The sequence below is a fragment of the Argiope bruennichi genome, chromosome 6 (assembly GCF_947563725.1).
Source record: "Argiope bruennichi chromosome 6, qqArgBrue1.1, whole genome shotgun sequence".
In the NCBI taxonomy this organism is placed as follows: Eukaryota; Metazoa; Arthropoda; class Arachnida; order Araneae; family Araneidae; genus Argiope; species Argiope bruennichi.
Window position 1 is genome coordinate 5092184 of NC_079156.1, and position 60948 is coordinate 5153131.

At 30.9% G+C, this 60948-nt stretch overlaps 2 protein-coding genes and 2 long non-coding RNA genes across 4 annotated transcripts; 2 read left to right on the forward strand and 2 right to left on the reverse strand.

Moving 5' to 3' along the window:
- The first annotated feature begins 7173 nt into the window (after positions 1–7173).
- On the forward strand, positions 7174–14100 carry LOC129972943 (uncharacterized). The gene is made up of 3 exons (XR_008784915.1): positions 7174–7367; positions 11024–11303; positions 13985–14100. It is a non-coding gene; the product is annotated as an uncharacterized LOC129972943 (long non-coding RNA).
- A 5903-nt stretch (positions 14101–20003) lies between these two features.
- LOC129972829 (uncharacterized) lies at positions 20004–24872 on the reverse strand. The gene is made up of 3 exons (XR_008784898.1): positions 24758–24872; positions 23500–23781; positions 20004–20161 (listed from the first exon to the last, which is right to left on the reverse strand). It is a non-coding gene; the product is annotated as an uncharacterized LOC129972829 (long non-coding RNA).
- Positions 24873–37132: 12260 nt separating this feature from the next.
- On the reverse strand, positions 37133–42743 carry LOC129972785 (uncharacterized). Its single transcript, XM_056087046.1, has 3 exons — positions 42652–42743; positions 39742–40183; positions 37133–38004 (listed from the first exon to the last, which is right to left on the reverse strand). Exons 1-2 carry the CDS (start codon positions 42661–42663, stop codon positions 39749–39751), a joined length of 447 nt encoding a protein of 148 aa, XP_055943021.1. The 5' UTR covers positions 42664–42743; the 3' UTR covers positions 37133–38004; positions 39742–39748.
- A 13522-nt stretch (positions 42744–56265) lies between these two features.
- LOC129972676 (chromatin target of PRMT1 protein-like) lies at positions 56266–60604 on the forward strand. Its single transcript, XM_056086896.1, has 2 exons — positions 56266–56360; positions 56554–60604. The coding sequence occupies exon 2, from the start codon at positions 56581–56583 to the stop codon at positions 57298–57300; it is 720 nt and encodes a 239-aa protein (XP_055942871.1). The 5' UTR covers positions 56266–56360; positions 56554–56580; the 3' UTR covers positions 57301–60604.
- Positions 60605–60948: the final 344 nt, after the last annotated feature.

Sequence of the window (60948 nt, forward strand, 5' to 3'; positions counted from 1 at the left end):
ACAATACTTCTGAATATGTACAATTAAATAAATATAAGAAGAAATGAGAACGAAAGTAATTAATACTTAAGAATATAAGTTAATATATATTGATATTAATACGCTGAGATCGAATGTTCACGATACCAAGATTTTGGGAAGGCCAACTTGGTGTGCTTTAAAAACCGATTGAAACCATCAAAGAGGAGAGATACCGAACGCAATTGATGCATTGGAACCGAGCATCGAACAAAACATTGTGACATTCTCAAGAGAGATTCGACAAAATTATCCTACAGCCTGACCCAGCTCTGCCAGATGTCACAAGATACTATCTCCCATTCCAAGTATGTTTCGACATACTTGGAATGACAGATGTTACCCTTACCAATATATTTTCCAGGCGTTGCTCCTTCCGACTACCCTTTGTTTTTGATCGATCATGCATGATCAATATTTCTGCTCTTATCGATTCGTGGTTCGCCTCAAAAGAGCATTGTTTTTCCGAAATGATACTCGAAAATTGCCAAAAAAGATGCGAAAGAGTGGTTGCTTGAGACTGACAGCACTTTGAAACATGAATAGATAATCCTTTTTTAAAAATAAAGCTTCAAATTTGAGGGGGAAAAGCGGAAGAAAATAATATGCTCACTTAATATGATAATCTTCGTTTTATTTAATGTTCTACTGGCAGCCAATGACATGACTTTCGGTGGAATTACACTAAAAATGCATAGAATGGTAGTACCTGTTTTGTGATATGGATTCAAAACAGACTTTAATATTTGTTTTGGAATTGTGAGTAGTGAAATGGCTTGCAAAAAGGTTTTTACACGTAGTATAATTTATCCACTGCATTACAAATAAATTCATGACACTTCCAATGAAGCCCGCTTAGTACACTGATTCTAGTGCCACTCGTAGAGAGCGCCATGCTGTGATATGCGAAAAAGTAATAAAATGTTCCTAACGTTATTATTTTCTCGTATAAGAAGTATCGAGAAAGTACTGTCATGGTCAAACAATTTGAACTCGCGATTTTCATTAAACTCCACATTTTAGATCTTCCTCCGTTACTAAAAAACATTTTTCGAATATCTATCCGTCCATTAGTCCATATGTTCTGTCTGTTTGTCTCAAAACTCAAAGATAAACTCAAAACTCAACTCAAAGATAACTCAAAAGTGCTTTGAACTAGACAGATCAAATTTGATCTATAGTCTTTGCATCAAATGTGTAGATTTCTGTCAAATTTTAAGCAAACTCTCTTCTTAGGAGGTCTGTCTGGCTGTTTGAATATAAATTAACAAAATAACTGCAAAATGAAGAAAGCTGGATGGATAAAATTGGGTACACAAGAAGAAATTTTATATTGTAGACACTTCTCAAATTTTGAGTCACATCCAAGAAGGTCCGCTCTTTCAGAAACATGTAAACACGATAAATCAAAAACACAATGGCTATATATATATATATATCAAATTTGGTATGTGATTTTGTAACTGCAACTGTAGTTCTGTGTCCAATTTTCGTTTCAATCGGTTCGGAAAAAAACACAAAATCACCTTTGTTAGAGAATATGCGAGAAATTACGGGGGACTGTTGATTTATAGTTGTAAAGTAGCTAATAACGACTAGTGCAATAATACTTCAGACGTCTGGTGACACTTTTACCCATAAACTTGAACAAATGCGGTGTTATGGAAAATGCAGTTCAGCTGATTTTTGCTTAAAACATCATGTAAGACATGAAAAAATGCAGCGGTTTCAGTCTTGTCTCATTTTTATTTTGGTTCCTCTCACATGCATCTCTCTCACGGGCAAGAAATTTCTGCTTTTGTCTGAAAGACTTGTTAAATTTTCTTCAAAGCTTCTGATTCTTATTTGCATTAATGCATTTTACGAGGGAGAATTTTACTACGCGAAATAATTAAACTTTGAAACAGCCGATGAGTCCAGTTTATTCAGATTAAAATCCCATTTTGAAAGTTTATCAGGATTATTTGGGAGGGGGGGGCGTAATCTGCAATTTCGGTACGACTCACTTCATCATTCTTTAAATTTTCATGCCATACTAACAGAAGGGCATCCGATCTCGATATGCACACTCCCTAACGAGCATCTCTCTAGCTCAAAACCCAGATACTGTCATCAGACTAAAGCAGTCCTCATCATATTCTGGGAAAAGATTGCGTCCCACTTCCAATACCCCTTCAATCATAGTTAACAGCAGTTTCAATAAAAATTTTGTACTTCGAGTTTAATCAATAGTTATTGAGCACTGCTTAATGAATAGATATTTTCTAAATACGCATGTGCTTACTAGTAAAATACAAGTGAGTTTTAATTAGCATATAATTTAAAACGAATTTCTCAGAATCTCACTAGATGTCGCAACAAATGAGAGATACGACAGATGAAAAAAAAAAAAAAGCTAACTTTACTTAAATACATTTTTATTTTCTAGTAGAAGCATAAAGAAAGCAATGTAATGGTCAAAGAGTTCGGATGCGAGATTTTGCTGACTCTCCCTGTTTCAAATCAGCCCGATTTCGAATAACACATTTTTGGCATTATGCCTGCGCGTGAACGTCATAACTCAAAAGTGCTTTCAGCCGGACTGATAAAATTTAGTATATGGTCTTTAGATCACATTTATAGAACTTTATTGAATTTTGGAAGAAATCCATTCCCAGGCTGTCCGTCTGCTCGACTGTTTGATTATAAATGAACTCAGTAATTCTAGAAGCCAAAGTATAATTTGGCATAAGTTTTAGTATCTAAACTATCGAATTTTGAATCGGATCTAACAAAGGGCCGCCTTTCTGTCTGTCTGTATTTTCGGACGCATATAAACGTAATAACTCATGAACGTCGTTGAAATGCTTTGTGTCACTGCAACTGCAGTTCCGTGTCAAATTTCGGTTTCATTCAGTCGGTAAAAAGTCGTTCAGAATACACATTCGTGCAGCAGAAATGTTAGTTTCATGCCAAAGATTTATCTCTCGTGACTGTTGTTCAAAACCTTATTCGCGACCTCAACCAAAGTCCCTACGGCGATAAGACTGTAATTGGAGACTACGCAAAAAAGCTGTGAGGAGATCACTCTTGCCTGTTAACCGTATGTCTTTCCAACCGTAATGAAAGATGGAGTTTTTGTTGTTAAAAGTCGGTATTTATTATTTATTTAGCAAAAATACGGTACTGTCTCCACGGCAATAGAAGTACAAATTATTATTCGGAAATGGTTTCTAATATTAAAAAATGGATCTAATCCATTAACAGTGGGAAGACGAATTATTGCCTATTTCAATCACTATCCCTCGTACACAGTATGTATTAATGCAAAACCTGTCTGTCTTCGGGATCTGATTTGTTTTGCAAAAATAAGCTGGTTTATCTTATTCATTTTAAAATTTCGGCTGTTGACTTATTTTCAAACATAGCAACAATAAACACTAGAATGTGTATCTGACAACTTTGTGACTAAGTAGTGATGTCGGTATATGTCTGAAGTGTCTCAGTTTGAAAGCACTATTGATTCAAATCCTTTCCTCCGCCCTTTTCGGCAAACAGCAATAGATTTGCAATGACACAAAAGTCATTTTAGTTCAAAATCGTAAGGTCATTAAAACCCACTGCAATGGTTTCCAAAATATATTTCCTGTGAAATTCGAGGATATGCTTCTGAAATCAATCATAATGAAACAAAATTCTTACCAGGCGATTCATGATAGAAAATCTTTTCAGTACTCGAAATGAACATTCGGACTACTTCAGAATTTATGTTGTCGCTCTATTTATATTGCAGATTTATTAGGAAGAAATATTATTGTTGCAAAAAGTTAATAATTCTGGTATGTTCCATTGTTCCGTCACCTTAACAGACACCAGTCGAGTCAGCAAATGTGTGTATTTAGTATTTCATCATTATGAAATATGCAGTTGGTCCATTAATGATGCGAAACTCACATTTATAGAAACGACGTTCTTGTAGTTTGTGTTCAAAACTACCTTTGCGATAGATTTTTTTTTATTTTCTCGAAAAAATATTTTTCGAAATATAGAAAAAACATTTTGATTGTCAAAAAAATTTGAATTCTAGATTTTGCCGAATCTCTGCGTTTTAGTCCTTCCTGATTTAAAAAGAAAACACACACACATTAAAAATGCATGCCTGTGACAATGATAATTCAAAGACGCTTTGAATTATACGGATGAAATTTGCATAGGGTCTCGGCACTAAATTTATAGATTTATGTCACATTTTGACATTTTGTCAAAGAAAAATCTGTCTGCCTGGCTGAATAGGATATGATAACTACAAAACGAGATCTCGAGGGATTCACGTCGGCGTACACATTTAACAACTATATTTGTAAACGCTTATCAAATTTTAAGTGATATCCCACAAGGAGTGGACCGTCTGTCGGCCTGTGCTTTAGAACTATATCAACGCAGCAACTCAAAAGCGCAGTGACTTAAATACGAGATTTCGTGACTGCTGTTGTAGACCTGTGTCCAATTTCGGATTGGAAAAACGTGTCTAAAATCCAAATTCATCTTTATTAGACGAGAAAGTGAACCAGAAAATTGGGGGGAGACCACTCCCGCTGGTATTGCTTTATTTTTTCTAAAGGCTATTTCAAGGTGCAGAGCATTAGAACAGCATATCCAAAGCAAAGAGTTCTTTTTTTTTAACCAATTTTTTCCCAAAAGAATTCTGAAGCTCAGTTAGTAAAAGAGTCATTAATAAAAGAGTTGTTTAAATATGAAAATTTCGAATGTCCGTGGATGACTCTAAAATACTTTTAAAAAAGAGAGAAGTTTTTAACACCAGAAAAAAAATTTTTTTTTTGGTCGGCCAAATCAACTTATTGTTACGAATTTTTTCTTATTGTTACGAAAGTAAACCAAGAAACTTGTCAGCACAGGACACTGCTTTTTTTTAAGTTTTCCATGTAGCGATCTGCAGTATATTAAAAATTTCAAAAGCCTTTTAGTATTAACGTGTGTCCTTTTTCCTTCATTTTACATACTATCCGCGATGGCTGCGCCTCTGAATTCCGCAATGAAGAATGAAGAATTTACTCTACTTACTTTACTCTACTTTACTTTACTAATTTTTACCATAATGAAGAATTTATTCTACTTAAACTTTCAAATTTATAAGCCGAATTACAAGACAATCATTCCTATAAAAAATTAATTTAAAAAAAAATTATTTTGGAATTTAGAAAAAGCTGGTTGGTTCATTAAGTATTTTCATTCTACTTTGTCTAATTGCATCTTCGTTTGTTGCTTCTTCCTTCAGAAGAGCGGCACATTTAATATTCAAGGGGCACAACAGTAATATTTGTACTTAGAGGTTGAATCCGATCAAGAGGGGGGGGGGGTATTATTTTTCATTTGTCTCGTGCTTTCCTTTATCAAGTTCACATCATTCCCTTGTCAAGAACTAAAAAATAAACTAATGGAATTAGCTTGATTTTCACTACAACAATTAAAAATAATGTTGCAAATCGTTAAATAATAATTGAGATAATATTAATACTTTATCAAGAATAATCTTCCTGGTAACTTCCTTACTTTCATTTCGTGATTACGGTATTTGTAAACAGGCAGCTTTTGTTTAGATTTATGCAAACGTGGTCTGCACAGTCTTGAGTCATATTAAGCAAGTAAAAACATTTTCACAAGTTTGCTAATGCTAATTTTAAATTTATTAAAATATGGAATGAAACCCTCTTCAAGAAGGACATCCCAGCCGCGCTGCCTGGGGCCTCAAAATGTCTTGATTAGCCACAGCGTGGACCATTCGGTTTTCAGGGCTGTGCGAACTTTCAGAATGTACTACAGCCCCATTTTGATTTTTGGTTCTGTTTTGTAACATCTGTTTTAAACTTTCCTGTGGTGAGATTCCTGCACATATGAATGAATCGTAATCATTGAATAGTAATTTTTATAAATACCCAATCCATTTGTATTCCAAATTTCATTGAAATCTTTCCAATATTTCTGGGGCCCATCTTAGTTTTTCTTAAATATCTTTAAAACACTTCCGTTTTCACACTACATATTTAGATGAAATTAAAGAGCGTAAAATTTCTTGCATTTTCTTGCTTTTATTTTGCTTCGAATTTTAATATTTTTGAAGATAATGGTTCCAAACGAAACATCATTTGCTATCTTTTTATTAATTTTTTTAAACTTTACTTTGTTTAAAAACAATTCTCAGACACCTTAAATTTTTGCGATTTTCATCTACTAAACGTCGTTTGGGGCCCTATGTTGTGTGGTGATTTTCTAACCTCTTGATTCCTACTGTCACCTCCTGAATTTCTCGGTCGAATTCGGGACCCCCCTCCCTTCTGTCTCTCTGTACGTGTGTGTGTATATATATATATATATATATATATATATATATATATATATATATATATATATATATATATATATATATATATATATATATATATATATATATATATATATATATATATATATATATATATATATATATATCCTACGGATGTTAGCTCTCAGCTAGCCACTTTCACAAACGAGCGGCAAATCGCTTGATGCCATTCCGACTTTCCAGCCGACTAACGTTAGTAAATCTGAAGTTAAGTTCAAAAAGATCGTTAAGATCGATCTTTATTATCTACTTTCCATTTTTGTTTAGCCTTGTTACAATATGCACTTAGGTTTTGTATTTATATTATTTTATTATTGCGTATTTTTGTAACTCCATTTTTTGTTGCTTTTCCGTCTCCAAAATTTTGATATATATATATCGTCTTATTTCTTAAGACTGAAGATGGATAAAACAGATAAAATGATAAATAATTTTAAATTATTCATTTACTGCTAGATGTGATCTCTGGTGTTGAATGAGTGGTTTAATAATTCGTTGATTGAACCCGTCATTGAATTTTGTGGCTTTTTAACCTAAACTTGCGACACTCTATGGGAAAGCTCATTTCTGCTGCATCCTCGTCGATCTGACCTTTATGACTTTCAGAGGCAGCGGGAGAGCTTTAAACCTTCAAATCCATCTTCGTCTTTTGGCTTGCTATCAGGAATTTTTCAAAATGATCGAACGCAACTTTAAACAACCGTCCCCCCGTAGAAGTGTACACCACGGCACGTGCGCTGCTGATGCATCAATCTTGTCAACGGTAACGTGAGCCGCGGTCATTGTTATTGGGTTGGTCGGGATAAACATCAGCTCTGCTGCAAACTGTTTGATAAGCAAATTGTTTCGGCTTTTATCAATCGAATTCTTGAGTCCTCCACTCGCGCTCTAAATATAAAAGAACTCCTGGGCGCAAGGAGTCTTGATGATGCCCATTTATTGACCCAGAGATAAAGTTATGAAATCTGTGGTAAGTGTGACCAGTATAAATTATTTTTAAATTTTTTTATTCAGCTTGACTTGCTTTATGTTTGTAAAGATGAAATTTTTCAATCTATTTTGTCTCTTTTTACCGATTCGCTAGAAATGACATTGGATATTGGATTTGCTAGAATAGTATTCTTGAAACGGTATTGGATGATCTCAATGACAATATTTTAGTTCAATTTTCGGAATATAATTAAAATTCAATTGATTAATTAAATTTTAATAATGCACCAGATGCGCCATCTGGTGGTAAATTTGAGATAAATATGATTTCAAAATAATCCATAATATTTTTGATCATGAATTATAATTTAAAAATCACGAGGTAGAAAATAATTAAGAAATAAAAAAAAATATTTTATAGTACACTAGTAAAGACGCGCTTTTACAAATTGCTTTCATTGAAGCAAACTCTCTGAGCTATTATTTTTCTGTGAATGAGTCATTGTACTTTTGAAGTCAAAAGTGTGACCAGCAGCGAATATTTGGGGGACCTAATCAACGAAAATTGAAATGGAAGTATAAATATAGGTTTTAAAATTTGTTTTTTAATCACATGGTTTTCATTTAACTGCATTTCCCCGCAAGGTAACACATTAAAATAAGAACCTATTATTCTTTAAAAAAAGTTTGGATTTTTTTTCTTTTTGACGATAATATAATACAACTAATATTCGATATATATATATATAGTGCGTGGCGTTTGAGAAAAAAATACTCAATGACTAGACACTGATTTCAAAATCTACAATAAGAGTTCATTATTTTATTCGAGATTAAAAGCCTTAAGAATATTTTATCTGTCTGTGTAGATATTAAACTTCTAATCACAATGAATACATTATTATATTCATAGATTCCATATAATACAATATTATGCAAATTCCCTAACAAATAATGTAAATACATTTCGTCAAAACTATAATTTAAATCAATTTTAATAATAGATATGATTGTAGCTATAAAACAGCAAGCTTTTCGCTAAACATTCAAATCAGGTAAGAAATGTTGGAAAAATGTAAATAAATTTAGATTTAAATCGTTAAGCTATTACATTTAATTTTATGATAAAACTTAAATCGTGGTCTTTGGTCAATCTAAAAATGGATTTGTATCTAATAAATGAGGAAGACAAGCAATGGCAATTTCTATTTATTTCTCAATTCATTTCTGAAAGAATTTTTAATGAAAAAATAATAATCAATGTAAACACAAACACATGAAGTGAATATCTTTATCTATAAATCTTTTTAATGTCTAATTTTGTATTTATTAAAATGAAGGTAAACTTTTATGAATAAGAATGAATCTACAAATAGGAGGCGAGAAAGCTAACAATGGTAAATTCAAGGGGAGTGTCTTCATAATTCATTCCATTAGAAAACTGGAAAATTTTAGTCTGAAAAAGTTTATAATTTAAATACTTAAATTATATTTTATTTGTTTGTTTCTTCTGATCACGTGCAGAAATGGATGTTTCTAAAAAACGAGCTGCGGATTCGGCATTCTTGTCAGACTGCTCATTCCGCGCTTGGGATGGTATCCTGCAGAATAAAACTATAAAACCTCAGGAAAGAATCTTTTAATATGTGTCTAAAATCTTAAAAATCATTGGTTGACTATGACTATTAAATGATTTTAAAGACTAAAAGAATCAATGTAAACAAGGAAGTTTTCACTACCTCTATTTAAAATCTCCCATAAAGCATGCAAAATGCAATGTTCTTAGCAGTAAACGAAAGAAAAAATATGAAGTTGAAAACATGAAAATTTGTATGAAAAAATAAAACCACAATAAATGAAGCATAGCTTAGATTCATCTGAATAAATAGGTATGAAAGATAGATACTGAGACCTGTGCTCAAGGAATAATTTTTTATAAATAATATCTGCGTAGTCCGATTTGCTGAAGTTTTCAAAAGAATTAAGAAAATGAAAAGTTTGAGTTTCCATAAAGGAATACTGTTAAATGGATGTGGGGAAATTTCTAGATGGTTCATGTTTTAGTCTAATAAGATAGTGTACATCCTGTTAATGACTTTGTTCAAATGACTTTCTAACCTCTTGCAAATAAATCAGAAAAGGACAATGTTTAAAATAGTAATATACTATTAATTAATTTCTAGAAAAATAGTAATTTCTAGAATATTTAAGGTCTTCTCACATGTTTTTTGAGAAAAAGATGTGAGAAGGCCTTAAATATTTGGTGGAATTGAAATGTTAGCTTTTTGTCAAAAATGATTCCTAAGAAACGAATTTCGCTTTGTTTGCCTCTGAAAAGTACGGAAGACGTGGGTTAGAGTCGCGTTAAGAACCCACTATCCCGATAGCCTGAGAAAGCCTAAAAATTCGCATGCAGCCTATTCGCATCTAAGAATGGAAGCAAGATACTGAACATTTTACATTTGAAAACTTAATTTTGGAACATTTTTGAAAAGAAATTACGAATATGAAATTATTTAATTAAATTTATTTCTGTTAATCATTAATTAATGTTCTTCTTTTTTAATTCCATGCTTATATACATCCCAGAAGAATAAAATTTTTGTTCATAAATGGGGATAGGATTAAGGAGCCTTGCTTTGAGATACCCCCATGACATTTTTGAAAGTCATCTCTGAGAATACAGAATAATAAACACTGTTGCAGACAAAGGATATCGAATGCCATGGAGATAACATAAATTTATCATCAGAGTGTTCTTCTCTCGAAAACAATAGTTTTCTAGATCACAAAATGAGAAACGGTTTATTAGTGGACTATTCAAGCAGTGGATTGACTGATGATCAGTCCACTGATCGCCTGTTTAGGGTTATAAAACCATCTTTGGAAGTGCTTTGCCTGACTTCCATGAATAACGAACCGAAGCTAAAATAAGGGGGAAATTCATTTTAGCAACACGAATAGATGTTGAAAAAAAATATGAATTGACAAAAAAAAGAGACCTTTTATCTTTTACAATGAACAAAAGCATTAGAAAATCAAACGACATGTAAAAGAAAGTCTTTTGATTGGATATTTGGAAACCTGTGGTAAAGCGCCTAATGAGTCCCACAAAATTTCTTTAGCTGAAAGCTGCTGTGGAAGAAGAGTGGCAAAAGATCCCTTAAGATATGTTGGATAGTTCAATCCCATCCGTGCCCATTGCACCCAGATCGTTGAGGTACTCTCTTCTACGTTTTTTTCCCATTCCTACAAATAAATATGCGTCTTGCCATTCAGTCATCGGGTTTGCATGGACAAATAACCGACTGCCGTTTCCTTTCTTAATGCTGTTTTTAATTTTTAAAAAGCTTCTTCTTCTTCTTTTTTTTTTCTTCTTTTTTTTTTTCATCTTTTTTTTTTTTTCTTCTTTTTATATTTACTTTAAAATATCCCTATTGTAATGATCAAGGTAGATAAAGGAATGTAAGCAAAAAAGAAAGAATGAAAGAAATATTCTGATATTTACAGTTTTCATATCTAAACTTCGGAGGAGGGAAGGGTGCTTTGGCTAGTGGGAATTATGGAGGTATACTTAAGACTTATATGGAAAGATGGGTGCAAATGCTAAATTGTTGTAGAACAATATTTTGGAACCTGATGATTTCGTTTATTGAAAACGTTGATTTGATACGCATTTTTTTTCTATGCTTACAGGTGGTTATATGTTTTCTTCTACTAGTAGTCGGCGTCCAGTGCAGGCCCTGGCTCTTTCCCTGGTGGATGCTGCCGTATTACTCGGGTATCGAGGACGAGTATGCTGCGTCATTAGGGGGAGCTCCGGTTGGCCTCTACAGCAGACGGAAAGGAGGAGGGTTCTTTGGCGAGAGATCTGAAATATCCGGTGTTTCTCTGGGTGGTGCAAAAGTTGGACTCTATGGAAGAGAGCGACCCTCTTTTCTTAGGAGATGGCCTCTCCTGGGATGATAAAAAAATGGTAATTGTTTTCCCTCGGGAGGACTTAAGATCTAGCAAACTCATAAGACCCACATATTCATATCAATAGCACTATTCCTATCCATTCCCTCCTTCGCATGATACAATCTACAAGATTGGTCTTTGTTTCCTCTAGATTAGTTCAAAATGAAGATGTCAATAAAGATTAAATATTTTAAACTTAGTTTAATAAAAATAGTTCCTATATTTTTCGTCAGTTGCTTGACTACTGTTTTAAATAACTTCATAATTTCAATCTGCAGTAAGCGCAATCGGAGAATAGGCCGTGAGTGACAACCCTTACCTTTCAGCAAGGTCAACGGAAGCAGGATAAATAATTTCCTCCTTCCTACTGCCCCCCTCCCTTTTGAATTCCAGAAGAAGTATTCGTGAATTTCTTCTACTTTCGACTCTAAATGGATCTGGATGGGAAAATACAGATACTTTTCACAAAGAGATTTCTTCAGAAATTGGACAGAAATCTTCAAACTGAATGAAAAGGTCTTATACAATTTTCTTGCTAGTTATTCAGAGATTGACAGACTTTCTACAGATTGATTTTGTCTAAAACTTGATTGTAAAAAAAATCGCCACATTTTGAGAAAAGGTCGTATTCGAAATGTCATACTTGTAACTCTTTGTTATTTTTTAACTATTCTCACAAACAGACGTGGCATAACAATTTTTTAAAATGTATTTTTGAATTCCTTTGAAGCTCATCAAAACCTCATCAAAATCGAAATTGAGGTTTTGAAAGCTCATCAAAACCTCAATTTCGATTTTTATTAAAAAATAACTATAATATTTTCTCTTTGTATATTTCGCGTATGGGAAAGAAAAAAATTACATTCGACTTTTTAATGTTAAAAAACGAGTGAGTTCTTTAATTTTTTTTCCTAAAACAGAAATCTCTATCTCTACTTATAATAAAGATGAATGTGAGTGTGCGTATGTCTGTTGTTGTTGTTCTTCTACAGAGCAGATTGTTTGGCCCACAGCTACCAGATTTGGCACATATATAGCTTGGAGGTCGGGAAACCGCAGTGTCGAGTAATTTTTTGAATTCTTAGTTAGAATCTTAATTAATTAAAAATTAATTTAATTAAATTTCGGCATTTTTTCCGAAAATATTACAGAACAAAGTGGATCTTTATATTATTTTAAAGCACAAAAAATATCTTTTTAATGACATTATTGTTTTAACCTATAAATTAAATTTCTGTTTTCAATGAATTTTTCAGCATGAATTTTTCAGCAATTTATTTCGCGCAAAATTAAAATAAAATTTAGCTTGCACAAGCCAGTTATGAGTGCATGGGAAAGATTAGCTTTTATCAGTTCGTTGTCATCACGTTGACAAAAGTTCCAATTGAATAAGATTAAATCTAGATTAAGACTTAATGCTAACTAAACCTCGGCACGTGTTTGGAAAATAAATTTCAAAGGGGATATTTTCTAAAAAATGAATACGAGAAAAAGTTTTCTTTGGTGATTTAAAATAGCGATATTATTTATTAAGTTATTTTCGATGCATATATTCTTTAATATATACAAGATATTTTTAGATAGATAAAATAGATACTTACTTATCAGAGCCAACAGTTAATTTGCAAAATTTTAATAATTGACACATAAATCTAATAAAAATGGTCTAAATGAAATAGATAATTATATTTTATGTAGTTTGAATCAATGAATGTTCTGATGAGTTGCGAATGTTTAATTTTTATACAGATCCTCTGTTCTGAAAGTCATTTTTAATAAAATATTCTTGAAACTCTTAAAGAAAGTTCCACTCTTTTACAATTAAAACTTATTGTGTTATGAAATTTAAATGCCTCTATTCTATAGAAACACCCCATTTTTGACCTCTCCATGGAGCATCTTCAAGAGAATACGCCATTCTGAACTTGGACGTTCCCAAAGACTGATTGTCTAAAATAAAGAAATTATTAATTGTCCTAACGTAATGATATTTAAAGCTTTAGAACTCAGTTAGGATTGATTTTAGAAGACTGAGTGTTAGATAATTTGACTGAGTCAAGATAATTTTATTGATTATGATTTATAGGATCGATGAATTGTATACAATTTAGACTTCATGATTTTTTTCAGAAGTACATTCAATGATTGAAATTGAATAAAATAAAACTGAATTTTAGGAAAGTCAGAAAAATTTTATATTGAATAATTCTTGGAAAATATTGCATGAATTACAAAAAAGAATTCTGTGATCCACTTAAGACTACAGTACTGAAGGATTCTATTTTCTGTAGTTAATTTTAAAAAATATGCTTAGTTTCAGCAAAACTAGTTATTAAAGTTTTATCTCTTCGATTTCAAATTCGAATTTATATATTAGGGGGGCTGACATCAACTTAGAGAGGTATATAGTACACTGTACTGAATATTGTAAGGCTTCAGAATTTGAAGCTTAAAAATATTTTGCTGAAGAAGAGATTAAGAGGCCAAGGTTTATAAATATTTAATTGAAAATTTTAGAAAGCATTACTCCTAGCGAACCAGCTGGTCGTCATAGTCGACTAGTTAAGAATAAATGTTTATTTATGCGATGGTATTTATAAATAAAAATCGGTTAAACTTCCTTTAAAATCTGTAGCAAATTTTCTGATTCTATAGTAAAATACTTTGAAAGAAGCATAAACGAAGTTTTTTTTCCAGGAAAACTGAAGTTCATCGTGTAAGAAGCTCATCGGAGAAGATGACAGAGCTGAAGAAAACAGCGAATTTGTAAATTGAAACATTTCATCGAGTTTGTAATAAATTTTGAAATGAAAATATTTTTTTTTCTTTGTCTACAAAAATTCTTACTTATTTTAATTTTGGAATAAAATTTAAATAATTTTATTCGAAATTTCAACGCGAATATTATTATTTTAATACATTTTTATTTTACTTGAATTGTTTCCAGTTTGTAGGAATGGAATTTTGTTTCCACTTATTTCCTAATGTTTTACAGTTTCGAAAATTTGTGTTCTTGTATGTCTTTTATGACATTGCACAATTTTTATTTTTTCAAAATTTAACTATCAATGAATAATTTTTGACTATTTGAGTTCATTCCACAATGTCTTCTGATAGTGAAATGAAGAAGCAATATGTCTGAAAATTAAAAAAAAAAAATAGCTACTGTGAGTGCAGTTTACTAAAGAATAATTGTGAAATGATTGATTATCCTGCAACATAAGCCAGTTAAGTCTTTATCTCATTTTACATTAATTTAGTTTGTTTCGTTTCTACTTGCAAGGATGCAATTTTGTAATATTCACCTCTTGATGCGTTAAAGCATGAAATCCTTTCACTTTTGTGTTCGTCGTAATAATATTTCATCATTGTTTTAATATGTTCAAAATTTAATTATTAATGAATCAATTATTTTCAATTCATTTTGATTCCATACTCCTTGCGTCTGCTGAGAATTTTTGAAAGAAAAGTGTTTCAGTATCCCTTATTGCTTATAAAACTGATTTATCAATTGAGATCTCAAAACTTTTCATTTATATAATGAAGAACCTTTAAGGAATGAAAATTTGATAAAAAGGACGGTGCCATAATGTCATTTTGGTAGATAGTTAAAGATACATCTTATGTTTCTATAATGAAGTGCCTGAAAGAAATTAAAAGAAAGTTAATTAAGAGTTTAGATTTGTAACAAAAATGGAGGAATACACACCTTCTCTTAATGAATGAGAAGACTTTTAAAATATTCCCAAAAATGGCGCCCAACTGTTTTCTTTAGCTTGAAAATGTGTCATTGCACGAAGCAAAATCTTTAAGACATTCATTGTGAATTCTTTAAGTAGTATCTTCGAGAAGGGCGCTCGAAAAGGTATCTCTCTTTCCAAACTTCCACAGTTAGGGTTTCATTGCAGAAATAACTCCCTTAAGTTTTGCACTTAATTGTGACTTCATATCACTTTTCATTACAGTTGTTCATTCTTCACACTCAGAATGTGACCAATATTTCATATTTCTTGAACCTGCATTATCTTATCTTTTTAAGTGATTATTAAAAATTATCACATTTTAAAAGATAATGAATGCAGTGGAAAGAAAGCTGCTTTTTCGTTTGGAATCAATATTATCCCTGTGTTCTCGAAATGCAATGCCCAAACTAATTTCACAGTGACCACAATTCGATCCATGATATGTTGTGAATTTAATTGCTTGGCAGCTGAGAATCATCATCGCCAAACGACTCTTCAAAGTGATAATGCTTCGATGTGATATTGAGAGCGTTCGTGCTCTTTTGGGAGTCGAACTATATTTTTTCAATCATTGTAACCTGTTACGGTCTTCATTTTACCATTCCACATTAAAAACAGTTTGCACATTAACATTTAGTTGTTTTTCAAAATTTTAGCCCCTTGCTTTTGTCACATGAACCAACAGAAGTTATTTTCCGGAAACGTTTTCGCGAGCTCTCCAATAAAGTTCTCTCATTACATAAAATTTTGGACTTGGAATAATACCGTGAATACCTCGCATGACGTTGTTGAACAAAACATACGAAATATTGATTTTCTTTTTTTGTGTGAATTTAGCATTTTTACTGAATATGCATAGTTCGAATGTGCATATCGGACGACTTTTCCAATCGATTGAAACCAAAATTTGAATGACGAGTACAAGGCGTAGTCAAAAGATTACATTCTGAATTTCTGATTCTAACAGAAATCCCGATGTAACAAGAATAATCGAACAGAATAATGAAAGTGTAGGAACTTCAAATAAATATCTGATTGATATCTTAATAGAATTGCACAAAACCGTGCAAAATGGCTCAACCATTTCTATGAAGTAGTTTTATGCGTGTACCTTGTACGTGACCCATTTTATTAATATTTAGTTTAAATACCAATGAATTAAGTCATTCGAATCTATTGGAACACGAAATAAGAGAATTTTATTTACAATATTTCAATAAAAAGATCAAACATGGTTTACAAGGTTATTACAATATTAAAAATGAAATTTGCATATATTTAAAAAGACGATTCAATAAAAATTATAAAATATAGGTAAAATACACATTTGTCTTTTTGCTTAAAAACAAATTCATAAAAATTATTTTTGAAACATTTATCTTTGAACTAAAAAGAAGAAATGTTTTAAAATTCAGTAATGTTCTACTTTCTACTTTTTAAAATTGATTTTCAAAAAATGAAAATCAATTTTGCTTCCCTGGAATCCATTTTTCTCGTATTCGCTACCAGATGGAGTCACTGTACTGAAATCAAAAATGAATTGCTTTGTTGAACTGATCATTAAGTTTCAAAAACATCGCAATAGTGTAAAATCAGTGAAAAGCACAACTGTGCGAAATTCTGAACTCCAGAACTTTCTAGGACGCAATTGAAAAATGAATAAATTTGATCTTTTAAAGCATGAAACGAGGTAATATAACTTACACGATTCAATAAAATTAAAATAGTTATTAAACTGAATTGTTCTCTTGAGATACGGCGAACATTCAAATCAAACTGAAAGCATATTTAGAGAGTTATTGACAAAGTCATTCTAAAGATGTCTCGTTTCTTTTAAAGGATCATTTCTTTGAGAATGAGCGAAAATGTTATTGGAAAAAATATGTCTAAAAATTCGATACGCGTAAGAACCGGACCATTCGGAAATTGCAGCTTTAAGACTGTTGTTGTTGATGAAGAGAAACTTATTAATCGCTTTCATTTAAAACTTTACTGGAAATAGACAGGATGTTTTATTTATTAAAAAAATCATGTGCGATTAATTTAATTTTTGTGGAAGTTTATTCTGCGATCTAATGACACTTTATTTTAAAGTAAATTCATCGCCATGGTGATCCAATAAATGCCTTCTTAATAACCTGTGTACCAATTCCTTTACTCAGCTCTCTGTCATTATCATATTCACCTGTACCAGAGCAGTCAGCCAGACAGATTTCTTCTGAATGGATTTCATTCAGAATTCGAAGGGAATCTACAGTTTTGGTTTCATGTACTAAATTTCATCCATCTAACTCGAAGCATTTGTGAGTTATTGTACTGTGAGACAAACACGACGCCTCTCTGTTCAAGGGCATGGGAAGAGGTTTGAAAAGAAGAACATTTTATGCAGAAGGAGACATATTCGGAAAATGTATCTTACGGTCTCGGGAAGATCTCAAGCTTGGAGATTCATCAAAATCTGAAAGTCGGATTTTTTTTTAATGATAATTTGATTATATACAAAGCACATGAGGGGAAAAAAAGCAATGATACTCGCAATGTACGTATAGAAAGAAAAAATGTCTTCCGGCGAAATCGAGTGAATGTCATGTTTTTTCTGTATAATACGATTTCCAATTGCGCGAAACAAGTCCACAGTATATTACTAATTCCTTATATATATGCATGTGTGTGTGAGTGAACATATGTTAGCAATTGCGTGGCCGAATAGAACAAACTCCTGAAATTTGAAACTCGATTTATTTCATCACGGGAGGCATATTATGTACAAGGAAAAAATGATCAGATACGCCAGTCTCCATCGCGATGCAAGAGCAGAAGAGACTGACATTTTTCCCTTCAGTGGTTTTACAATGAGATTTTGATGAGGGTTTCTTTGGCACATGTAGTCTTAGGAAAGGGAAATGAAGGCATCTTTAAAAGAATGCTGCATGAGTGAAGGACTTTTATCCCTCCACTTGGAGCGAGGGAAAATGCTTAAGTGAGCAGTTTTATAAAGCGTGTGTGTAATGAATTAAATCGAAATTGGGAATTGGAACGGGAAATAGATATAAATTACAATTTTATATTGAAGTTAATATCAGCTAAATTATGATGAAAATCGGAAATATATATACATACACTAAGAGTCTCTTCATTTAGGTTTTTGTAGGAAATAAAAAAAAAGCTATTAAAGATTCATTTCTGTAGAATTTGTACTTTGCTCTTGGAAAGAAGGCCAATATTTGAGAAATTTTTTAAAAAATACTTTCCATTTTTTTAACCTTCGTATACAAGAAGGTTAAAAAAATGTATCATCCCAGAAAGTAAGAAATGAGTTCAGGTAAAATGCAATCAGACAGAACCTAAGATGAATTAAAATGTAATCGGTTTATGTATTTTAAAGCATTCTTATTTTTATGTTCGTAAGACTACAATTCTATATTTGCTTTATTTTAAAATTAGTTTTCTGTTCGACAAGAATTTTTGAATTTCATTTATGTATTCCGTATGGCAATATACTACTTTCAAATTTTCAGGTTTTAATTAGCGGTGTCAACTGATGAATCTCTCTCTAACGCTAACGTACGTGACATAAAAATCACTCTTATTACTTATTGTCGAATGGCAACACAAATCCCTATACGAACGTATCAGACTCCTTAACTAAAAGTTTTTCAGCTACACTTAATTACAGACTCCGGTAATTTATGTAGCTATAAAATCTTATTAGAAATGTTCTGGACAATTTTGCAGTGTCACTAAAAACTGCTTTCAGTCAGAAAAATAAACGATATAAAAGAAATAAAGAAATTGTCGTCAAACAGAAAGTTTAAATGAGAGCAAAAATAGACTTATCCGTCCTCAGATTTGTTCATCTGGTGACGGTTTCACCTATGAAAAGGGATGATCATATCTTTCAAAACTATTATCTCACAAAAAAGGTTTCTGCACTTTCTTAAAACTCACATTTTCTTTTCAAAGAAATGAAATGTCTTCGTATGTCATTCTTTTAACAGATATTTTAAATTTATATACTTTCAATATACATTCTGTAATATTGTATATTATGTTATGAAGAAGTTCAAACTCTTCTATCAAAACATTCAGTTGCTTGCTTTTGCCAGTCTTGACGTTAAGATTTGGAAGAAAAAAAAATTGCTTTCTTCGAATATTTATTTCGAAGTAGAATTTCATTTTCGGTTTTATTTCGTAGCCTGCACACTTTTCAGTTTGCATCCACTTTAATTGAAGCAGATTTATGCAATTGAGCTAATATCGCATAACAAGATGGCATTTTAAAAACTGTATTATATATTAAATGTATGGGGATTGTTAAATAATTCATTATAAAAAACAAACAACCCAATGGCAGTAGCTTAGCAAAGATTTTAAAGGAAACAAAGCTATTGTGACACGTAATGGTCCAAAACAAAGTATAGAAGATTAAATCATCTCAAATATTAAACATTTGAAAATATGTTCTCTGTCAAAACTAGAAGCGGAATCAAAATTTTAATTTGGTTACGTCATTTCATTTCACTTTTTGCAATACTCATAATGTTGCTTATTTTTGTTGGCAATATGACATCCTATGATCCGATGAAAGAATGTCAACATATAAGAAGAAGTTTAAAAGCCTAAGAATTAATAATATGTGCGAATAAGTGGGTCGCCAAAGACAACTGGTTTCCTTAAATTTTGCTATCAGACCAGAAGTACTATCCAGAAGTGAATTTCAGAAAGATAGTGTTTTTTTTTTTTTTTTCATATCAAAAATGATTTTAAAAAAATAATTTAATATTACATATTTGTATAATAATAAAGTTTAGATGGAAATCTTAAAAGTAGAAAGTAATTATAATAGAAAGAAATACGTTTTAGTATAAGCGTGTTTAAAAAATTGTTTTCTATCATTTTAATTTTTAAATATTAAAGTCATTTCCAAAAACTCATTTTTTTGCTGTTGTGAATAAAAGAGATAGGGTACAAAGAAATAAAAAAAATGACAGAATAGGCTTCTATTCATTTTTTATTTCATTCAGTCTTTGTTCCGGTGGCAGTTACATTCACTTTCAGGTCGTTTCCGGGTGCTTCGGTCCAAGTTCAGTGGTTGAAATTCGTCTCCATTTCGGCATCAGTAAAGGCTGATCTATAAATGGAAATAAACAATCTGAATGGAAATCTTCACGAATAATACTATGCCACATACCGATTTTAATAAATGAATGTCAAATAAGTCGCAGAACGAATTTGACAATCTTTTAACTATTCTATTAACTTTATAAAATTGATTAATATTGTGAAGCACTGCACGAATTTTTTACAGCTTTTTTACAGCACGAATTTTTTACAGCAAAGCAGAAAATAAGCTAATACTTATTTTCTGCTTTGAAGCAACGCGGACTTTTTCAGGATGAAGAAACACCTAACCATATCGAACGTATGTAATGAACTGCAAGGTTGGTGAATGCGCGGATTTCGTCTGCTGCCGTGGATTACCGTCATCGCCAGCTTCCAATCGGAAGGAAGATGAATATACATTTAGTTTTCTAAAAGAGTTTTAAATAATTTTTATACTAATTTTTTTTTACTAATTTTTTTTACCATTTTTTTCTATACATTAAAATTATTGAAATCAGAATGATGGAAAGTGAGATCTGATGGTAAATGACGCCATGTGCGTTTCTATGCTCTATTCTTATAGGCTGTGCTAGAAGTCTAACTACTGATGCGATGCGAAAGTTTGTAAAGAGAGTGCCAGGTAGGATGCTATCCTTGTCATGGTCCTACAAAGATTCAAACTGACAAGGTCCGTCTAAAAACACTCCTCAGGAAATCTCAAAACTGGAGGTGAATCTAAATTTGACTTCAGATTTTGTAACAGCTCCTTGAAAGTATATATTTTTCTTTTAAATACAAAACTTGTAACATGTTGAAAAAATATGTAAACTATTTTCCGAAATCTTTCCATTTGCGGTTCGTTTGTAAATCTGTGTAATCGTTCATGAACGAACAATAATCAAGCTGTTTTTAATTAACTTTAAAGAAATTTCGCAAGGATTATTGGCGTCTACATTAATTTATATTAAATGAAGGTAGGCATAAACAGTTCTTATGTAATTAACATGTAAGATGCTTAAGTGTAATACGGCCACTTGCAGTTCAAACTAAAATTTAGATAATGTTGAAAAAGGGGTAAACATATGATCACTAATGCTATTTGTCCTCTTTAAAGTTTAAAAAAAAGTTTTTATTTTAAATACCCATTTTAAAATTTTCAGAGTAAGTATTTTGAAGGTAACATGACCCATGAAAGAAATTCGGCCATTTTCAAATTTTTCTTAGTTTATCCATTTACGCTAAACATTATTTCAATCAAGTAATTAATCAGCGACGCAACTTATTCTTCAAACCAAACTTATTTATCTCAGTTTCAACTAATCCTAATATAAATAAAAAGAATCGGGAAAAAAAAAACCCAAAAGTTTTTCAAAACATTGAAATTATCTCCAAACATTATATAAATTAGCACAAGTGTGTTTTAATAATTTTTTTACTATTGTTTTTGAAAGTATAGCAGTATAGGGAACTGCTGTGGTTTTATTTCTCCACTTATAGGTTTGCGAAATTTCTTGTGATTCGTTTAAGAGTCGTTAATGTTTTGAGAAGGTTCACCACATTTTGCTGAAGAGCATATCAGATTCTTAAAACATTCCTTCGATAAAGTAACTAACCACATCAAAACATTAACGACCGTTTGGGGCGGCAAGAAAATGAAGATATATCACTGCAGGAAAGGTTACTGCTCCCTGTTTCTACTGTCTTCAAAATAAAAAGTTTTTTACCTCCAGGATAGTAGAGTATTTTTTTGGTGAAGTTTAAATGAAGACTGAACCATCGAGTGGCCATATTACCCTCAGATACCTTACATAGTCTTTCAGTTTCCTCCAATTTAGTTAGACAGTATAAAAATTATCTCAATGTGTACAGCATTCTTAGACTTCTTTTTCCATAAGTGAATGAAAGAGCGCAACAAATGATTCTAAAATTATTATTAAAAGAGGGTTATAATTAGACACGATAAAAGTTATCTCAATGTGTATCATATTTTTCCTCTTGTGCATCTCTTTCCTGTAATAGGTTTTAAATAAGGGGATACATTGCACAACTAACATCTGTAAAAGCCGGAATCAAAAGAACAGAAAACATGGTATAAAGTGTAATGTGATGTAAAAAAAAAAAAGGCTTATGGCTAGCTGGGGGCTTGTATAAATTCCAGTAAAGTTTACAAAAGTCTGACCTTTTGGACCTTCGTCCTGTCTTTCTGCCCATTTGAGGCAGATAGTTGGAAATCTGGTGTACCAAGAATCACAATTTTTAAAAAAAAATCATATTACAGGGGTATCGATTATCTTGCTTTATACTTCATTAGTATCGACTTATACAATACTCAGGGAAAAGAAGCAATATTTTCTAACTAAAATCTTTCTTGCGCACTTTTATGTTGGAGATATGTTTACACAGTGCAGCATGTAGGCTCTTGCTTCGAGTTTTACATTACAGAGGAGGGATGTTTCATTTGGCCTGTTACCTAGATAACACCTTTTTGTCATAAACACAATTGTATAAAATAATAACAGGCAACTAATGGTGCAACGATATAAATGTGTTTTGTGGAATCATATATGCGAGAAAACGCTGCATGTTTGCTGTTAGTGAGTAATCATTTACAGTTAGATATCATTGATTGCATATTTCAATGAAAAAATTTATACTTTATGAAAAATTTTAAATAGACAGAAGATATAATAATATGGAATATTTCTGAAGTTTTAATGATACGACATTATATCTTCAGAAGAAAACATTGTGCACAGTTAGCTAAAATTATACTCAATATACTAAATAATGATGTTACGGGATTTTTCCCCTTTTGTATGATTTTAAAAGTTCAAACAAAAGTAACCCATAAAACAATGGTTCTCTGGACCTGGAATTGGACTTGTCAAAGCATAAAAATACACATTAAATACTTGAAACGGACTAACATGCATAAAACATGGAATAAAAAAATAATGTAATTTGCAAATAAAACTAATAAAAACTAATGTTATGCCAAGGAGGATTGATAAAGGGCAAAAAGAAATGATATTCTTGGATTTATACACATTATGAATTTGAAAATAAAAAAAATTATATTTTCATTTCAGTTGTGCTTAATGATGTGGAGTATCTAGCATGGAGATAAATTTCTTGAATTGGACTAATGACACAATTTTAATAAACCAAATATTGCTACTTAAAAGTGCGCTGTTTAGCAAATTAATTACGTCATTTTGCAGATAAATAAACAAAAAAGTCTCTGTCATTCATTTTTATTAAAATTTCTTTCTATGATCGTGCATTAAAAAAAAAATGCCTCCAATAAGGTACCATATCCCTACGTCCAAAATTTAAGTTAGTGGCGCAGAAGAAAAAATTACTCACTTATGTTTCTTATCCCAAAAGTGGAAACCTGTTTGGGCGCTCCCTTCCGTACAGACCAACTTTGGCACCTCCCAGAGAGATTCCAGACACTTCAGAGCCACCTTGGGACCTACCGAACCCGTCCCTGCCATCGTTCCTCCTGTACAAACCGATAGGGGCTCCCCCTAGAGAAGCAGCATACTCCTCATCTCCAAATGAGGGGAGAACTGGAAGTCTGGGGAGCAGTAATCTAGTCCTGCGCTGCGCAGCGGCTACGGCAAGCATGGCGAAGAACAGAACCACCTGCAAATATAATCAAATCAAAATCTTCACCTGAAAAGCATCGATATAAACATATCGAATCATGTTCTTTCCGAAACAAACATTTGCATTAATGTCAAGAATTTGTTTTCCTGTGTCATATATAAATTCAGATTTGAAAATAGAAAACCGATTTTTCTTGTTATTTTTATTTGTTGATGTACTTATTTCTATAAATACTACTGGGGAAAAAATAATTAATTTAGTTGAGCAAAAAGAAAATGTTTTTCGTCGTTATTAAATAATTTTTTGATAATTAACAATTTCTCTTTGTTATACTTTCTTACTTTATCTTATTGTTAAGAGATAAATCTTTCATCATTTCCCGTCTTAGACGAGACTCTTTCAAAAGATTAATAAGTTGGAAATAATTTGAAAAGTGGGTTTCCATTTGATCTTCAATATGATTTATAAATAGTTGACAATTTCAGTTATTTCTGGAAGGTGAACAAACTTTTGTTGGCAAGGGAAATTTTCAGCTAAAATTGTGCTTCATTATTTTTTTTTTATTTTTTTTTGGTATTGCTTAGGTTGGAAAAATGTTATACTCATTTGTTATAAATGTCCGAATTGACTGAGCGCAAAATTATTCGTAATTGGAGCTGCTATCTGCTGACGTACATGCTTGACCCAAGTGCCACTCGAAATTTCATGGATTAACTGGTAATTTAATTAAATTCTGAAATTGCTAAAATGGCATATTTCTGTCAAGAATGTGTAAGTTTATGAAATTTAAAATTTCTGCCGCATCAGAAACTGAATGGAAACTCGAATGAATCCATCTTTGCAAACGAAAAACAAGGCAAAGTAAATAAAAGTGTTCAAAAGTTAAAATGGGTCTGATGAGAGAGAACTCATTTTCCTCGCGAGTCAAAACCGACTCGGTTTAAATGAGACGAGACTACTTATAAGGGCGAGCACCGAAGCCGCCTGAAAAGGAAAGTTGCAACATACTTACAATAAACTTCATGCTGATAAACGAGCGCGGTGCAATTCTGTGACAGGGGTCGTGATGTTTTGGAGCGCTGGGTGATGATGATCATTGCCATTCAGTGAGCCTTTATATACAGAAGATGGTGGAACTCGAGCTGTGTAAAAGCGTACACCGTTTTCAGCTGACCAGAAGGTCCATTGTTTAAATTTTCGCTGTGGCAGCATTCATTGAACAATGGATTCGAATGCAGAATTGATCTCAGCCTGGCAGACACAACACATTCTTGTGAAATTTCAATTTTCCATATCAACAATTATAGCGCCGGTCATCAATATCATTCCTATAGTTTATGGTATGAAGAAGGAACTTGTGTGGATTCTTTTCCACGAATTCTATGTAAAAGGTAAATAGCATGAACCTTATAACTTACACAAGTCCTATATGGAAGAACAAGCATTTGAGACATTTTTCTTACTTTGATCGAAGTTTTTATTTTAATTATAAATATTTGTTTCCTAAATTAATTTTAATTGTCTTAAGCTTCTTGGTTAAGCTCCTTTTTTAAATGAAATGTAACAAAACTTTTACATTTTAAATTCAACACAATTTAGAAGTCTAATAAATCAAAAAAATTAAAACATTCAATACATTCCAAAGCAAAAGTAAAATTTTATTTAGACAACTAATTTTTTTTTAAATTCATCATTAAATTTGATTTTTTTAAACATACTCCACGAAAAACAATAGGCCAGATTATCATTTATAAATCAAAAAAAAAACTATTCGGACATTTCATATTTTTCGGTATCTATAAACGTTAGATTCAGTAAAAAGGTTGGAAGAAAAGGAAAAGGTTTGGTAGTTCCAATTAGCATTGAAAACAGAATTATAAATAAAAATTTGTTGTACAATCTTTAAATAACGCCCCCTCCCAAACCACCTAAAAGAAAAATGCCTTTTATACGATATTGCTTGAAAGTTTATTTCATCCAATTTCGCACCACTCAATTTAAAATCTCGTCATCAGTGTGGGTTTTTACTTGACACGCTGAATATTGTTTGTCAACTTTATTTCTGTAATATACGTAAAAAAATATTTGTTAAACTGCTATTTTAAAGTACTTAGATGTTAAAGCGAAAATATACAGTGTGATTCAGAAGTTCTTAGACACAGGTAGACTGACTTACAGAAGCAAATCATTTTCATAATAGAACCTGGCATAGCAAGAGCAAAAGATGATGATTCTTTCATTTTGTACACTTTGGATGAAAAGGACCCATATTAATATTTTTGAACTTCTGAAACTCTCAATTTAACTTTCGGAGCTATGTCGACTCATTGATTGATTTAACTAAATTTCATTTTTATGCCGCGGTTTGTGAACGAAGAAAGCAAATTAATTCTATGATATTAGTAATGGCAGGCTGAAAAACAAAGATTAAAAAAATTGAAAATAATTAACATAAAAAAGATTTCTACAATTTAGAACTTTAATAAAATTATGTCTTTGAAATTTTTGTTATAAAATTTATTATATATATTGCTTTCTATAGCAGACTGCACTAACTATTACTATTTTTAGTGGATTGCAAATATTGATACTAAACCGGACTAATCATAAATGAAAGCACTTTCCACTTTCTTCCTAGAATCTGCCAAGCAGGTATACCTATGCGTCTTGAAGTTGAAGATATCCTGATTTTTTTTATATGTTGTTTCCATATTTTAATGGTGCCACAAACCATCTATCTCAAATCAACTTGTTCAGCGTTTCTGTGAAGTGGCGTCCCCTTCAGATGGCTCCATCCATTTCTCGTTTGGTTTCTTACTTTTAATGGATTCATCTCAAACCTGAAAGAATCGCGAGAATATTGTTTGGTGTCTTTGAATTTTTTTTATGTTTCATTTATCGCACTCTTGTATTATGCCACTTTCGTTTTTCCAGTAACGATCTTTTGAGAAATTTATAACCATTCTCTTACGAATTGTAAATGTTTCCCAAATAATCTGTAAATACGTTGTAAATATCAGCATATCATTTTAAAATGAACCTGCATTATTTCATTGGACTTTACAACTGCATACTTTCATTGGAAATACAATAGCTTCCAAAATATCCGAGTCATTGCGAACTTGGGATCGAATGTCTTGGTGCTACTTATTTGTTACTTTCAACAACCGTGCCATAAACAATCGAAGCGCACAATATTAGTTCACGATAATAAATTGAATAGTTCTGCATTTTATGAAGCACAATACTATTCACTTTGCTCCACTTTCACTGCATACTGATTGAGATTTGAAAAAATAAATGAATATTAATAGAATAACAAATGAAAAAAGTGTTTGATTTAAAATGGGTCAGATAAGTGGGAAGGATCCTTTACTGTCACATTCATGGCAGGATATCTGAAATTTGAAAGACTTTTGTGCAATGTGCTCGCCACGAATAAGATGGGAACTTTTTCCCTTGAAATGTGCAACGTTTCGTATCACGCGTCAGATAAGTTTATCATTCTTTTTATAGATTTGGTTTAAAAAAGCAAATGTGTACATGTAGCTACTGTTTATATATGAACAGGAAAGGTGATAGTTTAAAGTAATGGGTGGGAACTCCCGAATTTTTTGCGCATACTTTGTAATAACGATGTTATAAACACTCTTTCCTGCATAAAAAATAGAAATTTTAGGCAAGGTCATAAAACCTCAAATGCTCAAGGTTTTCTCCCCCCCCCCTTTTTTTTTAACCGTTGAAGCGAAATGTTTAATACAGAACTGCAATCATCAAATTTCGTTTGTCTTGACTTTGCTTAAGTTGGCGAATTTCCAGGTCCGGTGATAACAGATTTGGCTCAAAACTGATATTTTGGATACTAAAACTTCACAAAATTTTATCGATAGAACTCTTTGCGTTTTGTAGTCGTCGTGTTCACGAGCGCACCGATAGATAGAAAGATTAACTTCATGCGACCGGGTTTCATTTAAACGTTGAGAGAAATATGTAAATTTGATATAAAAGACACATACTAAATTTCATCTGTCTAGCTTGAAGTGATTTCAACTTATCTAGTTCACAGACATAATTTTTGAAATGTGTATTTCGGAATTAGGATTGCCTGAAGCGTAAAAATTCGTCAAAATTTCGAAACCGGATTTCTTATAATAATCTCTTCGTATGGAAAGCATCTCGCAAAAGTAAGTGACGCAAAAGTTTGTCGCTTTCTTTGGTGCTCTCTAATGAAGGGGCTCCCACAGAAAATGGTGGGCGAAATACGCCTTCTCTGATATTGACGCGCAATCTTTCCTAAATGTTAATTTTTTGCGTGAATTTAGCATTTTTACTATATTTACCGATAGGACTGTGCCGATTTTTAATATATCGAAAAAATCGATTTTTCAGAAATATCCATTTCTTAATATTGATTTTTGAAAAAATCAATTTACCGATATCCTGACGATAAATTGTGATCCAGTGTATCAATGGATAGATAGATCAAATGAATCTTAATTCATTTTCGTTTTCAAAGCTTATATATATTTACTCAGAATTTTATCATTGGCACATTTTACAACTGTTAGCAGAATTTTTACAATTGTTTGTTAGACTGTTGCATTATCCCATCCAAAACACATTTTGATTTAATAATCCTTTAAGGAGCGAACTTGAAATTGTGTTATGAAATGAAATCATGAAATAAAACGATAAAATTTAGTCACAGTTTACATATTTTTTTATTCGAATGCAACTATTTCATTTTATGCAAAGTTTGTAGTGCAACGAAATAGTTTTCATTGACAAACAGCTTCAACGCACATTTCTCACTAATGAAACCAAAATTCAATAAGTTAAAAGATTTTTTTTTTTTTTTCCTTATTGTAATATTCCTTCCAAATTATATCAAGCTTTTAAAATGACATTTATAAGGATTTCATGTTTCGTTTAAAATATGTAAGATTATTTGAATCAGTAAAATATTTCCTGGCTACAATATTTATTATTCATTGAAAATTATAACTTAAAATTTCATGAATATAATGATAGTTGCTATGAAATAAATTTGAAAAATAGCAACAAATTTCATTACTCTTTTTTTTTATACAAAATATATATCATTTTTCTTTTATTTAAATTTTAATCATATTATACAAATTTTAATGTCCATGTGCTAAAAGATTTCAATGCTATTATTTTTATTGTTTGAAATGATTTATAATTATTTTCAAAAAATATAATTTGTTGACTTATTAGTATTATAAAAGCAAGAAGGTCATAAAAATGGAGAAAATATTATTAAGAAATAAAATTCTGAAAAATTAAGGTTGAAAGTTTATTCGTCATTTAAAGAATAAATTTTACATCTAATCAGACTTTCGGTACAAATCGAAATTTCATAAATTTCATCTTCAAAATTTCGAAATCAGCTCTGAGGATTTTTTTCCCCCCTATAATTCATTTTCTCTTCTAGAATATGTGTATTTAAATTTTTTAAAAAATATATAATTTTTCATCTCTTAAACTTTCAAACTATTGCATTTCTGTTTAATAATATACTTTTTATTAAATATTTTTTTACTTATGATAGAGATTATATATAGCATATCGGTTCACTCAACATTTGATAATTATCTAAATTTTGATGCTTATCTGTCTTAATCGAGCATTCAGTACTGATCCGAATTTCGACTTATGGAATTTTTGATGCTTATCAAATTTTCCATGCTTGTCGAATTTTCGATGCTTATCAAATTTTCGATACTTGTCGAATTTCTGATACTTGTCGAATTTTCGATGGTTATGAAACTTTCAATATTAGACACACTTCTGATTTGAAAATCACCCTAACGAGAATAATTCTAGTAATATCTACCGATTGGATGCGGCAGCACTTCTCTGGAAGCATTTTGAGAAGGGACATACATGTTATCATATCAATAGAACTTTATTATTTGAGAATGCATACGATCTGAATGTGTGTTTTGGTGTACAGATGTTTTTTTTTCACTTTTAATTCACATATTTTTTTATAGTACTGTTTTTATTGCGCAAAATATATGTCGTTTTTGGAACTTTTTATTTCTAAAACTTTTGCTTCATTTCTATTTCATTACATTACATATTTTTTTAATTATATTTTTTTTACCTTTATGATAAAGATTATTGTAACAGAAGATCGGCTCACCCACAACTGACGTCTACATTTTGATGTTCATCCATCGTAATCGAACTTTCGATATATCGAATTTCTTATGATTATCAAATTTTCGATGCTGATTGAACTTTCATATTATAGAGAATAGGTCTAGAAATATATTCCGACTGAATTCAGAGGCATCGATTTGGAAGCACTTCGGTAAAGGTTATTATGTTCATGGATTGGTAGAATTTTATAATTCCGTTTTATTTCAGATTAAATTTGTGTTGGAGAGTTTTTACTTTTCACCTTTAATTTTATATACATCTTACATACATTTGCTATAAAACATAATTTGTCTGAATTTCATACTTTTAAAAATATCATTTTATTTCTGTTTCATAATATATTGCTTATTAAGTTGTTTTACTCTGATAATCTTTTATCATAAAGATTATTAGTCATAGTTAGCTGTATTTGTCAAACGATAACTATTTTTATTTTGATGCTCATCGAATTTGATAAGGCGTTCGATGCTGATAGAGCTTCCAAGATCATGCAGACAATCATCTGTACGGTCCTGGCAATATTTTCCTTTTCGTTTCGGTAGCATGGCAATGAAATTTGTTCTGTGCTGTTAAAATATGCAATGTTAATGAGAATACGTAATGGTAGAATGATAAATGCCATTTCTTGGACATTTCAAATTATATGATTGCATCATATGTTGCATGTCTTTTACACTTTCTCGCAATTTTAATTAATTAATTTTTTTTTCCTTTTCAAGTATTTAGTCTTTTGTATAGTTCTAAAAAAACGTCCCCCATTTAAATAAATTATTCAAGATTTTTTTTTATTGTGTTATTTAAATACGTTTTATTTTAAATTATTTAAGTCTCCATTAAATATATAAGATATTTTACAATGTTTTATTTTACCTTTATAATTAAGATTATTTTATTGGCAGTTTTTCAATCTATAGCTGTCTTTTATGCATCGTTTTTATTATTTTAATTTTCAATTTTATAATTCGATTTTTAGAATAAATCTAAATGTTGACAGAATTTCCGAAAATACTTTTAATATTCAGAAACAGAAAGTGTTTTTCTTGGATGTTGCTTGTAGTTTTGATGACTTTATATGAATGATGCAAGTGGGAACTTTTTTTTTATTCATCCATGTACTGTAATTCACTCAGAATTGGAAAGCCTTATCTAACGCTTTTAGCGTATTGCAATGTTCTTTCATAAATTCGCTTCACTCCATGTTACTTTCTATTCTACTCGTTCAGGAATTGCTGCTTTTATTTCTTTCTGATTTCTAATTTTAAGTTGTAGTTGTAATCATTTTATCTACAAACTGAGTTAAAATTCCTGTTGTATATTTAAATTAGGTCTACCGCTAATATGCTTTTTAAAAAACGGTTTATGTTATTCATATACCGAATCAGTTTTTCATGATATCAGAGTTCACATTTCGAATTCACGATTCGTCAAAAACTATTCAATTTGACACAAGAAGCAAAACTATTTCGAGTATATGTGAGGGGATTGAAACTTTCTAAATTGTAGAAAGAAGTTCTAAATTCATTAAAGAAGGCAACAACTTTAACATTACTCAATTATTAAAAAAAGGGAATATTATAATATATTGTGAAATGCAGACGTAGTTAAAAGGAAATGCTGGTGCAACACTATCAGAATGATTTTAATTATTTTATGGGAAGAAAAAAAAGCGAATATTTTTATCATGTAAATGTGTAAATGAAAATTATCAAAGTAATTGAAAATTTCTCTTTTTTTAGAGATGTTCAGTATTATGTTAAGAGACGTTATTTATGATTTATTTTTGGAATAAATAAATAATAAAATCGCGATATATAGAGAAATATCGACTTTTCTAGTACGATATATAGCAATAATTAATCCTAGTCATCGCCTAGCCCTATCTACCGGGTGATCCTTAACGAGTTTTCAGGCGATTCAATTTTGGTCTAAAGTTAATAGTGGCTAAAAATCAAATTTGTATTTTAGACGTATTTCATTCAACCCACTAAAACCAAGACTTGACACAGAACTGCAATTGCAATCACAAAATCACACACGCAATTTGATATGTTTAAGTCGTCATTGCCTTTTTAAGTTATCGCGTTTGCACGCTTATGAAAGTAAAGACACGCAGATAATCAGCTCTTTATTGGATTTATCTCAAAATATGATAAATGTCTACAATATATAGAATAATAAGTTTGTTCATCAAATTTCATCCGTTCTAGTTTTCTTCGTTTTGTAGTTGCCGTGTTGGTTTATATTCGTACAGCCGGACCAACAGACTTCCTGTAAATGGATTTTGCCCAAAACTCGATAGAAATCTACGAATTTGGAGTGAAGACCAGGTCACCACGTTTCATCCGTTTAGCTCAAAGCGTTTTTGTTTACTGTGCACAGACAGATAGACAAGCAGGCTGACAAACGTACACACATAATGCTAAAAATGTGTTTTCCGAGCTGAGGCTGACCTAAAACATGAAGTCAAAATCTTGAGACCGAAATTTTTGACGATTCTAATATTTCCCTACACTTCGCTCACAAGGGGGAAAATATGAATGCTAGCCAAGATTATTTGCGATTGGCAAAGCCAGATGAGATAACGAGAATTGTTGGGGTAGCACTCCCCTCTACAAACATTTCTGCCATATCCGTGAAAGAAAGTTTCATCCTATTAGCAAATCGCCCTTTGCGTTAGCTCACAATTCTAAACAGAGCGCCATTTTAGCTCCTGAAAATTAAAAAGAATTTTTTTTTAAATTTTAAAATGTAAAAATTAGTTTTGTACAATAATAATTTCTCAAATTTTCTTCTGAAAATGGTCCAAATCTCACTCAGTTTTACATTAATTAAACCTTTTTTTTTAAAAAAATCAGTCCGAAGTGTAACCTATTATTTCCCGAAGTACATTTCTACCAAAATTATTAACTCTGCATGAAACAGTTTGACCTACAGGAAGCCAACAAACATACAAACACAAATTCTGCTTTATTAGGCATGCGGACTGGCCGCTTTTGGTGCCCAACTAGTTTCTGGGAATATTGGTCCTGCTTAATTTCTATTATAAGGTGATGTTCATGATTTCTAAGAAAGATGGATGAAATTAAGGGAGGAATTTCATCAACGGAATCCTATTTCTTATTAAAATAAAGCCATTGCCTTGCAAAGAAAATTTAAAATTTAGAAGCAAAAGACCTATAAAATGAGTTATAGAATGTAATAATACCTCAATTAGATCGGGAATAAAGTTTAACAAAGGGCAAATTTGAAAAAAAAAATGTATTGAGCTTAAGAATTTTTTTTTTTTTTTTGGAATTTTTTTATATGCGTATTATATAAAAGCGTAATTGGAATTCCCTTATACACGTATTATCTATTACTGATAAAACTTTAAAATCAATATCTGCGTATTTTTTGGAAAAATTCTAATTCATTCAAAAACAAGACTCATGAAACTTACTCATCATACTCATCATACTTTTCTATCTGCAGAGTTCACGAACCGGAAAGAAAAAAGTGTTATTCAACGATTTCAAATTTGTCATAATAACCCATTTTCTAAAGAAAAGTCTTATTTTGTGGCGATTGATTTGCGAGACACACTAAGAAGTAGCATTCTTGCGTAGGTTATTGGAAAATTGTTTTAAGCTTAAGAAAGGAACTGAAATCTTAAATTCGAATTAAATCTTCGTCGTTTTTTTCCCTTGAAAATTGGCCAGTGTAATAATAACATTCGTAATCATATAATGTCACTTTTAGAATTTTTTTTTTTTTTTTCCCTATTCTCGAATTCTGACTAATAAAAAAGTGCTTATAAGTATTTTTCGAGTACCCTGTTTTTCTAAACCTAATTATATTTTATAGAAGATGAAATGGATATCGATATGAAATGTTTGCAATTTATTATCATCTGTGTAACAGATACTGAAGTGCAATTTAAAAAAATTCGTTCAATTTTTTTTTATAAAGATGAAAAATATTTTTCCAGACTTGCACTTTAAAAAAAAAAATGTCTCTGATCTAATGACGCTAACAAATCGTTCTATAACTTTTTTTACAGATCTTTTTAATATCTGTAGCTTCTTAATTTAAATTTCCTCTTTAGTTTAGTGACTTTTTATTGAAATGCGAAACACCAACAATAAATCTTTCACATCCTCATCCGATAAAATCACTGAGTGCAAATTTAGAGAATCGTTTTGGATAACCAACTCAACAGCGTAATGCATTTTAAAATAAACAAGAGGTTCTGGTTTAAACTTTGTTTCGGATTTTTCCTTCACAGATAGGTTGGTCACTGGCAGGAAGTTGTGATTGTAATTTGATAACACTTCGATGGTTTGATGAAGATTGCACTGCACTCCGATTTCAGAAAATACAATTTCTTTGTCAAAAATGTTTGTGGAAAAATGGTCCATTAGTATGGCATCTGGAACTGAATTCCAAGAAGGAGGTTCAATGGAACCATCGGGAATTGTGAGTGGTGTTTACTGCTTGTGCAGAAATATAAATAAAGATTCATCAAAGCGCATCGAAGCAGGGTTTGAAACTTGCAAGGGGAAGTTGTTCAAAATTCAGATGCATGCTATCTGCTCTTTTATTGTTTTTGTTTATCTTTATTTTAGACTGGATTTTAAGCTATTTTTTTCTACTGCTATTTAGTTAGTAAGAGCATGTGAAGTGAGAATTGTGGAAGAAGTTGAGGCTACTTCACAAATGTAACAACTAGATTTGCCAAGCTTACGTGGCCGATTACAGTCAAAGATGACTGAGGGTATTAGCTATTGCAATTGAATCGGAAGGTAATGAAATAGAAACAACAGAAGTACTTGAATTTGTTTGAGAGAATGGAGTAAAAGAAGAATTTTACAATAAAAACAAATAGAGTCTGGATTTTTTTTAGTTTTCAAGCTTCTAGAAAATTGAATTTGTACTTTTGTAGGAATGATTTCTTATTCCTGTTTTCAGACAAAACAGTTTCAATTCCATGTTCTTCCCCACTGTTAGCACACTTCTTTTTACGAGTGCAATCAATGCTTTCGTTTCGGATTTATGCACGTCAGCAGCCTATGGCAAGAAGTCCTCGCAGGCTCAAATCAATGACTCAACGAAATGTGTTTGTTATATACATCCTAATTGGAAAACGCATATATCCTACTTTAATATTGTCAAGTAGTTTAGTGAAGCTGAGAGTTAGCAAAAAGTGTTTTGCATTCAGGAACTGGCCATCTCCCCGAGATAAAATGCGCCATGCTTAGGTATTCCATGCCTGGCTACTTAAATCTCAAGTTATTTTTGTAATAAATGACTCATTCAATAATTCACCTCAGGAGATAACTTCTTTAAATGAGTTCAAAATAACATGTGCAATAATTGGAACTGATATAGTTTATAAATTTAACGAGAATTAATTCTTCATTTTTTTTCTCGTTTATTTCGGGAAGTTGATTTCAAACAACATATCGCCCATTTCAAGTTTCTTTCGTTGATTTCACCCACGAAAAATTACCAGAAATTGCGTTTCAGCTAGAAAAGTTCTTTATTGGTAATTTCTATGTGGAAAAAAAGTCGAAAGATTGTTTGATTTCAAAAATTAACTGTCAAAACTGTTTGACTCAACATGTTGGCTCCTATATGGAAATAACTTTTTTTTTTGCAATATATGAAATGTTATTAAAAAATCAGGCCCAAACAAGGAACGGCAGTCTCCGGGTCTGGGCATTTAACAATTTCGGTAATACTAATCTTAACCTATGTGATTAGGATGTGATGTGTGATAACCTATGCGATACTTCACATTTTGAAGATAACAGTTTTTAACCTCTGCATCTGCGTAATATTCATGAGGGAACTGACAAATCAAGGAAGTAAAAATGTTAAGAACCAAATGTCGACTTTATGCAAAATTTCCTGAGACAAATGAAATGCTCTTTAAAAAAGTCGCATTTTGTAGAAATAGTAAATATTTTTAATGGATGCGAAACAATAATCTGAGAAATAGGTTTGTCATTCACGACATTCAGTCATCAGAAAATGGGTATATGTGTCGAATTATCGAAAAAAAATCAAAGCTTTAAAATATTCTCAAATTGGTTTAATAAATAGGATTTAAAATCCCGATAACTTTTTCCCAACTGCCAAAAAATTTTAAAAATAGTTAGTTTACAAGTCAAACTTAAATTTGTAAAACAGCTCATTTTTCCTTTTAACTTGATAGAAGCTTTGCATTGCATTTTTAATACTTTAAATTTGAAAAATATCCACCACATCATTTGGCTGATAGCAGCTTTAGTGCCGCATTTTTCAATATCGACTTTTGGAGAATAATTCACAGGAATAAAATTCGAAAACAGTTTGCATGCAATAGAAATTCAAACTACACAACAAAATTTTATTCATAATTTGATCATAAGCATAAGGAAGGTTTTGCAATCACATATTTAGTAATTTATTTTTTATTATTTAAAAACTGTTTCCGTACATGGAAAACATTATTTAATTTTAGTGTTGCTATTCCTTTAGAATATAAATAGTACAGACATGTTAAATCAATTTATTTATTTACCACCGAGCTGCCTTTCGCAATATTTATTTATGTTTTATGCTATTCTTAGTAATAATTTTAAAGAATAATGATTTATGAATAAAATTAGTTGTCTTGCACTATTTGAAGTATTCAACTCATAGAACAAATTTTTGGAACAAGCCTGTTTTCAGTCACGAAGAAATTGAGTCAATTAAAGTTCTATCTACAAATTGTTTTCTTCGTTCACTGAAGTTTTTTATCAACTATCAACTAATATCATTTATCAACTATGACTCCCTAGATCAGGGGATGACAGCTGTTGTTGCTATAGATCCCAATTTATCCATTTCAATAATAATAAAATTAGTTCCTGGTAGTTTTTAAAAGTTATCTGGCTCATGTAATATTCACAATGTAATTTTTTTTAAATTATAGAGGTAAGATGATTTTGTCATTTTAATATTTTATATAAAGGTATTTTTTACATTCAAACTATTTATATTTTAATCTTGAGCAGCACTGAGCATAACAACTGATTGAAAAGAAATCTGCAAGTTCTTTTAGAGAAATTTCTCTTACCCCCCCCCCAACTTTCTCTTTCAGGTTAATTCATTTTTTTTCCCCCTTCCAAAATAAATAATGATATCTAATAAGGGGAACTCTTAATGTTACAATTCTAGAACTTGAAATTAGCTTTCATTTTTGTTGTTTTTGATATCGGTATTGAAAAAGAACAATAATTAATCAATTTCTGTCATTGCTAATGCTAATATATCTGTCATGCTAATGTCATTGCTAATATATCTGTTAATTATGGAATATGAATAGCTTTCAAATCTTTCAAAAGGAATGGTGATTTCCAATTGAGTTGATAAATTTCTCTCGAAATTATTTCTTGGTAGAAAATTCTCTCTAATAAACGTATTTTTCAAATTTTAATCAGGTATTTTATTAGTTAAAATCAATTGAAATTTTAACATTTTTTCTTATTGAATTGGTAGGATATAATAATATAACATTATTTTTTTCACCACTTTAAATTAAAAATTTAGCCTTTCTGTGATTTTTATTCTATTTTTATTTCGGCTCTGTATTTTTCATTAATTTTAATAAATTTTTTAAAGATTTTTGAAATTCTCTATCTATTAAACAAAATGAAATATTTGATTTTTCTGTATATCTAAAATACTTTAACATATTTCAAAATATGAAATATTTTTTTTAATATGCTAGTGTTTTTTATTGCATTTTTTTTCTGTGGAATGGATGATGTAAAGGTATTATCCTGAATGCAGCAGTTGATACAAGCATTTCAATCGAAGACAAGACAGATGAATCAAAGCTTAATCATTATCTTGCTGCGATGTTTTAAATTATATCAATATCCTCCGATTTTTTTTAATCATTCATCTTAGTGGAAATACGTATTTATAGTCTGATTCATGTTCCGAATTCATTTTAATAGTTGATACTTTATTATGTACAAGATTTATTGAAATTCAGTTTATAAAACAACATTCCAAATGCAGATTCTCTTCCTCCATTTTGGCGATGTTCCTTTCTCCCTGAAATAGAAAATAGACCAAATTAAGCACTCTTCTAAAACTAAAAAGCAATTTTTTTGAATCTAGAAATTTCTGCATTCAGTTACATTATCAATGTTTATTTAAAATATTATAAATATTAAAAAAAAAAAGATTATAATTTTTTTAGGCATAGATGCCTTCTTTTTTTCTATAAAAAGTCTCTAAGAGTATGTACAGACATTTATATCTGAATAAAAAAACTTAACTATGAAATATTATTGTGAGAATGTTCTTTTCGAAGTTTAATGGGTCCATTCGTAATAAATAAACTGAAAAAATTTATCAATCTTATGATCAGTCATTACATCGGCTGGAAAATAAGTAGGAAATTAAATTTAGCAAGCGTTTAAATTTATACACTATTATTTATTTTTTATTTTATTAAATTGGAAAATCGTTAAAAATGCGAATATACAAATCGAAAGAGTTCGAGAATGATATGTTAGAGTTAGACAGTCATTCTGACAGGAATAGAAATGGCAACTTGAATAATAAAGGCACTTCATTTGACTTAAGGCATTTCCATTTTATTTATAAGTAATGCTCCATATACAATACAAATAAATGAGGATAATTTTTTTTAGTTTACAACAATTTGTGTTGCAACTTCGTCTCAACCTTAAGAAAAACAGTTATTATTATTTATTTTTTAGCCTACATCTTTAAACTGAAATAATTTTTGCGTCATCGTAGATAATATTAGTCTTTTTTTTTTTTTTTTTTTTTTACTATTAAAAATGAATTTAAGGAGTAATGTTTTCGTATGAGATATTTTAGACTTTTTAGTTCCAGAAAGCAAACCAAGTAAAATAAATAAAGAGCTAACTTTCTTAATAGAATCTTGAACATAAACAAAATTTTCTGGTTATTTTACTTCCAGAATTTAGATAAATTTTATTTATTTATTTTTATTTTGAAGCTTGCCTCCGCAGATGCAGTACGACATTCTCATGACAGAAATACCTGAGATAATAGTAAAAATATGATCACTGATAGAATAGGAAAGCTTCAGAAGCATATCGAAACAGTAGAAGTTGTCTCCCTTTCTCTCATTTTCTTTAATAAAGGTGAATTTAAGTTTTAAACGTCTTGGAACTAAAATTTGACTCAAAACTGCAATGACAAAATCACACGGGAAATTCATACATTTCAGTCGTTGCGCCTTTGAGTTTGCATGCTCCTGAAAATGCCGATCGATAGATCTCGACTTGGTTGGATCTTGGATCCAAATCTGATACTATAGGTCTCGCATCTGTGTACCGAATTTTATCCATCTAGCTCTCTCCGTTTTGTAGCTATTGTGTTATATTCGAATAGTCGGACTGACAGATTTCCACTGAATTTTGCTCAAAATTGGACAGAAATCTACAAATTTTGTGTAAAGACCCTGTAATTTCTTCCATCTACTTCAAAGCGTGTTTTGAGTTATCTTTGTATCAGACATAACGCCGAAAAAAGTGTTTCTCGAACTCATGGAGGTCTAAAGCGTGGAGATCAGATGTCGAAATCTCGATTTTTTGACGATTGCAATACTTTAAACTTTGTATGCGAGGAAGTTAACTGACGGAAAGGGCATTCAGTGACTTTTTTAATACTGTCTCAAGTGACACAAATCCGTAACGGCATCTAATGAGACAGTTACTTCGGTTCAAATTGGAGGGTAATTTAAACTCGCTCTAGAAGTAGGTTTCAACGAAGCAGAAACTCGAAACATACCTTTCGTTTAATATTCTCTTCCGTAAAGACCGACAGGCGCTTTTCCTAAGGAAATTCCCGAAACATCAGATCCTTGTCCTCTGCCACCTTTTCTGTACGCCCCCACATCGGCACCGCCCAAAGATACAGCATATTCAGAATCATCGGGCTGCCGAAGAGAGGGAAGTCTTGCTCTGACCAGTCTTCTGCTTTGGCGACTGTCCCTGTTGTAGAGTCCCACCAGAGAGGAAGCATATTCGTCTCCCCTTGCAAACAAGATGGGGAATCTGGCGAGCGTCGGCTGTCTGCGAGTGTGGCTGAAGACTCCCACCTGCGCTCCACCCAAAGAACTGGCGGATTCCTGGCCTGTCTGCTGTGGGAAAACGACAGGAAATCTTCTTGGGGGTCTTCTGCTCATATGAGACGAAGACACTGTTGCCAGAATGGAGAGAAGTAGAATCACCTGAAACAAGTGTGACCATCAGGTGAAAAACTGTGCAAAATCTTCAACAATTTCTGTCACTTTTAGCTGCCATTTCAGAAAACAAGAATAGTCGGGAAAATACACAATTGTTAGAGCAAGTGATATTATTCCAATACATAATATAATAATGAAAAGGAACATTATTTTCGTTTTTCTATTTCTTGTATATAACTGAACAAATTCAATAAAAGTTGTTTTTAAAAACACAATTTCAATAATGCGTTGAAAAGTAGAATTTCTTTCATTTTAATAATTTCCTACTTTTTAGTTCTTAATTTTTAATCTATTTTTATAAATATTATTGCATTTTGAAATGAATGCTTCTTGCATCCGCTACCAGGTGGCGCCACGGGAATTAAAATAAAATTTAAATAAATTAATCTGCCAGTTGATAACTGATTTTAAAAATATTTAAATAATGCTTTGTCATCAAGAATAATATATTACATTATACATTAATTACTTTACCCCAAGCCAGTGTACAACGTAGAGTCAAAGAATCGTTTATTTAAATCACTAGGAATGAAAACAAATTGCTTTATAGTAGTTCATATGCAAAACGTTTAGTTCTTTCTTCTGGGTCATTTTTGCGCGGATAAGAAATTTCCAATCCTTTGCATCACCATTCCTCTAGTCCCTACAAAGTGATACTGCATCTACGTTGTATTTGGAGGTACACACGGATTAGTTGCCCGAGGGGGATAAAATTGGAATAGTTTAATGTCACAATAATTGTATCAGTTCATATGTAGAAAACACAATAGGAGAATTCTCCCTTCAACTTTCTTCTATAATACAGCAAGCTTTATTCATTTCTTCTCATAAGAATTCCTCCGGGGAGTACCTCTGATATATAGATGAGAAGATTCTAGAATAGTGATTGGTTCTCTCCGCCCTGGAGGGTACAAGAATTGGTGTGGGAGCAGCTACCCCTTACCAATGACAGGCGTGTTTCCTATGGGCGGGGCTGTACCTGGGCAGGTGAAAACCCTTAGGAGTCAACATTAGTTCCGAACAATGCTGCCGATGGGATCCGTCATTCAGATTTTTTCGTGTGTCTCAGGGAGGGTCGGAGTAGCTGTTTATGGTTCTCCTTATAAATATGTGCATTCCAAGGAACATATCACGGGGGGGGGCTTTCCAAAATCCTCAAGTACTGAAATGTGACGTGAGCTGAAAGAACGTGGAGCATTTCTTGCATCGTGACATAATGAAGAAAACAGAACACACATTTGGGAGTCGACCGGCTGGGTCTAGAATTTTAATCAGATTTTTATTCTTAGTCTCAAGGAAACATACCAAATTTCATTCAACTAAGTCATTGCTTTTTTAAATAATAATGTCTGCTTGAATGTGAACAGAAAGACAGGCAGTTTTCAAAAATTTCCTAGAGTCATAGTTCATTTAATTTCATGCAATAGAAACATTGCATTTTTGAATTATTCTGTCTAGTGATCAAGAGACAAATCCACATGACTACAAAAATATTTCCTTCGAACTAAGCTGTGGTCTGAAACATGGAAATTCATCAAAATCCTGCTGTCGATTTTTTTTAATTATTATTATTAAAATACTTTCTGTTTTCATACTTTATGCACGAAAAAACAACCAGGGGGAGTGGTTTTCCTAAAACTTTATCGCATAGCTCTGCCATGAAGGTGTCATTTCTCCCCTTTCAAAAATTGTGGACATTGTGTAAGACAGAGAGCGCATTCCTTGGCGTCGTATAACAGTTACGGAATATTAGCCTTTTGCGCGAATTTAACATTTCTACTGAATTTATTGTGAATTCCATTCAGAGATTTTTTTGGAGATTAATCCTTCGTATAATAGTACGATCCGAAAATCGGATCTGTGTTTTAGACGCGTTTTCTTCCCAATCGATGGAATCTAAAATCTGATGAAATCTGAAAATAATCTCTAGTTACAAAATCGCATTAAAAATTTGATGTATTTTAAATAATGCGTTTTTGAGTTATCTCGTTTTTGAGTTATGTTTTTGACAATACAGACCGCCCGTTGGATTTATCTCAATATCTACTTTACATAAACCTCTAAGCCGATTTCCATCCTTTTAGCTCTCTTTGTTTTCTAGTTATTGTGTTAGCTAATATTCGAGTAGCGGACAGACAGACTTCCTCTAAATGGATTTGGCTTAAAATTTGATAGAAATCTATACATGCTGATGTAAAGATTGAATACAAGATTCCATCCATCTAGCTCAAAGCGCTCTTGTCGCAGACAGACATATTGCCAAAAATACGTTTTTCGAACACAGTTTAATCTGAAACGTGGAGGTTTGATAGATTCACCAAAATCTCGAGTTTGAATTTATTGACGATTACAGCACTTTCTCGGTACTTCGCATTCGAAAAAATAAGAAAGGCTAGTTTAAAAATGCATACTGTCTGTTGAATGGCTCTCACAAATGGGAAGCAGGTACTTACCAGTCCTTTCATGATCGTGTTGAATCGAAGCGATGAATAATGCTCTTCTAAACGAATGCATCTGACTCTTTATATTACATAGATTGCATGAGCTGTGCTTGTCGAATGTAGGAATGGTTTTGAGTTTCCGCTGATCCTCATGAAGTTCGTGTTTGCGCAAGTAGTTCGATTCATTTGCAGTTCTGTTGGATAAGCTAAAAAAAGTCTTTTATGAGCGCAGCATGTTATTTCTTAATAAAAGAACTCCACATTTTGCTTGGTGGGTGGTTTTATCTTCGAAGTAAAATACAAAAGTGAAACTCATCTACAGTTTTGTACTTTGAAGATAAATATTATTAATTATGCTTTTTACATGGTAAAAAGCATAATTATTCAGGTACTACTTTCATCAGGTACTATGACATATAAAGAATTATATATATATATATATATATATATATATATATATATATATATATATATATATATATATATATATATATATATATATATATATATATATATATATATATATATATATATATATAAAATAATATAAAATTGATGAATAAATATTATATATATTATATATATTTTTTAAAAAGACTTTTTTCTTACACTTACTTTTCTAGAAAATATCAGGTTAATTTATTTCATATAGACACAGTCTAAAAATCTATTTTATGAGGAGAATTAATTGAATCTTTGAATTTCAGCTTATGTCAACGTCATGGTAACAGGCTGATAATAGCTCATTTTTCCTTACAAGCTAAACGTACTCGTTCAGGTAAAATATTTTATATAAATTATATTGTTGAAAATGATGCTTAAAATATTTTTTCAAGCATTGATTAAAAATAGAAAACTATACGTCAGAAAATTAGTATCACTGAGAATATAAATTTTTAAATTTTAGGATGACGTAACAATTTATTTTGAGCTATAATAATTATGAAAATTATTGGGGAAGGAAGTAACTGCTAAAATTAAAAAAAAAAAAAGTACTTATATGCGTATTTTCACCCTTTTCAATCAAAGAATATAGCCTGTTCATAATGCGCATACATCCATCTTTATTACATAGTTTCAAATACAAATCAAATTGCTTCGAGCAGTGAAATTTTGTTAATTTTGAGTAAGTTGTTGCTGAATTATGCACTATTGAAATTTCAAACTACTAATACAAAAAACGACTTTTTGTAGCTTAAAATATCATTCATTTATCTTAATAATTGGTAAAACAAAAAATGCATGTTGAACAGAGTTTAGATAAATAAAATGTATCAAATTTTGAAATCAATATTTTTAAAATCATAGTAACTAACTTGTTCGACTTTTTCTATAAAGTGAAATTACCTTCAGACAGCTCTATTAATTTATCTTTTGGTTTCTTTTAATTAAGACGTTCAGGAAGCGTAATTAATTTATCGTTTGGTTTCTTACTTTTCATTAATTAATCTCACGCCATAAAGAAGCGCGAAATATCGTTTGTTGTTTTCGAACGTATTTTAAGTTTCGCAAACTTCCATTGAGCAATTTAAGTGTCTCCTTCACCGACTTTTTGTATACTTTTTATCCTCACTTTTACGGCTTTAATGGCACAAATTGTAAGTGTTTCTCAAAGAATCTATAAATCTATTGAAATATTAAAATGTCATTTCAAAGTCAAGTTACGCTATATATATTGGATCATACATACAATAGCCTGCAGAATATTCCAGTAATAGCGAGCTTGTGATCGAATTACTTGATACTGCTTGTTTGTCACTTTCAACAACTGCATCAAAGCGAGCGGTATCACTGACCATGTGCTTTTCAGAAGTCGTTCACAAATTTCTTTTCTGTTTGTGACCTGAAAAATTTAAATGGCCGTTACAGTTAACTCTTTTTAAGAAAATATTTACATTATTTTTCGTTCTGTCACAAAGATATTAAGTCTATAACAGCTTTTTTTATATTTATGCTTTTAATATACTGCTTTTTAAAATATTCTATAAATTTTAATAAGCAGAATTTATAATAATGAAATTAAAAACAATTTTATTAAAATCTATATATTTTAGTAAGCACGAGCTCACTGCAGGAAAAAAACTACCAAATGTAAGGCTACATCTTTCCAAATCATTACAGTCTTCATTTTCATGTTAGAAACTATATTTCATAGATAGTAAAGATTAATTTATTTTTAATGTTTCTATTCATGTTTAGTTAAAATATTATAAATGGAATCGGTTTTTTTTCTTTCTTGGGGTTCCCAAGAACAATATTTAATTAAATTTAATATCCTTCTTCAAACTTATGCAAACTTATTCTCTTATAACTTATGCAAAAATATTGATTTTAGAGGGTTTAAAAAAAATTTTAAGCAGTCTGTAAATTTACGAAAAACCTGGAATTTAAGATTTGTTTGACGCAATTCTCACTTTAATTAAAAGTTAGAAGATATGAGGTGCAATTTATTTCATGCAGCAGCCTTTGAGAACCAGCTGGTTCACCAAGAGTAATGGCTGTTAAAATTTTCAATCAACTATTTTATGTCACTTGATCTCCTTCAGCAAAATATTTTAAGCTTCAAGTTTCGATATATAATAACCAATATTATTTTAGAAACTTTACGCCGTTCTGTTCTTTTTACATTGCATTTCCCTTATTTTCTATTAATTCCCTAAATTTCATTCAAAAATTAATATACTCTGCTATTTTTAACCTTTCAACAATGTAGCTTAATTTCCAACCTTAAACAATGCAAAAGTTGCCCTTTTTCTTCACGTTAATATTATAATTTAAATCAATTTTAAATATAAATTGAAATCTTTTCGAAATTCTTCTCAAAATTAAGCAAGTATATTGCTTACTTTTGAAATCTGCATTACCAATAACGGTGTTAAAGACAGTAACTTAATTTCTCTAATGAATATATCATTTTTTTTTGTTGTATTAATATCAATAGCAATTCGGATTATAAAAGAAAAAAAAAACTGAAACTTTAATAATGACTTAAATAGATAACTTTGCCGCTCTTATAGAACTTTTATAATTTTCTATAATCGTACTGGATGCTTTTAATATTCATTTCTAATTCTTACTTATCTTTGTATACTTGCAGGAAAATACACTTAAAGTATTTATTTTTTAATTTGATTAGACTTTTAAAAAATTATACTACAAGAATTGGTGTTATTGAAAAAAATACTAAATTATGTAAAAATTTTATGTATAAATTATTGAATTTTTTTTACTTTCAAAATTATGTAAAAAGGATTTGTAAACTGACAAATTTTTGGAAGTTACTGCGAAAAAGCTCCAAAATTGTATTTAATTTTTAATTAAAATTTCAAAAACAAATTGCTCCGAGTCACATATTTTCCTCCCTCCAAAATTTATGAGTGCTAAGCTTGATAGCTGTAGGTCAACCTGTACAGTGCTACAGTGATGAATACGCATTCATCATCATTATAAGTTGACAGTATTTTTCCTTAAAAATATCACAAATATTTTTAAAGCATGCTTTTGGTCGTACTTTGTGTTGTCATCCCGTTCAGTGCTAATATTAATTAAGTAGTCTGATGCCAGACAATTTATGAAATTATTTAATTAATAAGTAATTTCGTAATTATTTTTACTTAGGTAATTACGAGATTCAAATAATAAGTAATTATGAGATTACTTGATTGATAATGAGGTGCCTGATGTTAGGTTGGTATACCAGCCATTTCAGCATTCTAAAAATTTTTTTTATTTCCATTAAAATAAAAATAACTTTATCACAAGGAGTTCGTTTTCTTTAATTGAACAGAGATAAATTTTTAAAACAATTATTTGCTTCCATATCTTTAAGCGGTATTCTTTTATCTTTACACCTACATCAACTAATTTAGACATTCCATTCTACAATACAATAATTGTAGACAATACTATTTACAATATAACCATCTAATTGAGACTTTTTTAATAAAAAATTGAAAAAGGACCCGCAGCTTCATATATATACATAGTTTTTTTCCCCACCTCAAAGTTTAATAATTCCTTTAAATAAATTATTAAAATGAATTATTTTCACAAACCTCTCTTTCCAACTTAAAAAAGTTTAAAATACTTTTTATAAGAGCCATTTACTAAATTACATTCAAGAATAATCAAAAGAAAACTATTTCACTTTAATAATAGTTAGATTTCGCTTTCTTTTTTCTCTCTTAGTTCATCTTCTTATGTTCCGAAAATCGAGACTAAAGATGGCAGCACCTATCAATGGTGTCAGGATGTGTTTTAATTTGGTTTCGATTTCGTACTGAAGGTCTTAAAATAAAATTCCAGTTCTGTATGTGTAGAAACATAGCCATTCTAGCGTCTGATTTTGGGATGACCGCATCTTTGCTATATAAGATAAGTGCAACAAATTATTTCAAGCGTATTTAGTCACTATCCACCTTCAGTTATAGTTTATTTAAATTAATTCTTTTATGCTTACTATGATATTCACCATTTCTTTAGCAGAACTCTTTTAAACTTCAGATTGAGGTATAAATTTTATTATTAATATTTTAGTTGTGTTAGACGTATTATGTTATTAATGTGCTACCTAATAACAACTGAAACTCGACTCGAGAGACACTATGATGGGAAGGATTTAAAAATTGACTGAAGGAAAGCGTTAAAGAACCTATAGATATATGATACTGCGTGTTGCCATTATTGGCTCCACAGAGCAGTGGTGGGTTTTGACTGTGTGAAGCCACAGGCGCTAAGTTTAATCCTTTCCTAATGTCCAGGGACGTAGAGCAGGGCCGGCCATCTGGAAGGGGGAAGGAGGATGCTATGCACCAGGGCCCCACGATTGAGGGACCCCCAAAATGATCAAGAACTAAAATAATGTTCTGAATACTGATAGCGGGAGGGAAGGAAAAGAAGAAAAAAATTAACAGGAGCAATCGACGGGTTTGGAAATACACGGAGGTTACAGTTTAGTGCAAGTGTGCAACATATTGTATACATAACTTAAGAAGATTTGTAATCATTTACGACAGTACCAAGTTGGATTGCATAGAGTATTTCGATAATTTATACTATAAAATGTTTAATATTATTAGATCTAATCATGTTCATGAAAAGGAAATATCCCTCTTGGTATCAAAAAAGAAAACTTAAATTTCAAGAAGTAGTTTTGACTTTTGATACTGGAACTGTTTCTCCACCAAATGGGAGAACTTTCGACATATTCTAAATTCTAAATCCCTTCCCCCTTTCAAAATTAATAGCATTGATGATGCAGAAAATGCAATTGGTTGTGTAGGAAAATTTTTAAAAGAGGCTGTAGCAGAAATCTCAAAATCAAAATTTAATAAACCTCTGGAGAAGCTTCATTTAGAAATCCAAAACAAAAGCAGGCCGCTATGGCCTGGTGGCAAGATCTCGGCTTCGGGAGCGGAGGGTTTCAGGTTCGATTTCACCGAAGAACCATCGGGTAAACGGGTTTGGTGCTCGTTAAATTCACCGGAGCCAAGCGTCCGCCTTGTGGTGTGATGTGGAAGTTTGAAGAGGATCATGTGCCGTCCTCGTTATGTGACCGCGGCTCAAAATTACGAGGTCCGTCCCACAAGAACTATAGTATTCCTTTGAAACGAGACGTTAATATAACTAAACCAGAACGGAATTAAACTGTTACAGCAAGAATAGAAATCAAGACTCATAACACAGACAGTGAGAAAAAAGGAAACAAACCAGGAGGAATGGACCTCTCAAAATTTTCTCGCATGCTTTATAATAAGGGTGAGTTCGTGCTTTAGATGCGTTTTTTCTTCCCAATCGATGGAAACGAAAATTTGACAACTGCAGTCACAAATCACATACCAAATTTGATATTTCTAAGTCACCACCCTTTTTCAATCGTTGCATTTACATGGTTCTGAAAGTACAGACCGACAGACGACCAACCCTTTTAGGAACCCCTTTGTCTCAAAATCTGATAGATGCTTAAACTAAAGATATTAAATGTGTGTTCCGAATTTTATCCATTTAGCTCTCTTTGCTGTAATCTTATATTCGGACAGACAGACTTCCTCTGATTGGATTTTATTAATCATTATCTTTATCGGAAGATAAAGTTATCATGAGATTAAAAAAAAATGAAAACTCTGTTCTATTCTTAAGTTTTTCAATAGTGATGCTTGCATTTTCATGAGTGACATCCCGTTGATGTGATGCAGAAGTTTGGAGAGAAGTATATAAGTTCAAGTGTGTCCTCATCATCTGACCGAAATTCAGAGTTACGAGGTCAGTCCCAAAATAACATTCTTGTTCTTTTCTATTAGTTGCGGATTTCCAAATAAACAGCTGCTTAAGGCCGCAGGGATGAGGTGAGCCACAGGCAAGTCAATAAAAAATATGATACTAACTTACTTGCCAAGTAAATATATTTTTTTTAAATATATAATATTAGGGCAATATTTGTGCCAGCGCTTTATAGGGCAAGTTATAGCTACCAAGCTTGCACATATATACTGTGGAGAAGGAAAATGTGCACCTTGGAATGTTTATTTAAGAGAATTTTTTTAAAAAAATAAATTGAGATTTTGGCGTTTTCCCGCAATAACTTCAGAAAATATATTACAAATATGAATTTTGCATTACTTTAAAATTTAAAATACATATGCGTGCCCAAAAATGCCAATTTTGCTGATGTACAATTTCTTGTCTATTTTAAATTAATTTAAAATTGTTTTTTTATTTTATTTTACAATAATATAATTCATTGTTGATATGAAATTCAACATATTTACTTTCTTATTAATAAATCTATGAAGATACAGCTCACTTTCCTGTATGCTGAATAATTTTCTTCTGTAAACATTCTATGCTAAAGTGCGAAAGAACTGCAACAATAAAGTGCAAAAGAACTGTATATATTTTAACGAATAAGTTCTGGGCTTACCTAAAACAGAATGGTTCGTTTTTAGAAATTTATCCCATTGATACATTATATTTCTTTAAAAATTTTAAATAAATTATTGAAATTATAAGAAATCTTGCTAAAAATATCACTGTATGGAAAGTAAAGGGGGAAAAAAACATACGTTCCTCTAAATGTTATAATAAAAAAAAGTGGAAGAAAGAATAATTTTAAAACCGGTATCAAGTCAACTCGAAGCGCTAACAACACTTCTATGATCCACCCAACGACACAATTTAACGAATTTGTCTAGGCTTCTGTATACATTCTATACTAATGAGCATCCTAGTGTAAAGGAACTATGTATATCATGCGAATATGTCTGCGCATGCCTAAAACGGAATTGTTTGTGTTTAGAAATTGATTCCATTGATTTTTTTACATTTCTTTAATAATTTTTATTAAATTATAAGAAATCTTGCTTGAAAAGTAAAGAAAAAAAGACGTTCCTCTTATTGCTATATTAAGAAAATAATATACATTAAAAGTGAAAGAATGCAGAATTGTAAAAGCGGTATCGAACCTGTGGTAGCTGAAGCATTACCAGCACAGCTAATTATGACTACGACGATATTCCAACGACGCAATCTAAAGCGTTCATCTTTGCTTCTGTAAATATTCTGTAGGAAAATGCGTCTCTACATAAAAGAACTGTGCATAATAAAGCGAATAAAACTACGCATGCCTATAACTGGATCGTTAACGAAATATCATTGCATGAAAAGTAAAGATTAAAAAAAAAAAAAGAGCATACGTTTCTCTAAATATTATCTTAGAACTTTAAAAGAGCAATTCTTATATATATACAGTGTGTCCATAAAAGAACTCCGTGGTTTTGATGCATTTTTTTAATCCAATCATAAAATTAGGTTAATGTTATACTATATATGTACTTAAAGATTAATTTATTAAGATTTTTACCAATTAGTAAATTTCAATATGTGCCTTGTTTGTGGCACACATCCCAACGATATTCAACCTCTTCCCTTGTTCTGGCCAGCATGTCTGGAGTGATGTTTCCCACACAAGTGAATATCCTTCGCCTGAGATGGTTTATATCCTGAATTTTCTCAGCGTAAACGAGATTCTTGACATGTCCCCAGAAGAAAAAGTCTGATGCAGTCAGATACGGGCTTCTTGGAGGCTGAGAAATGGGCCCTTCCCTTCCAATCCATTTGTCACCGAATCGAGCATCCGATGCTTCCCGCACCCGCAAATTGAAGTCAGGTGGTGCTCTATTGCTCTATCTTGCTGAAAGTGGACAGGACCCTTCTCCGCCTCGAAATCAACTAATTAAGGGAAAAGAATATTTCACAGAAACCATGACCATTTATGGAATTTTCTACATAAATGAAGGGACCTATAACTTGTTTATGTATATGGCCGCACCAAACAGTTTTTTCTGTGAATCACGCTGATGTTCCAGGATTTCTTAAAAAAGCTGCGACCATCAAATTCTACAAATGTGTCGAATCACAGTACCGTTTACATGAAAAGTGCTATTTTACACAAAAATATATATATATATATATATTTTTTTAAAACTATGTGTTGATGTCTTGTGACTTATGGCACTTTACAAGCCCGCTGACAGTTAGCGATCAACGATTTAAGCCGAGTAAGCGTTTCTTGTTTTTTCAGTAGTGCCAAATAAAGCCAAGAGTACAACTTAGCTACTTCATGCGTCACATTTGCTCGCACAACCCCTTTTTAAGGGGGGCATATTCACACACCTCACAAATAGAACACAGAAGAACAACCATCCCGAACCGAGGCGCCCAAATGACGGGGAAGATGTGCTACTTCTATGCCAAAACGTCTATTATAATAAGTATATTCATTTCCCGCATTAAAGTGTGCGCAATGCTTTATATTTATCAAAAAAATGCAAATGACCCATGTGTTACGGGTTCTCGGTTCAAGTCACGCTTTTTGCTTTATTTTTTTACTTGCGTTTTTATATTTAATATTTTTGCTTCTTTAGTTTATCTATATAAGTGTCTTTCCTGAAAAAAATGTGATTTTACACACACACACACACAAAAAAAAGCCCTTACATTTTTTTTATAACTTATTATTAAGGCCTTTTTCTATCTGCTCAAATTCTGACAACTTCATTCATTTCGAACTCGATTTCACCATGTTAAAATTGAGTGTAAATTCAAAAATATAAATAATGATAGGTAAACTATGAATTAATGCTGTGATATAGCAGATTATTTCAAATAATATATTAAACTAAAGGCATTCATGATTTCTTTTTATTTAAATGACAAGTCCATATGTAGGCAAGATTGAAAAATATTCATATGTAATCAGTATGTGATTCGTATATAAATATTTTCTCTGAAAAAACTTGATCTTACAAAAAAATAAATAAATAAAATGAAATAAAATAAACTGCAGAGCGAAGCTCGGTCTTCCAGACATTATTTCTTTAATTTAACTACAAATAATGCCTACACCAACGCCTATATCAAATAATAATTGTGCAAATGAAACTATTTGGTAACATAAAATTATTAAAGATTATGTTAATTAGTAAGATTGCAGTATTGTGTTCAACGTAGCATAAGATTACGTAGATTATTTCAGGATTGCTAGAAAAATGTACAGTTCAAAGAAATAAATTTACAATTAAACATTAACGAATGAGAATAAATAGTAAGTAACATTTCTTAATATCTTGCTTTTTTTATATATATTTTAATCAACAACTTTTTCATTAATTATTAATATTTCGTACATATCCTTTTTTCCCCCTTAGATTTTCCAATTATCAATTTATTTTCACTATGAATTCTTATAATTTTTCTTTCATTCAAAATATTTCAAGTTCAAAACTCAGGAAATGGCATAAAAAGAAAGCACTGAAACTATAAATAAATCATGAATCCAAAATGCCCTTTTTCCTTGCTTTATTTTTAATTCATTAATTTACATATTCTTCATTTTTTTATCAGACTCATTGCAGGGTCAAGAATTTGTTTTAGAAGCAGAGACGGGAAACACGTCTAACAAGATAAAATTCGTCTGCTTGTTCGTACTGCCTAGTAATATATCTCATAAGAAATGCATGCATCAGCATGCCGTAAAGAATACGATACTGCCAATACATTTTCACTCGGGGTTTACCAGAGAGAACCGTGAGGAGATGAGTAGTAATTAGATTTGTCGATATGAAAGATAAAAAAAAAAAAAAAGCGGCGACATCCTGACCATCCACAGTAACGGCAGTGTCCCAAAAGAGATCTTTATATTAAGAGGAAAATGTTACGCTTTCTACTAAAAGCACTAATATACTTAAGGTATCTGACTGGGTAAAAATCGTCAAATTTGGCAAAACTAACGAAATTTTTTTTAATCCGTAATATTTAAGCGTGTTCTTTTAGCTTTCCAAATCTGTCTTACTTTTTATTCTACCTTTTTTAGAAATAAAGTTACGGCCGTTTTAAGTTAGTATAGTGGGACGAAAGTGAAGCCGGAGATGGCATTTCGAAACCGGAAGTTGATGTAAATATCGCCATCTCTCAAAGAATTTCAATGATAAAAATTATTAAAAATGTCTAAAATAATTAATATATGACTTTTATACCTGATAATAAATATATGTATGAATTCTTTTTAATTTGTTTCATCAAAATTGGTTTTGGGATTTCTAGGCCCCAAATTCAAATTTCTAAATGTAAGAAAAATTTCTCTCTTACCTTGTCATTCCGGGATCTTCAAAATGAAATAGAATCGAGGTATTCCAAGGTGAATTAGATCGTGAACATGAACATTGAAATCATTAATCCAAGTGTTCTCATTTTTGTCATCTTTTTTATTTGCAGGACGAGGACACAGGCACAGATAATTATATACAAAATATTTACATATATTTCATTTCACATGCACGAATTCTTTACACAGCACAAAACCATCTTTGGTTTCATCATGCACGCTTCATCCACAACTCAAACCTAAACTTGCATTACTTCATCTGTGGGATCATGGAAAATTAATTCCTGACGTCACCAGCGCGCATGCGCAAAGGGGTTACATCATTAGGGTTAGGTCAGGAATTCCAATATCCTCCCACCTTTGAGTTTTTATTACAGAAAACTCAAACACAATTAATCAAATTAATACAAAAAATTCAAAATTATCAAATGCAAACTGACAAATGTCAAAATAACTGAATTAAAAATGCTTATACTATCAAATATAACTCAAAAAAACATTTCAACTATAAAATTAGAAAAAGCATTTCAAATATTAAAATATATAAAGTAGCATTCAACTATCAAAAATTTATCTAAGTTACAAAAGAATTTCATATATCAAAATAAATCATATCATCATTCATCTATCAAAATATATCATAGGTACAAAACTTTAACTAAATTTTCCATTCTCGATTAAAGTTCTTAAGATATGTAGATAATAAAAAGTTCAGAGGATAAGAGTTCTTGTAATAAAGAAAAGTTAAGAGGATAAGAGTTCTTGTAATAAAGAAAAGTTAAGAGGATAAGAGTTCTTGTAATAAAGAAAAGTTCAGTTTTCACATTAAGAGTCTCTTTACCTTTCTTAACCTTCTGTCATACCTAGAGGTTGGTTCATCAGGCACAGGTTTGTCGAGCGAATCACCTTCAGCTGCACTGGAATCATCACAGGTAGATTTTACAGGTGGTTCACACTTTTGGAAAAGTTCCTTGTCTTGCTGACAAACTTCCAAAGGATATAGTCTCAAAGTTGGACGTAAGATTTCTCTTTAAATAGAGAGGTCCAGTAAAATCGACTCCTATAATTTCAAATACAGATGCCGCTCTAAGCTGGTCGACTTGCAATGGAGCTGTTGGAGTTTCTATTGCTCGTGCATTATATCTTTTACAAGTCACACAGTTCTTAACAACTTTGCGAACAGTTTTACGATATTTCAGTATCCAGAATTCTTCTCCGAGGTTCGTCATCACTATTTGAACACCTGCATGACCTAGAGAGGAGTGTTTCCAGCGCACAAGTTTTCCAGCGTAAGTTTTTCAATTATCGAATGCTCACTAGTAACACTATAGGAAATTTAAAATTCTTTAAATCGTCCATTATCATCTGTAAATATTTGGAGTTTCTGGAGCCGCTTATCTTGCATCCCTGTGAAAGATTCATTTTCTTCAAATGGGATATGCTCTCACCCTCATAAGTTGAACTTTGCATGTTTAAGAATTTCTTGCGATTCATGAATGAATTTCATTACTTCCTCTTCATTTTCAAAGCTATGGAGACAGTTGTACACATAAAAAGCTTTCAAACGATTTCGAGCCGTTTCGTAGTAATCAGGGAGAACATTATTCAGATGATAATCAAGAGTTGCTCCCAGTAAGAAAGGGCTGCTGGTTTATTACCAGTTTTTGAAAAATTAGGTGTACCTGTTGAACCAGAACAAGTGAAAGGTTTCATCAACATTGATGATAACAGAGTAGTCGATTCGATACTACATTCTTCAGCGTCAGTAAAACTGATCAGAAAAAAAAGAAGAACAACTAGAAAGAGTAAATCAGTAAAGGATGATATAAAGGAAGGTCCAACTTATAAATCAGGAGAGTTTTATACATATTGAAAAATAATAATTTTGCTTTTTTTCAAAATATAAACTTTAAAAGCATTTTCTGAAGAATTCAATTTTTGCACTTTATCGATGACAGTAAACATAATATCCCAAAATGTTCTGAATATACTCTTATGAAATTTTATAGCATTGTTTTATATATTATTTTTAATGCTATGAACTAAAAACTATGATATAAATGCATCTTTAGACATTTTACAGTTATTCATAGACAAATTGAGCACATTTTTTCAAAAAATTCTTGTTTATATAATTGCTTTAGCCATATCTCAGCATACATTCAATATATTCAAAACATTTTAGTTCAAAGCATGCATATTGGCTATTACAATGTTCAACTAAAATATTTTTAATATCTGCTTGTAATTTTTTACTCTACGACGGCGTAACAGTTAATTATTTTTTTTCTCTACAATTGTCCCTTTTTTCAAAATGATATTAAAATATATTTTATTTTTAAATATTTTTTATTATTCTGTTACATATTCAAACTAAATCTAGAGTTAAAACAAGCATTTGAAGCATGAAAAAAAGGTTCCGAACCCAGTCGGATACAGTCATAGAGAAAATGTAATGAAATAGATTAAAATTTTTTGCATCTGGTTACATTCCCCACAATTATGACTTTTCAGATTTGAAGTACCATATCATTTTAAAAGAGAAAAGAAACGTAATAATAAAATGGATACATTCAAAATTTTGCCTCAGTTTACTTACAAATAGATGATATATATATCAAATTTTATATATATATATATATATATATATAAAATTTGAACTTTACTTTATTATTGATCATTGATTTTGTTCCTGAGAAAGATTCGACTGTTATAATTTGGAAAATTTTAACCGCCTTTTTTTTTCGCCTTCTGCCTTTTGTCCTAGAATATTTGTAAAGAAAAAAAAATCATGAAAAAAATATGATTAAAATTATTTTTACTTTTTTGTAATTATTTCAAACTCTAGATTTAAAACTTTACTCCTAAATTTTATTTATTTCCAATTAAATGGGTTTTTCTTGTTACCTTCTCTTAAAAGGCTTGCAAATAGAAATGGCATTAAGCATTTATTTCAACGAATGAGTTCTTTCGTTCATGCAGCGATGGCAACATGTTGATTCAGTAGATGAAAGTGGCCATAATTATTTGATTATTATTTGTTTGAACATATCATCTATTTGTAAGTAAACTGAGGCAAAATTTTGAATGTTTCCATTTTATTATTATGTTTCTTTTCTCTTTTAAAATGATATGGTACTTCAAATCTGAAAATACTTAGTTTCATATAGAAATGTACTGCGTTTACATTTCTTCACGTTGTGTCTGGTTTGTTTGAATTGCATCAACTCATGTAAACTTTTGTCTTCTTTCAGTTCTGGCCGACAACAAATAATTTTAGAATGGCTACCCCTATCACAACAAAAATAGTTCTGAAGAATACGACGAAAATGAGTCTAAACGAAAGATTCACTGCATATCGTGCCGAAGCGCAGTCAGCTGCTAATACCTACCGTCAAAAAATACAGATGCAGAGGCAAGCCACATCTGCGAATCTTAGACTTGCACAACAAATGGCAAATCGTCCCACAGTGATAGCAGCATTGAGATTGAAGAAAAGAAGCTTGCAGCAGAGACTTGGCCGAAGACAGCAGTCGGCTTCAAATGTTAAAGCGAGACTCAACCTCAGTGGTAAACGACTAACCTATAATTCACTGCAAGGGCGGCTTGGAGCTTTTAGAGGACGAGGGGCAAATCGTCGAGGAGGATTCAAACCCGGCACTTCACCCTTGTTGAAGGCAAGATTAGGTACCACCACAAGATCATTCAGTTATGCTTCCCAGCCAAATCAACGATTGGGATTCCGTAAAAGGGGCAATTTTCAAGGAGGCAATCGTCAAGCCAGAGTTGGCAACCGCTTGCAGATACCAAGAAATGGTCGAGGTGGACGAAGTAACAGAGGTGGGGGTGGACGAGGAAGACTTGGCAAAGGACGTTGGGGCAAAGACTCTAATGCTGTGCTTCCAACTAAACAAGAACTTGACAATCAGCTTGATGAATACATGGCAGAAACGAAGGGGTCTCTTGATGCACAGTTAGGTCAGTACATGTCCCAGGAATGAAACTTTTGTGATTTTATTTGTGGTTGATGCCCAGTGCCGGTAGAAATGCTTGTAATAACATCTATGTATTAAAGCAGTTTCTACAATTATCAGAATTTAAATGTGTTGTCATTTAAAACTAATTTTGGCAGATGGATATCTGTTGATTTAATTAATTTGTACAAATTCATCAATATTACGGAGTTCCTCATTGCTTAAAGTTTTGTTTATCATTGGTCTGTCACATGTACATGCATTTCATGTTACTCAGCAAGCACTCATCAATGTTCTCACTTCTGAATTTAAACTTCTGTACAAGTATGTATTGTCATTTTTATTCCATTTATTTAGAGGTGTCATAGTAATAAATAGATCCGTTGAGCAGTTCGATTTCTTTTCCTTGTTTGTTACTTTTAACATTTTGCAGAGAAAAAATATAATGCCTGTCTATTGAGTTATTGGAAAGTAATTAATCTCATTATAAAGCATATTTTGTCCTCTTCAAGTAAATTTTGGTTTTCAAATGCTGATTACTTAACTTGAGGTAATTATATATATATATATTGTAAAATTTTAATTCTTTTTTTTTTGTAATTTTTACTTATAATAGAGATGAAGATGTGTATCTTAATGTTTTATAAGCCAAACCATTTTTCATGGAACTAACAAACTTAACACATATGTTTTGATTAGTGGGAATTTGTAACTCGGTCATTTTTCTAGAAATTTTTATCAATCTTAGCATTTTTACGCTGTAACTTCCAAATATATTTCAATTAAAAGAGGAATTCAGTAATATACCAAATATTTGTCTGTATTATTTTCGTATTAACTTAAAAATATATTTTATTATAATATCATTACTATATAATCATTAAAATGAGGCTCAAAATATTTTCATGATTATTGCTAATATTTCATCCAAGATTCATCCTCTCTTCCATTATTGATAATCAAAATAGGAAGATTTGGCTAATTTTAATGTATGGATTCAGTATTGGGTATACTGTTAATAAAATTTTGCTGTATTTCTAGTGATTCTTTTTTTTAATACTGAAATTTTTAAGCTCTACTGCTGTTTTTTATATAATAGGATGTGTAAAGAAGCAGACAAAAAATTTAAGGAAATACATAGCACAATAAGCTATGGTTAAGGTTTGAAAAATGAAATGAATTATGTCCATCAAAATTTAAAGTTTAAAATCGAGTTTTTAAGTTTTAAACCATAAAAAATAAGTTATACATATTTAATTGAAATGTTTAGCAAATATTAATTCTTACAAACCACTCTCCAAAGACATTTAGTTGTAAATAATGCATTAATTAGGAAAGGACAAAAATAGTTAAGGGATTGATTTTATTTTTCTAAATACATTTTTAGAGAAAGCATTGATCAAATACTTCCTACACTTTCACTACTAGGATATATTTTTTAATGCAGTTATTAATTTGTTCATTTTCTGAAACTATTTATGAAATTATATATTTTTTCTGATAAGTTTAAATTGTGCTTATTATTTCTTTGCTTTCCTTTTGTATATCATACGGGCATAATATTTTATTTCTCCAAATTGTTTTATTTATTTATGGTAAGCAGTTTAAAATAAGTTTATTAATATTTTGTGAAAGTGATAAAGTATTCATTGGATTTTATATAATTTTATTGGAGGGATGAAAATTTTAAATTATATCTCCATGTCTTATTCTTCATGTATTCTTTTTGGAAACTCCAAGATTTTTTTTAATAATTGATATATGGATGTGAAGTTTTTTATAATAATTTTTTTAAAAATTTTAAATTTATAATTAAGGAATTTTTGAGATTTTTTTGTATCTAATAGTATAAAAAATATAGTAACAGAAAAAAACTTGTACCCAGTTTTATGTAATATATTTAAAGGTATTCAAGACAAAAATTGTAAAAAAATTATGCATATTTAAAAAAGTCTAAAAAAATTTTTGAAATAAAAAAAATTTGAATAGAAATATTTCTGTATAGATCAATACAGCTACAATTTGCAAAGTAAATGTTCTTTTTTCATGAGATTCCCAAATTGCAGCTAATGAACATGCATGAGACTAACTGCGTGAAAGAATAAAATATTTTTCTATGGTGGCAACACTGAAGCTGCAAAAGCAGCATGGTGATGTTTAGTTCTAACATAGTTAAATTTATTGAATGGTTTGTTTATTACTTGAGAAACTGTGAGATTATTCAAGGTAAATTAGAGATTTAAAAAAAAAAATAATAATAATGAGCCATTAGAATCCGTATGTAATACAAATTGGATAGATAAAAAAAAAATCAATCCTGATTTTGCAAAATGGGTTCGAGGAGTTTGACAAAATCAGTTTGTTGTGTATTGCTTGCTTTGTAAGAAGAAAATTAGTCTAAATAATATTGGAAAACAGGCACTTTCTAGTCATGCCAAAAAAGGAAAACATACAAGATTGTGTGCCAGTTCAAAAGTCATCACTGATGCTGGACTTAGTATCTAAAAGGAATGACATGTCAAATCCGAAAACATCAGATTTAATGTCTGAATATAAATCAATTTCGAATTTTTTAGATCAAGCTCCAAAATTTAAGGTGAATTTTTTGGATATTATGTTGTGTCACATTCTTCCTTTAGTGCATTCAATGATATATCAAAAATATTTTCATATATGTTCACTGAAAGTTAAATAGCTCAAAAAAATGAATGTCAGGAATGCAAAAATGTTATACCTTATTTGTTAAGGATTAGCTCTATGAAACTGATAACTGAAATATCTGCAGAAATCAATGCCCAAATACAAAAATGAATAAGTAAAGAAAAGTAATCTTGGTTTGTAATGCTTTTTCTTTTTTCGTGGTTGGGTAATCATTAAATGATTTGTATCATGATAAAAAATGTTTTGTATTTTATTTCACCAAGTCCTTAATTTTGTGTGATTTACAAGTTAAAAAGCATATCCCCCTGCACCCCACCTTTAATATATAAATTTTTTCTTGCTAAATTGTAGATAATAAATTAAAATTTTTTTATGCAAATATAAAACACTGTGTGTTTGTTGAATTTAATGTTTTTTTTTTCTTCTTTTTTTAATATTAATATTCTGCCTTTTTTTTTCTGTTGGAATTTGTTCTCTGTTGTTTTAGATCGTATGAGTATACAATGGAAAATAATATATATATATTGAAGGAAAGCCTTTTTATTTTTATCATTATTGTAGTTGATATGTAATTTTTACTAGTCGCCTTTGGCAGTCATCTTTTTCACCAGGAATATTGATTATATTTCATTTCAGTGTAATCGTGCAAATAAAACTTCCTCTCCACGATTCCATCAAATTGTCAACTATTAATGTTGTGTTATTTTAATAGTTTTTCTTGTTCTCGTAATTGTTTGTATGAGCTTATCTAATGAAAAAGTAGTCCCCCTACATTAAAGACCTGTTAAAAATTTAATGTATTTTTTAACATTTTTAATAAATAAGGATTAACATTCTTCATCTATTAACAAATTCATCTATCTTTTAATTTTCATGATATTTCATTTTTTATACATTTTATAAGCTAGACAGATACTAACAAAAGGGGATTATTTCACAATTAGATGAAACAATGAAAGTAGTTTGAGTCTTAGAGTAACAATGTAATTTCTTCTTAAAAATTGGGCAATTAAA

What these genes read in the sequence shown, in the direction of transcription:
- LOC129972676 (XM_056086896.1), top strand. Translation starts at nt 56,581, where the DNA reads ATGGCTACCCCTATCACAACAAAAATAGTTCTGAAGAATACGACGAAA.